The 72,089-nt window shown below is 41.7% G+C and overlaps 1 protein-coding gene across 2 annotated transcripts; it reads right to left on the bottom strand.

Moving 5' to 3' along the window:
- On the bottom strand, positions 20,593-60,457 carry FMO4 (flavin containing monooxygenase 4). 2 transcript variants are annotated; one of them, XM_013970175.2, is made up of 9 exons: positions 60,120-60,457; positions 55,589-55,728; positions 50,218-50,406; positions 49,431-49,593; positions 36,133-36,275; positions 34,812-35,011; positions 33,337-33,689; positions 30,673-30,742; positions 20,593-21,301 (listed from the first exon to the last, which is right to left on the bottom strand). In XM_013970175.2, exons 2-9 carry the CDS (start codon positions 55,718-55,720, stop codon positions 21,148-21,150), a joined length of 1,404 nt encoding a protein of 467 aa, XP_013825629.1. In that variant the 5' UTR covers positions 55,721-55,728; positions 60,120-60,457; the 3' UTR covers positions 20,593-21,147. The 2 variants fall into 2 exon arrangements, with proteins under 2 accessions (XP_013825629.1, XP_005690694.3); XM_005690637.3 differs by lacking the exon at positions 20,593-21,301 and adding an exon at positions 22,021-24,635.

Raw genomic sequence — 72,089 nt, 5'->3', positions numbered from 1 at the left:
TTTAGTTCCTTTACCCTCTTAGCCCTTTTATTTGAAAGATGAAATGGTCGATTAGACATCCTGAATTTCATCCTGTCTTTTAAAAATTACCCCACTCAACAAAGTACTGCTCTTTTCACTTATTGTGACTTCTAGATTATATTTTTATCAGGGACACTGAGTATTTTTCCTGTGGCCTACTCTGACCCACCTAATCTGACTTGATCTATTCAGCAGATTTGGCTAAAGCCTGCTGCTTATATTAATAATTGCTGCTTATGTAATAACAACCAACTTACACACTGCACTATAGATGTCACCTATCTATAATAACACAAAATAAGAAAACATGCATAAAATGGACTTGTTTGGAGCCTATGCCAGCAATAAATAATAATTATTAAAAAGTAACACTTTCTAATTACAGTTTGAAATTAAATTGAACATTTGATTGTGGTAGGAGGATGAAAATTTTCGCCAAATTGTTGGCAGTGCAGGCTGGCTTAATGAGCCTGCCTTTTGTTGCACAAGATGAACAACAACAAATTAAAAGTTATCTAAATTATTAAAGATCAACTTCTTAAACACCACAGCTGTAGGATAATTCATGTACTTTGGTTTATTGAGAATCAACATTGCTTCCTCTATTTTCTCTCTAGAGAAATCAGATAAAATCTACTCTCTAATAGTCTCCTTGCTACACGAGGATGACAACATACTTATCTCACACCTGTAGCCCTAGTCCTTCCATCTGTTCCCTTTGGGCTGGTATGGTACAATGGTTGAGAACTTACACTCTGGAATCAGCTGGACTGGATTGGAACCATGTCCACGCCATATACTAGTTTTAAGTTACTTAACTTCTTTGAACTTCAGTTTTCTATAAAAGGGGGACAATGAGACTTATTTAATGGTGGTGGTGGTTGAGTCACTATGTTGTGTCCGACTCTTGTGACCCGATGGACTGTAACCCACCAGGCACCTTTGTCCATCGGATTTCCCAGGCAAGAATACTGGAGTGGGTTGCCATTTCCTCCTCCAGGGGAATCTTCCTGACCCAGGGATCAAATCTGCAACTCCTGCATTGCAGGTGGATTCTTTTACTGCTGAGCCACCAGGGAAGCCCACTTATTTAATAGGATTGTTCTAAATATTAGTGAGAATTAATGTATAACAGGATGCTGACTGGTACATGCAAAGAAATTGCTCAATAAATACTATTTTGATTTCATGGAGTTTGAGAAGCAGGTATCTAGTAAATTGCTCTTGTTTTAATGAGAACATTAGAAGGACAAACTAAAAATCCTCGCTCTTATTTTCTTAGGATTATATCCATAGAGGAAGACCAAGTCAGGAGATCAACTCTGAGTCTTTTCCTGATTGATCACACGTTCACACAGCACAGCCACAAGTAAGCAAAATGTGTGGTGTAAATCTCCTTCCTCTAGGATATTCAAGCCTTGTGGAATAATAGTTTCTCATTTGTAGCAGTTATTTGTATTTTAGCCCTATTTGGAGGTCCCATCTGGTAGGCCTTAAAATGTCTATTCCATTTTTTAAAGGTCATTTCTTCATTCCTCACAGATTATAGACCTTTAATTCATCAGTTGTTAAATCTAAAATGCTTGCCAGTAAGTCTATTCCTGGACAAACTCCATTTGAAATCTCTTAGGTAAATAGTTTATAGGACAAGCAGGAGAAAATTTTGCACTGCTCTTCCATTATTGACCATTGTCTTACTCAAGTATCACCTTGTGATGAAATCTCTTAAAAACCTCATAAAATTATGTGCAGCTCTTATTGATCTTTCTTTGGCCTTTGTCTCTGTGGTCAGGAATCTATTCTGAACTTAACTACTTAGCTGCATATAGTCCCCATAATTGCTGAAGCTAATATAGAACTTGTACTTTAAGAGCATCAAGAGAATCTAGGTCAATAGATATTTAATTCAGTTGGAAGTAAAATGTAGTGTGATGTAGTTTATATTGTGATATAGCCTGATGATTTGTATTGAAAGAAATACAAATGAAGGAAGAAAAAAAGAAAGTGAAAGTTGCTCAGTCGTGTCTGAATCATTGTGACCCCATGGACTAAACAATCCATGGAGTTCTCCAGGCCAGAATACTGGAGCCTTACTCTCCTCCAGGGAACCTTCCCAACCCAGGGATCAAACTCAGGTCTCCCGTACTGCAGGCTGATTCTTTACCAGCTGAGCCACCAAGGAAGCCCATATACCCTCCTTTTAAAGTAGCTCTTCCATAATGTCTTAACATCCTGTCCCTTTGAGCTGGGTACATGATCCCTTGCTTGCTAAGGTGTGCTAAGCACACCTATATGCTGATACTATGATTTTATTATCAGGAATAACTGTAATTCTTATTGTGAAAAAAAAAAAAAAACTTAGATCAACTTTGGAGAATCTGGCTTCACTTGTGTATTTATGAAAACTTAGTATATTAAAGGTAATATTTCAAATCAAAGGGGAATAATGCAGTATTGAATAAATGCCATTGAGAATATCAGTCATTATTTAGAAAAAGAAAAAGTTTATTTTTATCTCACAGCATATCATAAAATAGTTTCAAATTGTTTAGAGGATTAAGCTTAAGAAACTCTACTATGATGCACTCAAATAAAGCAAAGATTATTTTAGTAATTTGGGAGAGAGAAACACACAAGCAAGACCCCAAGCCCAGAAGCTACAAAGAAACAGAGAAACAAAAGTTCTCTTGTAAAATTAAATGTTTTCGTGATGAAAGTTATCATAAACTAAAGATAGAAAAATTGGGAGAAAAAAATATGTGCAACATATGTAACAAGCAAGAGGATAATCATAAAAGAGTTCCTATAACCATTAATTATTAAGCAAACAGGAAATAATAGGAATTATGAAACCACAAAGGAAGAAATACAAATGGCTTCTTTACTTAAAAAGTTGCTAAAGTTTCCGCACCCAGTTCCAATGTATGGGACCAATTCCAATGTGTATGGAAAGGGGCTTTTTCACACCAGCACCAACTAGCAATTCTCTGACACCAGCTAGATATAAAATTCGATTCAACCTGACACTGTCTACACAGAGACAGCAGCAGATTCTACAGGCAAGAACTCAGTCCCACAAGACTGCCCCCAATTTCAGATGCCAATCTCAAGTCCCAGGTTGTTGCCTGTCTGACCTATTGGTTATAAATAATAGATATCAGAGGTTCCCGTAGTCCCCCTCCTTTGGTTAGATTAATTTGCTAGAATGGCACATTTTACCTACTAGACTATAAGTTTATTATATAAAAGGATATAGTTCAGGAACAGTCAGATGGAAAAGAATCATAGGGCAAGGTGTGGGGGAAGAGTGTGGGGCATCATGTCCTCTCCAGGTGAACTACTCTCCCTGAATCTCCACATGCTCACCAACCTGGAAGCTCTCTAAACCATCTCCTTCTGGGTCTTATGGAGGCCTTATTATAGAGGCTATGAAATTAAAAGACGCTTACTCCTTGGAAGAAAAGTTATGACCAACCTAGATAGCATATTCAAAAGCAGAGACATTACTTTGCTGGTGTGCTGCAATTCATGGGATCGCAGAGTCGGACACGACTGAGCGACTGAACTGAACTGAGTGCCGTAAAGAACCATCTTGTCTGTGTTTCAATGCTAGTTTCTTTTACAGTACGTAGATGGGTGGAGGGGTGAGGAAGTAAAGTGAAAAAGCAGTAAGCTGCTGCAGATATTTCCTGGTTCTGACCATACTCCAGAGGAGATGTGCTAGTCTTTCCTGCAGCTATTTACAGGTGGGCCTGGTCAGGATGTTTTTTGTGAGCTAAGCAAAAGTGTTTTAGTGTAACACTCAGATATAGCAGCAGGGTTCCCAGAGATGGATCTTAATGTATATTTTAAGCTATAGGCAATCTTCCTTTGGTGATTCAGTTCAGTTCAGTCGCTCAGTCGTGTCTGACTCTTTGCGACCCCATGAATTGCAGCACGCCAGGCCTCCCTGTCCATCACCATCTCCAGGAGTTCACTCAGACTCACGTCCATCGAGTCCGTGATGCCATCCAGCCATCTCATCCTATGTCATCTCTTCTCTTCCTGCCCCCAATCCCTCCCAGCATCAGAGTCTTTTCCAATGAGTCAACTCTTCACATGAGGTGGCCCAAGTACTGGAGCGTCAGCTGTAGCATCATTCCTTCCAAAGAAATCCCAGGGCTGATCTCCTTCAGAATGGACTGGTTGGAACTCCTTGCAGTCCAAGGGACTCTCAAGAGTCTTCTCCAACACCACAGTTCAAAAGCATCAATTCTTCGGCGCTCAGCCTTTTTCACAGTCCAACTCTCACATCCATACATGACCACAGGAAAAACCATAGCCTTGACTAGACGGACCTTAGTCGGCAAAGTAATGTCTCTGCTTTTTCAGCTTGCAGTAAAGGCAGTAGAGTATAGTGGTCAAGGTAAAAGAAACATCCAATATGGAGTCAGACTTGTTCTTCCCTATTATAAAAAAATTATCTACCAGCATGCACATGAAAAGGTGCTCAACATCACTAACAGAGAAATGCAAATCTAAACTACAGTGAGGGCTTCCCTGGTGGCTCGGTGGTAAAGAATCTGCCTGCCAATGCAGGAGAACATGGGTTCCATCCCTGATCAGGGATGATCTCACATGCTGCAGAGCAGCTAAGCCCATGTGCCCCAACTGTTAAAACCTCTGCTCTGGAGCCTGGAAGCCACAACTGCTGAAGCCCTCATGCCCTAGAGCCCTTGCTCCCCAACAAGAGAAGCCACTGCAATGAGAAGCCTGAGCGCCGAAAACTAAAGAGTAGCCTCCATTCACCACAACTAGAGAAAAGGCTGTGCAGCAACAAAGACCCAGCACAACCAGAAATAAAACAAATGAGTAAATTTTGAAAAAAAACAAAACAAAACAAAACACAATGAGATATCACCTCACACCCATCAGATTGGCCATTATTAAAAAGTCTACAAATAACAAATGCTGGAGAGTGTGTAGAGAAAAGGGAACTCTCCTGCACTGTTGGTGAAAGTGTAAATTGGTATAGCCACTATGGAAAACAATATGAAGTTCCCTCAGAAAGCTAAGAAAGCTAAGTTGCCAAGATGGTAAAGAATCTGCCTACAGTGCGGGAGACCTGGGTTTGATCCCTGGGCCGGGAAGATCCCCTGGAGAGGAGGATGGCAACCCACTCCAGTATTCTTGCCTGGAGAATCCCATGGACAGAGAAACCTGGTAGGCTACAGTCCTTGGGACTGCACAGAGTTCAACATGACTGAAGTGACTTACTTGAACTTTACTATGATCCAGCATTTCCGCTCCTGGGCATATATCCAGACAAAACTATAATTAAAAATGAAACATGCACCCCAGTGTTCATAGCAACACTATTCATAATAGCCAAGATATGGAAGCAACCTGTCAAAGCTGACCTATTGACAGATGAATGGCTAAAGAAAATTAAATGTTAGATAAATATTATACTGCTTACATGTGGAATCTAAAAATACACAAATTTACAAAACAGAAGAGATTCACAGACATAGAAATTTATGGTTACCACAGGGAAAAGGAAAGGAGGAAGGATAAATTAGGAGTATGGGATTCACAGATACACAGTACTATATATACTATATATAAAACAGAAAAACAGCAAGGGTTTACTGTAAAGCCCAGGGAACTGTATTCAGTATCTTGTGATAACCAGTAATGGAAAAGAATCTGAAGCTCTATGCCTGAAACTTACATGATATTTTAAATCAACTACAGTTACACTGAAAATAAATGAGATATTAAACATCATTATTCATTAGGGAAACACAAATTAAAACCGCAAGTGATATTAATACTATTACACACCCACTAGAATGAGTAAGATGAAAAAGGTCGGACTGTCCACAAAAAAATTAATCAGTCAATTTAAGAAAGAAATGGAAAATTTATTCTAACCAAATTGAGAATGATAACCCAGGAAGAAGTCTTTCAGAAAGCTGAGGACTGTTCTGCCCATTAAAGGTCAAAGCATAGTTATATAGGTTTTTGAGATAGAGGGCTGTACCTTAAAGGATATATTCTTGACAGATTACACAGTCTGGATCTACAGGTACAAAGTAATGGGTCATGGGTCACTGTGGCCTCTTAAGATCAAGGAAGGTTATCTCCTAAGTGGTTGTGACCCTTGAGATTAAGAAGGGATGTTATCTCCTAAGGAGGTCTGTTTAATGCAGAGGCATGATACCTATGAAATGGGAGGAAGGTGGTTGAAACAGCAAAGAAAATTTTTATATTTCAATTTTTCTTATCTTGCCATAAAATATGAACTTTATTTCATCAAACAATAGCAAGTGTTGATGAAGATACAGAGAAACTGAAAGTCACATGTATTTCTGATGGGATGGAAAATCATGCAGCCGCTTGGCAGCTTCTTAAAATAGTTAAACAGAACCTTGCCTTAGGACCATGCAGTTCTGCTTCTCTACTTCAGAGAAATAAAACATATTACGAGACCAAGATTAATGAATTTTCACAGCATTCTTATTCATAATAGACACCGCCTGCAGATAATCCAAATGTCCTTTGACTGTGAATTGATAAACCTGTTTTATGTACACATTTGAATGCTACTCAGTAATAAAAAGGGACAAACTACAATGACATTGCTGAATCTCAAAAACTGTGCTAGATGAAATAAGCCAGACACAAAAGTCTACATATCATATGATTCTATTTAATAAATCTTCCAGAAAAGAGAAAACTATGGCGACAGTCATTGAAGCTGAACAGGATCCTTTGGGGGCCCTCCTGGGTACAAAAGCCCCTCTGTGTCCCCCATTTCTTATTTGTAGAAGAAGGCTTTAGTCTCTTAGGCCTTCCCTGAGTTCCAAAGAGCATACTCTTTAGAGCAGTTACTAATTAGAGAAATGAGTGAACGTAAAAACAAAAGCAGTCAAGCAAGAAAAGTAATGATAGTTTAAACAATAGTTCAGAGATAAAGCAGTCTAGTTTTTCCTCAGGGGATATACATAACAACCTGACACGTGTCTCTGAGTTGTTCTGCAGAAACTAAAGTAGGTGGAAGATAAAGCAGGTAGACCCCAGACTGGTTGGAACCAGAAGGTAAATGATTAAGATTTCTGAAACATCACCCTGTTACTTCACCACCAGCCAATCAGAAACCTAAAAGGTGCTCCTGTAACCTACCACCCTCAACCGCAGTGTTGCCTTTAGAAACGCTTCCCTGAAAGCCTCTCGGGAGTTTGGGTCTTTTGAGCATGAACTACCCATTCTCCTTACTTGGTCCCCTGCCTTACACTGTGCTTTCCTTTACCATGATCCAGCATCAGCAAATTGGCTTTGCTGTACATAAGTTAGGTTCAGTAACAACATCAGATTAGTAGTGGCCTCAGGTAAGGGTGGGAATGAATGGGTGCAAATGGGCACAACTGAACTGTTGGATGATTGCAATAATGGTTGCACAACTGTATAAATGTAATAAAACTCACCAAACTATATGCTTACAGTGGATTAATTGTATGTATGGTGGATCAATTATACCTTAATACATCTGTTGTTCATTGTTTAGTTGCTAAGTCGTGTCCAACTCTTTGCAGTTCCAAGGACTGCAGCACACCAGGCTTCCCTGTCCTTCACCAGCTCCTGGAGCTTGCTCAAACTCATGTCCATCAAGTCGGTGATGCCATCCAACCAGCTCATCCTCTGTCATCCCCTTCTCCTCCTGCCTTCAATCTTTCCCAGCATCAGGGTCTTTTCCAGTGAGTTGGCTCTTCGTATCAGATGGCCAAAGTATTGGAGCTTCAACTTCAGCATCAGTCCTTCTAATGAATATCAGGGTTGATTTCCTTTAGGATTGACTGGTTTAATCTCCTGGCTGTCCAAGGGACTCTCAAGAGTCTTCTCACCACACTTGAACACCACAGTTCAAAAGCATCAATTCTTTGGCACTCAACCTTCTTTTGGGTCCAGCTGTCCCATCTGTACATGACTACTGGAAAAACCATAGCTTTGACTAGATGGACTTTGTCGGAAAAGTAAGAAAACCTTTTTAGTACTTAAAATTTTTATTTACTTATTTATTTTTGGCTGTGCTGGGTCTTCATTGCTTTGAGAGGACTTTCTCTAGTTGTGGTGAGCCACGGCTACTCTTCATTGCCGTGCATGGGCTTCTCATTGTGGTAGCTTCTCTTGTTGCAGCACACAGGCTGTAGACATGCGGGCTTCAGCAGGCTGAGGCATCTGAGCTTCAGTAGTTGCAGCAGGCAGGCTCAGTAGTTGTGGCACATGGGCTTAGTTGCTCTACAGCATGTGGAATCTTCTCAGACCTGTGCCCCCTGCATTGGCCGGTGGATTCTTATCCACTGCACCATCAAAGAAGTCCAGTAGTACTTTTGTTTACAACACTTATCTGCTGCTGCTCCCACTGCTGCTGCTAAGTCTCGTCAGTTGTGTCCGACTCTGTGCGACCCCATAGATGGCAGCCCACCAGGCTCCGCCATCCCTGGGATTCTCCAGGCAAGAACACCGGAGTGGGTTGCCATTTCCTTCTCCAGTGCATGAAAGTGAAAAGTGAAAGTGAAGTCACTCAGTTGTGTCAGACTGTTAGCAACCCCATGGACTGCAGCCTACCAGGCTCCTCCGTCCATGGGATTTTCCAGGCAAGAGTACTGGAGTGGGGTGCCATTGCCTTCTCCGAACACTTACCTAGGTAAAAGCAAATATCCTTCCCATGACCTGTAAGGTCTTGCTTTGTTTGGTTTGTTTAGTTTTACCTCCTGGCCAATTACCTTGCTTACTGATTTCCAGCAGCACTATACCATCTTCTGCCTCAAGGACTTCCTGCCTGCTGGCCTTTGCCTGAGATGCCCTTAATCCTCCAGTCTTCAGCTGGAAAGTTATTACTAATTTTTTACATTTTAGTTTAAATGTCACTTCCTTAGATAGCTTCCCTGATAACATTCCTTCACAGTTTAAATTAGGTCACTCTGTCATTTTCCTTTTATTAGACTGCTCCTTCAAAACTTCTTTCAGTCTATAGTCACATATTTACTTATGATTTGTTTAATTTCTATCTCTCCACTTGAATGTAAGCTCGAAAAGGGCAGGAACTACACCTATTTTGTATATCACTTTATATATCATTTTCAGGAAGTATGTTCTAGTGTTAATTCATATGAAATGAACAGATTAATTCATTTAATTACCCAGGATTACATATTGCAACTGTAATATCTTGAAGGGTTCACTGCAAAATGCACTGCTAAATTTAAAATAAAAACATTTCATTGAAATATTCTTTTCCTTTTTTTTACCAGTTGGGCAATTGGTAATATGAGCAAGAAGGTTTTTTTTTTTTTTTTTTTTTTTTAGGCTAAAGTTATTGCAGGTATAGAGGACTGAGTTCTCAGAGTTGTATAAATGTTTCTGTATACATTGGTAGAGTTGATTGTCAAAGTGCAGAGAATTACTCCCTTAATTTGCCACATATCTGTAAGGAGCTAAACCCTTGCCAAAAGCTCATTTGAGAGGAAAATAATATTCAAGGAAGTTTTCTAAAGGATAGGTAGTCCTTCCAGACTGTTCGGTGCCTCTTACTCGTACTTGGCTCTTTTGGTCCCTCCTAAAATTACTTTTAGTGACTTATGCCATCAACTAATACAACAGCATTATAAGAAATGCTCCTCCTGAATTTATCACAGAAATGCAGTGTTCTATATTATCCAGTGCTTTTCTTTGAATGAGAACCCACTGTCTTTTGGGGGCTTCAAACTTGAATATCCACCTACTTCCTGGGCATCTCCACTTGGATGCAGGACTAGGGATGAGAGTGAGCTGACTGAGTATAACGTTTTTACACAGAATCCTTTTCTGTGTAATCCTTTGAATTAGTAGGAATGAGTGGCCTCTAAATTTTCTGCTGTTGTTCATGTGCTAAGTGGTATCTGACTCTTTGCCACCCCATGGACCAGAGCACACCAGGCTTCTCTGTCCTCTGTTACCTCCTGGAGTTTGGGGAAATTCATGTCCATTAAGCAATACAACCATCTCAGCCTCTGCTGTCACCTTTCCCTTTTGTCCTTCTTCTCCTGCTGTTGCCTTCAGTCTTTCCCAGCATCAGGGTCTTTTCCAAAGAGTCGACTCTTTGCATCAGGTGGCTAAAGTATTGGAGCTTCAGCTTCAATAACAGCCCTTCCAACGAACATTCAGGGTTGATTTCCTTTAGGATTGACTGATTCGATCTCCTTGCAGTCTAAGAGACTCTCAAGAGTCTTCTCCAGGGTATAATAGTGCACCCCAATATATAAAGCAGATAAAAAAGCAGGGGTGTGGGTTGAGTTGAGGGGAAGCCATGTTTTAATTTTTCCTCCCACCCAGTTATCTTTGATCTCCCGGAGGAGATAACAGGAAAGTTAAAAACCACTGACCTAGTCGAATCCCTTCATTTGGGACAGTTGTGACTCTCACTGAAAAACAGGCATATAATTCATTTAATGGAATGCAAACATAGTAAGTGACTTCTCAGAAAGCTATAGGGGAGAATTTCCTCAAATATTTACAGACATTAATACAGTATACAGTGACAGGAGGCTATCCAGGGTTAGCAGTATGTGAGCTGGACCCAACCATGGTCCAGGGGATTCACCAAATGTGCCCTGGCTTGTCAGCAATCTTGTCTCCTGAAGCGTGACTTTTGTTTCTTTTTTTCAAAAACCTGACTTTTCATATTTCACCCCAAGTGGTTTTTTTTTTTTAATTTTTATTTTATATTGGAGCATGCTTGATTAGCAATATTGTGTCAGTTTCAGGTGTACAGCACATAATTGGAATATAAATACATATTTATCTATTCTTTTTCAAATTCTCTTCCTATTCAGGTTATTACAGAATATTGATCAGTGTTCTCTGTGCTATACAGTAGATCCTTGTTGATTATCTGTTGATATTTTCAATATAACAGTGTCACTTTTGAAGGTTTCTCTAAAACTCGAGTCACCAGTAGGAGCCATTTGTTAATGTATTCATGTTTTGGGTGGGGCTTCTCAAACTTTCCCATAGAATTATTTTATTTATTTATTTTTGACCTCAGTGGATCTTTGTTGCCGGGCATGGGCTTTCTTTAGTTGTGGCCAGTTGGGGCTACTCTTCCTTTGGTTTGTGGCTTTCTCACTGCAGTGGCTTCCCTTGTTGCAGAGCATGGGTTCTAGGTGAGTGGGCTCAGGCGTTGTGGCTCACAGGCTCAGTTGCCCCGACGCATGTGGGATCTTAGTTCACCCCTGACCAGGGATCAAACCCATGTCCCCTGCATTGGCAGACAGGTTCTTAACCACTGGACCAGCAGGGAAGTCCTCCCATAGAAGTATTAACATATTAATATTACTAGGTCTAGGCAGCCCTGGGTGCTGAGCAAAATACTTCTGTGAGGTTTGGGAGAGAAGGACCATATGGCAGCAAAGCCCTCACATGGCCCAGTTTCTCTGAAGTCTCCTAATTTATTTCAGAAATTAATGTAAATACTGTATTCTGTTCCATAAATTGTCCACATTTATTTTAATATCTAAACAGTGTTTTATATTATTTGGCACTTAAATTGTTAATATCCTACATCTTTCCCTATCCTACCATGTTGTTGTTGAGTTGCTAGGTTGTGTCTGACTCTTTGAGACCCTACGGACTGTAGCCTGCCAGGCTCCTCTGTGGGATTTCCCAGGCAAGAATACTGGAGTGGGTTGCCATTTCCTTCTCCATTATCCCACCATACTCCAACTGTAATCTTTGAAAAAATTAATGCTTCTAAAAGATGTGCAGTTCTTACTAAGATGACTGGTGCTCTCCAGTCAGTAAATACAAGAATTAAATCTCCTCTATTTCCCTCCATTGTGGTTGCCTTTGATACAGCTGATTTTGCTCATCATCCGAAGTACTCTTTTCTCTGGTTCTCTGAGACATTGTATTTATCTCCTCTGCAGGACTTTGCTCTGAGCTGTAGTCTCTTCCCTTCTCTCTTTTCTGTTTCTCCTTTTCTATTTAACTCTCTGTAGGTTATTTAATCCAATATTTTGGCTTCAAATACTTGTTTTTTAACAAGCTAATGGATTCCTATTTGTATCTCTAACTTGATTTCTCCCCTAAGCTCTGGGTTCCTATATTGAACTATTTATGTGATATCTTTTCACTATTATTTGTAACAGCAGCTCAAAACTCACATGTCTAAAACAACTCCACCATGCTTTTTTCATTCATTATGCTGAATGAAATGAGTGGGCTTTTCCACGGGGTCTTCAGTTGAAGGAGGGGAGGTTGTATTATTTCTTTAATCATGTTGGGGAGGAAAAATTTCCTCTACTCCTTTAGGTTCTTCTGGCTGGAATGAGAATTACACTGACATGCGACAGATAGAAGAAAATTGAACCAAAGTTTAATAACATAGATACATGGGAGAGACGCAGGAAAACTGAGTAACTCATCAAAATGGCTGAAGCCCTCACATTAAATACCATCTTCAGCTGAAAACCAAACAGGATTGAAGTAGTAGTTTGAGGAGGCAATTGAGTAGTTGAAGGTAATTGACATGCAGATGGAAAAGACAGTGTTTGGTAAACAGATGTTTGCTGGGCCAGGCAGAGACAACAGGACACCGAGTGGGCTCTGATATCTGGGCCCTGCCAAGTCTCCCCCACCAGCCCAGCCCATGTTTTATGTAGATGTCTTTGGTTGGAGAAGGAAATGGCAACCCACTCCAGTACTCATGCCTGGAAAATTCAATGGATGGAGAAGCTTGGTGGGCTACAGTCCATGGGGTCACAAAGAGTCAGACACAACTGAGCGACTTCACTCACTTCACTGGTGATAGCTCAGTTCCAGGAACAGACCCTTTATCTATTCTTTAAGTAACTAAGGGAGAGATAAAAAACAAAAACTTCTTGAGACTTCTGGTTCTTAAAAATAATCAGCCTAAAATAATCTTCATGCCAAAGAGACCCATTTTGGGTGGCAAACTTTACTTCTCCACAATAATTTAATCATGCTTAATCTCTTCTGAAAGTCCTATTATTCAGATGTTACATTTCCTAGATGGGTCCTTACATTTTCTTTGCTTTTGTATTGTCCATCATTTTATTTGTCAGCCCCACTTTCTATGAGAATTCCTGAACTTTATCTTCCATTCTTTTTTTTCTTACAAACTCCTTGTTCTGTTGTTCTTCTTACAATAATATTGTGTTCTTGTTTCACGGGCCCAATACTATCTTTTATCTCTCCGAGAAGATGGATTATAATTTTTTTTTTTGGCCATGCCTCACAGCGTGTGGGATGATGGTTCCCTGACCAGGAACTGAACCCAGACCCTCAGCAGTGAGAGTGAGGAATCCTAACCACCGGACTGCCAGGGCATTCCCTGGATTGTAATTCTTTTGATGATAACTCATACATTATTTTTATTCCTCCAAGTTCTTTTCTTCTGTGTTTGTTTTGGCCCCTGCCTTCTGTATTAGATGATTTCCTGAAACGTACATTGGCCCTTGTCTTTTGTTCACATTTCAGAGAACAGAATCAAACTGTTAATTTGTGACTTTGTATGCTTAGGCAACAGTTAGAACTGGACATGAAACAACAGACTGGTTCCAAATAGGAAAAGGAGTACGTCAAGGCTGTATATTGTCACCCTGCTTATTTAACTTCTATGCAGAGTACATCATGAGAAACGCTGGGCTGGAAGAAGCACAAGCTGGAGTCAAGATTGCTGGGAAAAATATCAATAACCTCAGATATGCAGATGACACCACCCTTATGGCAGAAAGTGAAGAGGAGCTAAAAAGCCTCTTGATGAAAGTGAAAGAGGAGAGTGAAGAAGTTGGCTTAAAGCTCAACATTCAGAAAATGAATATCATGGCATCTGGTCCCATCACTTCATGGGAAATAGATAGGGAAACAGTGGAAACAGTGTCAGCCTTTATTTTTGGGGGCTCCAAAATCACTGCAGATGGTGATTGCAAGCCATGAAATTAAAAGACACTCCTTGGAAGGAAAGTTATGACCAACCTAGATAGCATATTGAAAAGCAGAGACGTTACTTTGCCAACAAAGGTCCATCTAGTCAAGGCTATGGTTTTTCCAGTGGTCATGTATGGATGTGAGAGTTGGACTGTGAGGAAAGCTGAGTGCTGAAGAATGGATGCTTTTGAACTGTGGTGTTGGAGAAAACTCTTGAGAGTCCCTTGGACTGCAAGGAGATCCAACCAGTTCATTCTGAAGGAGATCAGTCCTGGGTATTCTTTGGAAGGACTGATGCTAAAACTGAAACTCCAGTACTTTGGCCACCTCATGCGAAGAGTTGACTCATTGGAAAAGACTCTGATGCTGGGAGGGATTGGGGGCAGGAGGAGAAGGGGGCGACAGAGGATGAGATGGCTGGATGGCATCACTGACTTAATGGACGTGAGTTGAGTGAACTCCGGGAGTTGGTGATGGACAGAGAAGCCTGGCGTGCTGCAATTCATGGGGTCACAAAGAGTAGGACACGACTGAGCAACTGAACTGAACTGATGCTTGTGCAGGACTTCTCTACTAGTGGGACTGATTAGGATGTGATCAGGCTGGGATTTTAGGCACTCCACTTTTTTTGCTGAGGTCCCCTGAAAGTTAGAATCCAGATATTTTTTGCTAAAGCCATTCCAGAGAAGTGAGTGCCACACTTATGAAGGGCAGGAAGATAGGATCTGGGGCTTCTCCTTTAGAATACAGACTTTACCTCACCTGGTTTTATCTACTTGCCCCATCCCCGTTTGCCACGCTAGATGCCTTTATGTTAATTTAAGCTATAAAGTTCCTCTACTTTGCTAGTCAGTTGCTTACCTTCCATATGCTTTTTGTGTTTTGTGTGTGTGTATGTGTGTCTGTTTTTCTGGTTGCACTGTGCTGCATGTGGGATCTTAGTTCTCCGACCAGGGATCGAACCAATCCCTGCAGTAGAAGCACAGTCTTAAGCACTGGACCACCAGGGGAATCTCTTCCATATGCTTTTTTTTTTTTTTTTAGTGAATAGCTTTTTAAATTTACATCTTTTTTTTTTTTTGGCTGCCAGACCTTCGTTGCGGTGCAAAGGCCTTCTTTAGTTTGGTGAGTGTGGCTGCCCTCCGGTTGCAGGGTTCTGGCTTCTCATTGGGGTGCTTGAGCTTCAGTAGTTGCAGCTTGTGGCTCTAGAGCTCAGGCTCAGTCCTTGTGGCATCTGGGCTTAGTTGCCTGGCTGGATGTGGAATCTTTCTGGAACAGGGATCGAACTCATGTCCCCTGCGTTGGCAGGGAGATTCTTTAACCACTGGACCACTAGGGAAGGCCCTACCATATGCTTTTTGTTTGCTGAAAATGTGATGACATCGCCCATCTGCTGTTGTCTTTTTTTCCCCTTTATTGTTGTTTTAAAAAGATGACATAAAAATTATCGTGTGTTCTGCCATTAACCAGAAGTTTTAAAAAGACATTTCTTATACAACACTCTAGAAAGTACTTCAAAATAAGTGTTTCTGTTTTTGGGGGGTATGCTTAGTTTAACTGTGTTGCCTTTGAATAGTGAAGATGATAATTTTGAATATAGAAAAATACTTCTAGTTATGAATGAAAATTATTTCTCTGGAACAAAGTCAAGCTGAATAAATGTTGATCTTAATCTATAACTTGGATAGAAGGCATTTTGTATGAGTAGTGGTAAGAAATGTTGGACCTAAAGCAAAGAGACTGCCAGATATTTCTGCAGCAGAGATGAATTTGTTTGGGGTCAGTGTGCATGTATGTGTGCTAAGTCCCTTCAGTCCTGTCTGCCTCTTTGAGACCCTGTGGACTGTAGCCCACTAGGTTCCTCTGTCCATGAGATTCTCCAGGCAAGAATATTAGAGTGGGTTGCCATTTCCTTCTCCAGGGGATCTTCCAGACCCAGGGATCAACCATATCTCTCGTGTCTCCTGCACTGGCCAGCGGATTCTTTACCACTAGCACCACCAGAAACCCAGCAGGAAATGGAAATTCTGGGTCTGCAACCATGGTAAGCCACATGAAGGTTCCCACATGGCAAGGGAGGAAGAACATTTTTATAGTGGGGAAAAGGGCAATAGTAAAAGTGAGTCCATGGCTTTTCATCACCAGTCCTTACCGGGGAAGAAGAGAAGTCTTTCTTCCTGTTGAGTTCTGCTATAATCAAAGGACAAGAGAGCTCCCTCTCCTGGTTTTCTGACTCTACTTAATTGAAGGCTCTACTTACTATTATCCTATTTATTAATTTTTTATTTTTACATAAATATATGAAGAAGAGAAGGAAATTGGATGTGGACTCAAGTTCTGAAGTGGACTCTGGAGAACAGTCTCAATCACAGAGACATTACAGGTGACTGCCATTCAGAAAGTTTGCCACTGTCCTGCACTTCTCTAACCATCAGAAAATTCTTTACTTCCAAAGAGGATTTATTTGACCAACTTTGTGCCTAAATATTTAGAGGAGGACTGAGCATCTGTTAGAGGGGAAATAACTACATAAAATTTGGACAAGGGACAAAAAACTCAGTTCTGTCTATCCATCCATCCATGCATCTATCAATCCATTCACCTATCCATCTTCAGTTGTTTGGTTGCTTGATTCATTCAACAGATACTTATTGAGGTGAGTCCCTTTTTTTGGTACCAGATTTGAACTAGATGCTGAGGAAATAATGGAGAGCAAAACAGATATATTCTCTGTCTTTCTGGCACTTACAGTCTAATCAGTGTGATAGAGGTTAATTAACTAATAGTTATAAATGTGTAATTACAAATTGTGAGAAGAGTTCTGAACTAAAGGCACACAGTACTATGAGGAAAAATAATAGGAGACGTGACTTAACTTGGGAGTCAGGGCATCTCCTCTGATGAAGAAGTGTTTGAATTGAGATATGAAAGAGGGGAAAGAATTGCAGAGATGGAGAACAGAAGGAGAAAGAGCCAGCTCATATAGCAGTGTGAGGGTCAATTGTATGTTTATTTCCAACTCTGTGTTCAGGTTGATGGGTTGAAACCAGTCATGGTGGGAGTGTTTATACTGTGAGAATCTGCATACACTACATTTTCTTTAGACATTTGCCAGCATCCCCTTGGGAGAAGGGGAAGGTGATGTATGTACTAACCATCTACTAGGACTCAGACACTATGTTAAATGCAGGACGTATTATTTCATTTAGCACTAACAGTAACATTCTGTAGAAGAAATATGTATCCTCATTTCATGAACATAGAGTAGAACTAAGAGAAAAAGAGTGAATTTCCCCAAATTGTTGAGCTAGAAAGTGGCAGTTGTTGTTCACTTGCTAAGTCACGTCTGACTCTTTCAACCCCATAGACTGTAGTACGCCAGGCTCCTTCCTCCAGTATCTCCCAGAGTTTGCTAAAATTCATGTCCATTGAGTTGGTGGGCATGATCATATATGAGCTCAGGTCTGACTTTGAAGGTCATGTCCTTTGCCTCATATCATGCTGCTCATGACCTGAGCAGTAGCAGGTGCCAAGAAAGCACTTCCGTACCAGATTTCATTGTGAAAAAGACTTACTTAGATGAGTTCTCATCAGTGGCTCACTCACTTCTACAATGTGAAAGTGTGATTTTCAGAAGTTAAAAACATAACCTTTTTTTTTTAGAGATGTAAACTGTGAACCCATGTCAAAAATTTAATTATCTCATTAATTGGTGAGGGAATCAGTATGTAAAGCTGGTTCAAAGAGCATTTAAGGAGCTGAGTATTTATAGGCAGTTTAATAAAGAAAAGTTAGAATAAATTACTTAGGTTAGAAACAAGCTGATTCATGTTTAGCAGGGCATTAGACCATAGCCTTTGGGATTATCTCTTTTGCTAGGGAGGAATCATTTTATCTTTATTAAACATAAATCTACAAATGAACTTTACAGAGTCTGAGTCTCTAATAGTTAATTAGAACATTCAGACTTCTCTTAGAAAATAAAATAATCCTTGAGAGGATTGTTAAACAATGCTTCAGTGTGACATTGAAAGGACAGGCAGGTATCATCTTGGCCTTGTTACCTTCTTTTGTGTGATTTTGCTTAAGAAGTGTGAGCAGGAAATTTTGCTGTATCCTGGGTCCCTGTGGTGGTCTAACTTTGTGTGGTACAAAGTGTGATGACAGGGTTCAGGGCATGCTAGCCCAAAATATGGCACTTAGGCATATTGAATGGGCTTCCCTGGTGGCTCAGATGGTAAAGAATCCACCTGCAATGTTGGAGACCTGAGTTCAGTCTCTGGGTTAGGAAGATCCCCTGGAGGAAGGCATGGCAACCCACTCCAGTTTTCTTGCCTGGATTTTGATTTCTTGATTTTCTACTAAAGCCCCACAGTGCTTAATAATCAAAACAGCAAATATCATGAGATAAAGAAGACTCTAAGTCAGGGAGGGGATTTTCTCAACAGCTTCTCAGAGGAAGGAGTTTTTGTGTAGGGAAAGCAGAACTGGCTGGAAGTGAGGAAGCCTGAGGTTTAGGTTTAGTTCTGTGAAAAGCCAGATCTGTGAATCTGTAAGACTTATGGCTCTTTAGTTTCCCTCTTGGCTTCAGTTTCCTATCTTACAAAATAACTAATTTTAGAATATTTTACAATTGACAATTATTGAGGACACAACTTTTTAACCTTGTCAAATAAGGACAAAGAAAAGCGAACAAATAAACTGCAAAACCATAAACTGTCATCAAACTCCATCATCGTTTTACAAATGAAATAACACACTAGCACCAAAAATGCAAGGACACAATCTCACATTTTAAAAAATTAGTTTTGTGTAAAAAACTCTCAACATTTGCTCTTGTTTGTTTCTTTCCTCCATGGGCAAGTACACATTTGCCTTGGACTCACTTGGGAACCTCAGCAATAAGCTCTCTCACCTTCCCTTTTCATGCTATCATGTTGTGGCCCTGAGTCACAATCCCCATGGACAGAGGAGCCTGGCGGGCTACATTCCATGGGGTTGCAGAGTCGGACATGAATGAGCAACTAAGCATATTGAGTATCTTAAGCTGAAAGAGTTTGAGACAACAGTAGGAGCAGAAAAGTCTCTATGACACTCACCAGTCTCCATGTGAAAGGTACCCTCCCTATACCAGAAGGAAGGAAGATATTCTTATCACCAGAAATAGGAAATTTGGGGCTGAGAAATCTTTACAAACAAACCATGTCAAACTAACCCTTGCCTTCCCAGTTATATTTTCACCATTTATGATCCCAGCCCAAACCCCCTTGCCTTGTCAGGTCTTTACAAATGTATTGTTTCTTTGTCTAAAAGGTATGAAAGCATCTTGCTCTGGTCACTTCTTTGGATTTTCATTCTTCATTCTTTTGCTCTTTCTCCATTTTTCAGACTTATTGTTTGGAATCACAGAAGCAAATCAACTTTATTATTAATATCATGTTTCATTTTCAATCAAAAGGAAATTTCTCAGTTTGTCTTTACATCTTATACACTCATACTGAGTCCTAAATGATTTTTAGCTGCTTTCAGAAACCAAATTTCCTCTCAAAAGATGATTCAGGCTAGGAATTCCCTGGTGGTTTAGTGGTTAGGACTCGTTGCTTTCACCGATAGGGCCAGGGTTTGATCTCTAGTCAGGGAGCTAAGATCCCACAAGTTGTGCACTGCAATCAAAACAAAATAATCCCCCCCTCCTCCCTCACACACACAAAGAAAGATTTAGGCTTTAGAACAGTACAGGCTGTAATTCAGCACGTTCCTTCTGAACCACTGATGGAGAGACTGGGCGCCCTCTGCTGATTGGGCCCAGAAAACTGTTACTGTGGTTGACTGGTTTTCTGTCTTTCAAGTTAGTGGTGGTCTTAAAGGTTATTGGGAGTGATTTATTTCTCCCACGTGACTCTAAAGAGCTGCCTCTTCCTGTCTTCCTTCTTGGTTACACCTCTTCTCTGCTTTTGTCTGTTATTGTTTGTCTGCTGCCACTGAACCATTACATCTGATTATTTGCCAACTGTTCACTTGCCAGGTACCTGAAAGTTAACTGAAGGTGGCTGAGGGAGGCTGGATTGCCTGGGTAAAGTGAGGTCAACTGAGTGCAGTGGATTGTGTGAGTGTGAATATAGTTCCATTTCTATCCTATGGAGTGAATGGTAGGTGCTCTGATTACTACCTGCATGGAGACTCAGTGCTGACCTGAAGAGCTAGCGTGAGCTCAACGTGGAGAGGGTGTTAGAACTTGTATGCATAAGAGGAGTCCAAGAAAATGTTTTGGGGCTTATTTCCTCTTACGTTGTTATATGTATGTACGTTATGAAACTAGAAAATGCAATCTCTGAAGCTTAATCCTTTCAAAAAAGAGACATCTCCTACACTTGAAAAATTTCTTTTGGGAGAGATAAATCTTCAGAAATTATATAACAGAAGTATGTTATTGTAATGCTGAGCTTTGAGCACATTTTATTGTTGAACAAGAGACTTTTACAGCTGGCTTATTTTTGATTTCCTTGAAAGAACTTAGGAAATGTGGTTTGCCTCCTAATTTTTCTTTAATATTGTCAATTTCATTTAAATTACACTTTTATGTTTTAAAATATGGATTATATGATAAGTGATAAAAATTAAAATGACTTTAATAATATTTCTAAATGTTATGGGACTATGAATCACCCTTGGGACCTGTGTTTCATTGTCAATCAAGGAGGTGGATGGACCCCTAGCTGCTGCTCTGAGGGTTATTGTAGGTCTTTACAATTTCTCCCGTCCTTTCATTGACCCTACCCAGGACTGTGCAGCAGATCACTTCTCCATTGTCAAGGGCTTTATAGTTAATAGATATTGTTTAAGAATCATTAAGGCCATAGAGGTGGCCTCTATGCTCTGATAGTCCCCAAACAATGAGGAAAACCTTCCTTGACGTATTCTGGTACACATGAGACTAGTTAACTTGTTCAAAGATCTTAACTTAGGAATGCATGTCCTGTTTCCAAGGACATATGCTCAGAGCCTAGGTAAACTGTAAAATTGTTCCAAGACCCCTTGGTGGTATGGAGTGCAGCTGTGAACACTTCGGGATCATTGTCTGCTTGATCCAGATCCCACCCGGTGAGTAAGCTGCCTTGTAATATGTGATCCAGTGAGTACATGGAGCTGTCCGCCTCATTTTTCAGTCTCAAGATACCTTCTCGGTTTGGTGGGCACTTTTTGTTCCTTCCATCCTCCAACACCACTGCTCCTGTTGGTCAGTTTTAGTTGGTTTTGAAGATCTGGAATTAGGTTGCTTCTTTGACCAGGGCTTGTTGGCAATAAAACCCTAGAGACACAATCAATAAGTTATGTCAGGAGGTCCACTCCTAATGATGGTATTGCTGGCTTGCTGCATCCTGGAAGGTCTGTCTGAAAAGCATGGGAGTGGTGCCGTGGCAATGGTAGCAGTGGTGGTGCGGGTGGACTCAGGTCCTGGGGGGAGAGGGGGGCACTGGGACACAAGAGTGATCCTAGCTGGAAGGTGCTCCCAGGTGACCCACAGACAGCAGAGGCCATATTCCCTGATTAGGCAACAGGGAATAGAGCCAGGTCGTAGTCTGCAAATCCTTTAATTCAGAGAATTAAAATGTCCTCAAACTCTTCAGCTGTTAACAGTTAACTTATTATGTAAGTAATACCCTATATCGTCTCACTTCATGTTTACTTTCGAGGTAGGTGATATTCTTGTCGCCTCATTTTCCAGATGAGGACACTTGAGGCTCACAGAGGCTAAGTAACTTGATCAAAGCTTCACAGTTAATAGCAGAGCTGGGATTATAATCCAGGTGGAATTCTAGAGTTAGCACTTTCCTTCAGTACCCCTGGCTCCCAGTTGCTGATCGGTTGTATACATTCTGACTGCCACATGGACTGTCTTATAAAATTAGATGTTTGTGGACGGTTCTTGTTCATTTGCAGAGCTGAAGTAGTCTGAAGTAATTTATCAAGTTGGCAGAAGAAAAGAATGTGGGTAGAAGAGAGACAAGGAATGTCAGCCAGTGAAGCCACTGTTTAGTCATCAAATATTTATTTTGCAGTATTTTTATCAGGCAGTGTTTTAGCTGAACAAGATGATGGTTCCTCTCAAAAACCCACCATTTATTTGGAGACGGACACAAAAAGAGAATTACACTGTTAGAACAGAAAAATGATGGAGTGGTGTGTGAGATGGCAGTCATGAAAAGTGAAAGAAAGTGAAAGTGTTACTCAGTCATGTGCAACTCTTCTGCAACCCCACGATCTGTAGCCCAACAGGTTCCTCTGTCCATGGAATTCTCCAGGCAAGAATACAGGAGTGAGTTGCCATGCCCGTCTCCTGGGAATCTTCCCAATCCAGGAATTGAACCTGGATCTCCTGCATTGTGAGCAGATTCTTCACCATCTGAGCCACCAGGGAAGCCCAGTCATTATGTAGTGGCAGTCAGCTCTGCTTTGGGGACTCAGAGAAGGCTTCATAAAGGGAGATAATCAAGCTTGCCCTAGAAAGACAGGTGTGAATCTGAGTAGCTGGAAAAGGCAACAGCTTATGCCAAAGTGAGGAGGTATGAGTGCTAGATGGTAGGATTTTGAAGAGGAGGGGTAGCTACAGCCCAGGATTCTGGTTACCTGGGCAAATGGACTCAGATCAGGAGGAGTCTCCTCTTCAGGGCTAAGGAATTTATTATCTCTAATCCAGGGAGAAACTTTGAAGGATTTTTGAACTGGAAAGCAACATGTCTGCTCTGGATCCTTTCTGGTTGTCCTTCCACATACACCCTCCATCACCTTTGCTCTACCCTGTGGCCTAGGAGGCTGACCTCCACAGGAAACATCAGTTGGTGCATCGTATCCTAGGATTGCCGTAGCAGAGTGGGTGGCTTCTTCTTTCACAGCTCTGGAGGCTAGGGTTCTGGAATTGTTGTTGGCAGGGCTTTTTTCTTCTGTGGATTTTGAGAGAGAATCTGTTCTGTGTCTCTTTCACTGTTTGCTTGCTTGGCGATCCTTTGGGTGTAGATGCAGCATTCCAGCTTCTGCCTGTCTTCACATGGTATTCTCTACTACGACTGTGTCTCTGTGTCTTATCCTCTCTCTATAAACATTTTATTTATTTGGCTGCACTGGGTCTTAATTGCAGTATGCGAGATCTTCAGTTGAGGCATATGGAATCTAATTCCCTGACCAGGGATCGAACCTGGGCCCCCTGCATTGGGAGCCTGGAGTCTTAGTAACTAGATTGCCAGGAGGCAGCTTTATCCTCTTTTTATAAGGATCCTCTTTTTATATTGGATCTAGCTCACCCTGTTTCAGTATGATCTCAACTTATGTACATTTGCAAAGATCTTATTTCCAACTTATGTACATTTGCAATGGCAACCCACTCCAGTATTCTTGCCTGGAAAATCCCATGGATAGAGGAACCTGGTAGGCTACACAGTCCATGGGGTCGCAAAGTCGGACATGACTGAGCGACTTCACTTTCGTCTTTTCACTTTCTATTTCCAAGTAAGTTACCTCTGGCACCGTTCACAGGTACCAGAGATTAGAACTTGATTATATTTGGGGGGGAATGAATGCAGTTAAATCCACAATAGTCAGTAATGTTGCCTTCTGAATTTTGGTTGGGTTAGGCCATTGAGAAGCATGGGCAGAAGATCAGAGGGAGGGAAGAAGGTAAGATTAGGAAATGAATTTCCCTAGCTCTGTACTTTTGGGGTCACCATGGACTGCCTTCAGTGGTGAGCTGGAGATCACAGCTCTTGAGAGGTGGTCCTCTCTACATAATCTCACTCTCTTATTCACATTTGTTCTCCCTTTGCCTCATTAGAAAAACTATGGATGGTAAAAGCATCTCATCATTCCTAGTCTGGAAGTATTTCATTCTACTTCTGATTTCCCTACACTCTGCTCAAACCACTGGACATAATCTTTATATTAAAGTTTCCACAAATTACCTAATTTGAGTTCTATCTTGTTGCTACCAAGATCTTGATGGAAACGATGACAGTATTTTTTATTTTAGAACAACTGCTTAAGTAAAGGAGGCAAGAAAGGAGGTACTGAGACTTGAGAGGAAGATAGAACAGTAATTCAGGTAAGAGATGATTAGACCTAAACTTGGATGATAACACCTATGATGGAGAGGAGAGGGGAAAAACACAAGATATTTGGGAACAGAATTAATATGACTGGGGACAATCCTCATAACCCATCAGATTTATCCTCACCAAATACTTATTAATTAAGGGGATAACCGGTCCTGTAGTTTTTCTGGCACCAGTTTCAAAAAAATTGAAGATTTGTAGATCAGTAGAAGGGAAGCAAGCAGTATAGGTGCCCCCCAGGCTTTCAAATAATGTGACGTGGAGGCAGGTTTGAAGGAACCAGGAATGGTTCGAGTTTTTAAGGGTTTCAGTGTCCTGTCCCACTGGGTCAAGATGGCATTTCGGGCTCCATCCCATTTCCCGGGGCCCATTAGGCGATACTGGTAAGGAGTACATGGTCCAAAGAAAACCTCCCATGCTAGTCTGGGATCCTTGATGAACAGAAGTGGGATGTTGGGCTTTACGCCTATGAAGGAAGCGAGGTCATCCAGGTAGGAAATGTAGTCAGCTTTGTCTACACCGGGATCTTTCATCAAACCCCTGAGAGGGAAGAAGATGGATCACTTGATTTTCAAGTTATGAGTTTCCCCACCTCCCACCATTGTGTTTCTTTCTACTGGAGTCAAACCATGTTGGGAATGTTTTCCTATGTTGGAGAGAAAAAATAAAAGGAGTTTATTTCCATAGGGTATTTGTGAGTGTAATTAATTTTGTTAAAGGAGATGGCAGAAGAAGACAATGCAAAGAGGAGCTTTAAATAATGTTTCAGGTTCTTGAATTTGATATGAGGGTAAAATCAGATCAGTCCAGATACCACAGTTATTGAACAAATAAAGATCATCAGGAATCATCTCATATATAACCACCTTAATTATTTTTATTGATGTTAATTGTGAGTTGAGAGGGTCATACTTGGTATAGCAGAACTGAACATGACACAGATGTAAGTACAGTTGACCCTTGAACAATGAGGGGTTAGGGGTATCAATCCTCTGGATAGTTGAAAATCTAAGTGAAACTTGATTCCCCTCAAACCTAACTACTAATAAATTATTAGTAAACTAAAGGCCATACTGATAGCATAAATAGGTTAACGCATATTTTATATGTAATATGATCCTATGCTGTATTCTTAAACTGAGAAAAGAAAATGATATTAAGAAAATCATAAGGAAGAGAAAATACATTTACAGGACTGTACTGTACTCATCAATACCATAAGTTTATGTTGTCTGTTTATAAGATGACTCATCTATCAGTACCTACATCAATATTGTCTTATATGATACAAAACACCATAGATGTCATTTGTATTCCTAACACTGGACATCAAAAATGAAAAGATAATGTGAAGAAGAAATTCATATTTATTTACAAGGATAATGAATCATACCTTGATAATGAAGAAGCAGTAGCAATATTGTTTCATGGAAGCCTAGCCTATATAATAATGAATAATCATTATAAAATTTTTATGGTATATGGTATTATAGTCATATTCATAGTGTATTGGAAACATCGTTACATTAAAAAAATCCCACTTACCTGTGATGATGGACTGTTTCTCCAAATATGAAAGAAAGAGGCATATTGTATAGTAATATAATTCTTTGAAAGCAAAGTTAGAAACCAATAAGAAAGCTAACACATTATTAATTTTATATTACTGTAAATGTCACTCACCTTATGCCTAGTAAGGATGGGCTATCCACTCCCTACAAATCTTACACATCAAGTTCTATATGATAAATACTTAAGCAGTGATGACGATGATGACACAAAAACTTCTCATTCAGTTCTTGCTGTGCAGGTTTTAGATTTTCACATCAAGACACATACACAACAGATAAATTATTAACAGTGGGGTATGATGATTATTTACTATTCATTAAGAGGAAGTGGATCATCATAAAGGTCTTTATCCTTGTCGTCTTCACATTGAGTAGGCTGAGGAGGAGGAAGATAAGGGGTTGATCTTGCTGTCTCAGGGTGGCAGAGGGAGAAGAGGTGAGGAGGTGGAAGGGGAGGCTGGAGAGACAGGCACATGTGGTGTAACTTTATGGAAATACTTGTATAACTTTACGGCAATACACTATAATTTCTGTCTGACTTTTTTGCCTTTTCACTTTTCTTAAAAATGTTTCTATATGATACCAATTTTTCTTCCATCGTTTGCTGTAGTTTCATTGCCTATATCATAGAAGGGTCCATGCTGTAAAAGAAGTCAAAATCAGTCTTAAATAACTGGAATCCTTTTGCCGGGTTGTCTGATGTCAATTTGCTTTCTGGCACTGCTTCTCCTATGTCTTCTTCCTCAGCCTCTTGCCCTGGTTTGGAAGCACTCATCCCCCTATCAAATTGTCTTCTGTTAATTCCTCTGGCATGGGGTCTATTAGCTCTCGAATTTCTCTAAAATCCTTATCTTGAAAGCCTTCACTCCCAACCTTTTTTTTCCCCCCTCCCATATCTACATTCTCTTTCAGGATTTCCTTGACTGGCTTTGTTGTAAACCCTGCAAAGTCACACACAACATCTGGACACAGTTTTCTCTAGCAGGAATTCATTGTTTCAGGCCTGGTGGCTTTCATAGCTTTTTCTATAACAATGATGGCATCTTCAAAGGTGTAATCCTTCCAGGCTTTCATGATATTTTCTGTATTGGGATTCTCTTCCATAGCACTGACAATCATTTCCATAGAGCACTTCAGATGCTTTGTGTTCTGGGTGGCCAGGGGATTATCCAATATCAAAAGAACTTTCAAAGACAGTCACTTATTGGCAAGGTACTTTCTGATTTTAGGGACAGAGCAGTGAAGGAACTAATCCGGAAAAAGGGTTGTCATTGTCCAGGCCTTCTTGTGTACAATGAAAAGATGGGTAGCTGGTATTTATCTTTTCCCTTCAAGGCTGGGGGGTTAGCAGTTTTACAGTTAAGGGCAGTCCTGACTGTGAACCCATCGCCTAGAGAAAGGAATGGCAACCTACTCCAGTATTCTTGTCTGGAGAATTCCATGGATAGAGGAGCCTGGCAGGCGTGTTCAGACACGACTGAATAACTAATATGACCATAAACCCAACTGCATTTACACATGAATGGAGAGTTAGCCTATGCTTTCCTGCCTTAAATTCTCATGCTCAGTTTTCCCCTTTAATAATAAATGTCTTTTGTGGCATTCTGCTACCCGCCATCCCCAGGATAGGGCACTTTTGTCTGCATAAAACACTGTTTCAGGCAGATATCCTTTTTCTCCAGTGACTGTCTTCATGGCATCCTGGAACTCTGTCTGCTTCCTCTTGGTCAACAGAAGCTGCTCCTCCTGTTATCTTGACATTTTTTTTTAAATACCCTGCTTTCTAAAATCAGGAAACCATCCTTCTCAAGCATTAAATACTTTACGTTTCTTTTGCTTTCAGTTGTCATATAATGACTTCACTATTTTTCAAATCTATAAAAGTCTATAAGTATGCCTTTCTTATAGCAATCCTGCACACACATAAAAGCTGCATTTTCAACACAAGATGAAAAAGTATTTCACAAAAAGGGCAAAGTTTTCATGCCTGCTGACACAGGTACAGTGATGGCTTCACAAATTTTCTTTTTTATAATGGTCCTTATGCTGAATTCATTTATTGTGAAATGACAGGCCACTGCAGCTGCAGACCTCAGTCTATAGTACATGTTGAGCAATTCAACTTTTTCTTGTAAATTCAGGACTTTTTTCTGCTTCTTGGGAGCACTTCCAGCATCACTAGTGGCACTCTAATGGGTCCCGTGTTGTGATTCAAGGTTTACATTATTGCACTAATCACGATGGAAAATACATGAGAAATGCGAGAGATCACTTTTTACTGTGATACGAAATTTGCTGGAGAGTGAAGTGTTCATGCAGAGGTGATTGGTGTCATATCACATATTAAGCAGCTATGTGAAACACCTGAGCTCATCACCACAGCAACAGAAGGTAGCTGTGAAATTACTGCAGTAGCGCTACAGTTAATTTTATGCTGTTATGATTTAACACTGCATCTTTACCCTGTTTGGGCTTCCCATGTGGCTCAGTGGTAAAGAGTCTACCTGCCAATACAGAAAACACGGGTTTGATCCCATGGGTTTGAGAAGATCCCCTAGAAGAGGAGATGACAACCCACTCCAGTATTCTTGCTGGGATAATCCCACGGACAGAGGAGCCTGGAGGGATGCAGTCTATGGGGTCACAAAGAGTCAGACACGACTGAGTGACTGAGCATGCATGCATGCTTTACACTTGCTTATATTTCTCTTGCTTGCGAATGGCACAATGTGTGATCTGTGTTTATGTGTGTAAGTTTTGATAAATTTTAAATTTTATAATAGATTTTTGTATATTTGATGGCAGTAAATGATAAAATAGACTAATATCTACCTGTATTTTACACATTCATGACATATCTAACTTTTTATTAATTTTTTCAATATTTCTAGGCTTCATGATTTATCTGCAAGTGTTTTCAAATTGTCACAAACCTCCCTCAATTTTTCCAATATATATATATATATATATAAATCTGTGTATAAGTGGACCCATGCAGTTCAAACCTGTATTGTTCAAGGGTCAAATGGACAGTGTATAGGAATGTTCTACCCCTATCTATTTCTGTTATTCATACATTTTCATGATGTGCCAATGTCATTCTTTCACTTATTCATTCATTCCTCCAATCAGTCAGTCAATCTTAAGTGTCTGTCACATGACAGGCATTATCCTAGGTGTTGGGACTCCAACAGTGAGTAAAACAAAGTCTTTGCTGTCAAGGAACTTACAGTCCAACAGGCAGAGCAGCAGGCTATGAAAAACCCAGCCAGCGACTTTCCTGCTGGTCAGTGGTTAAGAGTCAGTTCTCCCTCTATAGGGGGCGCAGGTTCTATTCCTGGTCAGGTAACTAAGATCCCATATGCCACTTGGCACAGTGAAAAACAAATTAAAACAGCAACAACAAAACCCCAGCCAAACAGATATAGAATATATCAAGTAGTAAGAGGAATTAGGAAGATATTCAAAGAAGGGGAAAGGGGAAAGACGATGAGAATGGGTGGGTTGCCATTCATGCAGTGTTCTCAGAGAAGGCCTCTCTCTTATGAGGGGATATTTGACCAGAGTGAGCCAACAGGTACGGGGTAGGGGGCAGAACATTCCAGGCAGAGTAAGTGCAAAGGTTCCGAGGCATGCCTGAAGCCCAGGGAGCTGTCTGGAGGGACTGGAGCAGTTTGGGTAAGGTGGGAGAACAGGAGACAATGAGGGCATAGAGAGAGCTGTTGCCTGGATGGGTGCAGAGCTGCAGGAAGTTTTGGGGAATGAAATGGGAAGCAGAGGGTTTTCAACAGAAGAGCAATGTGGCATTGGTCACTCTTATGTGGAGTCAAGAGTAGACCACGGAAGAGAAGAGAGGAGGCACAGAGACCAGGTAAGAGGCGACAGCAAGTGTCCTGGTGAGAGACCGCAGTGGCCTGTTCTGGGGTGGTTAGCAGCCAGGGTAGTCAGAGGGGTCTGGATTCTGAATTTATCTGAAGGTAAGAGTTAACAGCATTTGCTGAGGATGTGAAAGAAAAAGAGGAAAAAAGATCACTCCAAGGTTTTTGACTGTTCAACTGGAATAAGTACCCATTGACCAATCAGAGTAGCCCATGTGCAGGTGGAGGTTGAGGGTTAGTTTCTAGACATGTTAAATTGGAGATACCGGGACTTCCCTGGTGGTCCAGTGGTTAAGAATCTGCCTTGAAAAGCAGGGGGCACAGGTTTAATCCCTGGTCAGGGAACTAAGATACCACAAGTCACAGAGGAACAAAGCCCACGTGCCACAGCAAAAGATCTCATATGATGCAATGAAGATCCTGTGTGCCACAATGAAGACCTGAGGCAGCCAAATACATAAATAAAAATTTTTTTTTTTAATTTTGAGATACCTATTACATTTCTAAGTGGAGATACCTAGAGGGAGTTGGTTTAGGATTTGGAGTTCCAAGGAGAGATCTGGGTTAGAGACCCAAGTTTGGGAGCCATGAGTACATGATGTCATTTAAAGCCACAGGCCTGGTGAGGTTACCTACTAGTGTTTAACAGAAGTAAGAAGAGGTTTGAGGATTAAGGTTGGGGTTCACCAATGTTTAGGAGTGAGGAAGAGGAGACACTTGTAAATATAGAGAAAGAATAGCCTGAGAAGTAGGAGAACAAAGAGAACAGGGTTTTGGGGCCAAGTAAACAAAGGATTGCCATTGTCTAGGGCCAGGTTCTGTGTTCTGCTGAGGCAACCTGATGTCCCCGCCAGGCACATCATCTAAAGCCAAAAATCAAATTTTTTTTTTTTTTTTTGACTACACTGTGTGGCATGCAGGGATCCCAGTTCCCTGACCAGAGATGGAACTCATGCGCCCTGCAGGGAAAGCATGGAGTCTTAACCACTGGACCACAAATCTAGCTGGTGGAAGAGTTAGCACTAAAATTATATTCTTTTGGCTCATAATGCAATTATTTCTAACCTGCCCCACTGCTTCCCAAGTTTATAATGGTAAATTTTCCCTGTAGCAGGGTATATTTCATACCTTTCTATGAGCTGCTCCTTTTTCATAGCCTCAGCCATCAGTTTTTGAGATGGTGGTATCTTACAGAGTCCTGTGAGAAAACCCAGAAACAACACCAAAGTCACATGTGGCTCTTCCTTTGAGTTCTCTTCCCCTTCATTTCAGGCCTCCCACTGCTCCAACCTCAGAACATGTGATTGCAAAAGCTTAGAATGGGATTGGGGTTTTCCCAGGGTGGTAAAGAATCTGCTTGCAATGCAGGAGCTGCAAGAGATGTGGGTTTGATCCCTGGGTCGGAAGATTCCCTGGAGGAAGGCATGGAAACCCACTCTGGTATTCTTGCCTGGAGAATTTCATGGACAGAGGAGCCTAGCAGGCTAAAGTCCCTGGGGTCGCAAAGAGTCAGACACGACTGAGTGACTTAGCACAGCACACAGTACAGAGTGGGAATAGAGCACAGAGGATAATTTTCTGGAGGTAAAATCCCTCTCTGAACTCACTTAACCTGGGTACTTACTAATCTACATGAGAAAGCTCTGACTTAGCCCTGGAGTGTACTTGCCACTGGGATCATTGTATCCTGTATAAAGCTGTAAAGACTTCACTTGGTGGTACCTGGTCTTTTGCAGGGTCTCTGGAGAGGCATGCAATCACTACTGTGGTGTGATCTAATCAAGTTTTGTTTTGTCAGCTCTATCATTCTCATAAGCATTTTTGAGCTCATTATAAAATACTTTAAAAACTCAGGTAATATAATTCAAAAGAAGACACACGTACCCATGTACCCCAATGTTCACTGCAGCGTATTTACAATAGCTAGGACACAGAAGCAAACTAGATGTCCGTTGACAGATGAATGGATAAAGAAGTTGTGGTACATATATACAATGGAATATTACTCAGCCATGAAAAGGAATGAATTTGCATCAGCTCTAGTGAGGTGCATGTGTGCATGCCAAGTTGCTTCAGTCATGTCTGACTCTTGTGACCCTTGGACTGTAGCCCACCAGGCTCCTCTATCCATAGGATTCTCCAGGCAAGAATATTGGAGTGGGTTGCCATGCCTTCCTCCAGGGGATCATCCCAGCCCAGGTGGATGAACCTGAAACCTGTTATACAGAGTGAAGGAAGTCAGAAAGAGAGAAATAAATATTGTATATTAACTCATATATATGGAATCTAGAAAATTGGTACTGATGAACCTATTTTTGGAGTAGGAATGGAACACATAGAGAACAGACTTGTGGACACAGCAGGGGAAGAGAGTGGGACGAATTGAGAGAATAGCACTGAAACATATATTACCATATGTAAAACAGATTGCTAGTGGGAATTTGCCAGTGGGAACTGGCACTCATCTTGGTGCTCTGTGACAGCCTAGAGGGGTGGGATGGGGTTGAGGGGGTCGGAGGGAGGCTCAAGAGGGAGAGAATATATGTATACTTACGGCTGACTCATAGTGTTGTATGGCAGAAACAAACACAACATTGTAAAGCAATTATTCTCCAATTAAAAAAAATAAGCCTCTCCCCCAAACCCAGGTACTTAAGAGTCTTCTGTGTTTTTAATATAATTGGAAAATGCTGTAAAAGCACTTTAATTTGCCTTAAATAATCATTTGGATAGTTTAATAAAAGGCCATGGGATTTTTTGTGTAATACAAATAAATGAGATTCCTAATCACCTTCTCCTCCCTCCACTCCACGCCCCCTCCACCACCCCATTAAAATACCATGTCTGTCAATTTAGGAGAACATTTTAAAGTATAGTTGATATACACTACATTTGTGCAGTATGAGAGAAGTCAGTACTACTTAATACTGTATTATATGCTATTTATAAATTATTGATTTTTATTCATGAAGGGCAAAATTCTGCTAAAGGACAAATTATTGGCTCAACTGTGATTATTGTTTATAATTATACAAATGTAATAATACAAATCCAATTCTTTACAATGCTTACGAATCTAAAACTTGCCCTGGAGAGGTATAACAATAGAAAAAGTAAGAATAACACTCTGTGCCAAGTACTGTGTTAATTGCTTTATAGACATTATTCATTTTACAAAACCCTTATGAAAGAGGTTTTGTTATTCCCATTTTAACAAAGGGGCTGAGATTTAAAGAGGTTCTTGCAAAGCTAATGAGTTGGGATTGGACTGGGATTGGACTCTGGCAGCCCTGACTCTGTCACCTGTGTTCTGACAGTGATAACTGACAGCCATTAGTGCCCAATGTCTACAGTTTTTATGAGCATTTCTTAAAAGTCACTACCTTCTTAGACCCCAACTTTATTCACAGTGTACATTACTCCCAATATCTTTCTTAAGAAGCAATATAAAACTCTACTGCTAGTGATAAATGGAAAGACAGGAGTAAATAGACTGGATTTGATTTGACTACAGCAGAATCAAACGGGATCCTGAGTACTTCCTCAGCAAGTGTGATTATTCTGTTGTCTAGATTTATCCTATCCACAGAGTCAAATCTTCTTTTTCCACTCACATTAGTGATATAAGCATAGTCACCATAATATTACATGCATAGAAAATTAATTCTTCATTAAATTTTTTTGGATATTTTATGGTACTTTAGCTCACATTTGTTGGATTTTAGATAAATCTCAGGGGACTGATTTCAAGACTCAGTTGTTCACACAGGGCTTTAAGTAGAGTCCAGGTACCTTTGAATACTCTTGTGGCCCATCGTGCTTGGAGCTCTGTGCCTGCTAAGATGGATCCTGTAAGGCTGATGAAGCCAATCATAGCTAATGTTGTCTTCTCTAGGTTTGAGGGGAAGACCAGCTTATATAGGAAGATCTTCTTTGTACAAAGGGTTTTGAGAGGTTCTTCAAAAAAGGGGAAAGAATACGTGTATCCTGTAGTGAAGATCACAACATCAATGTTTTCTTCCACTGTCCCGTCTTCAAAGACAGCAGAGGTTTCAGTAAACTCCTTCACGCTGGTTTTAATAGTGACTGTCCCACAGAGGATACAGGTTGGCAGCGCATCATTCACAATCTTTTTTGGTTTTTTCCTTTGACACAGAGGAGAAAATTATTCACTGTAGCTATATTTATGAGACACTCAGCACATGATTTACTTAGTCAGTTCAAAATAATTATGTGCCAAGTCAAGGGAGTAAATCGACCAATGTCTAATTCAAAGTTGTCAATTCTCAAGTTGTCACTTGACAGCAAGTGCCAATTCTCAAGTTGTCACTTGCTCTTTCTATAACAAGCTTTGTTTTCCTGCTCCCAGTAGAAGGCATGTAGAAATTGACTAAACCTATTTTTTCCCTGTGGGGTTTAAAATTCTCTCTCTCTCGAAATTAATTTCTGGAGCAATGTCAGGATCAAGTATATGACAATCCATTTGATAATCAGTTTTGGATCTCACATCACCCAGGCCTCAAAAGATTTGGCAAAGAGGAAATTGCAAAAAACTTTTTGGATTAAAAAAATTGTATCTATTTACTAATGGATTTTCATAGTGAACATATTTTCATTATGAACATTTTCATATTTTCATTATGAGCATCATTCTACCTAATTGCAGCAGACATGATGCCTATAAAATTTATATATTGAATCATTCATTGTTATTCATTTTTTCCATAAGTGAAAGCCATCTTACCAAAGAAAAAATATTTGGGTCAAGCATTTAATAAAAATCATAACTTTATATGCATTTCCAAGGTTTTCTTTTTCCTTGCCAATGTGTAGGTCTATACAGATGTATATTAAAATATATAATTCTAGGAAGTCCTTTTGGCAATTCATACCTCTAATCATTCAGCCAGTGTGGACATTTATTAAAGGTTAGTGAGAGCTAGCCATCTGTACTCACTGGTGCTGTCATTTACTTGTGAATGGTAGCCAACCTGAGGATACTCAAGGCCAATTTAATCCTGATTTTCAAACTGGAAATAAAGTTTCCATCCTTCATTTTCTTCATTTACTAGTCTGCTAGCAGACAGAGAATACTCCTATTTCAAGACCTTCTGTGGTACTGATGGACATTGTCGTAAGAAAATAAGCTTAGAAAAGGATAAACGAAGGCAAAGTCACAATTATTGAACATTTTAAGATCTGAATTAAAGAGAATGAGAAATATTGATTAAATAACTTTACCATTAATTAAAAATATAATTCAATACCCCTTAGTAATATTTAGTCCATAATTCGCATGGTCAAATCTTTTATTGAGGTGCCTCTCTTGAATCCACTTCAGAATACAGGAGGGCAGAACTTGTGCAATAAAATTATGGTGTCTTCTTGTAACCATCATATTAAATGGGTAGCCCCCATCTGAAGAGCGGTTGATAACCCAGGTACCAGTTCTAGTACTGAGAAAGACCTAAAAATAAGGCAAGAACACTAAATACATGTATATGATTTTGTAGTATTTTTCTCCAATATATTTTAAATGGTCTTATAACATTCTGGTCTTATAACAACAGAGGACTAGTGAATTTGTACACAGATCTGCAAATGACTGGGCTTCCCTGGTGCTCGGTTGGTAAAGAGTCTGCCTGCAATGCAGGAGACCCAGGTTTGATCCCTTGGTCAGGCAGATCCCCTGGAAAAGGGAATGGCAGCCTGCTCCAGTGTTCTTGGCTGGAGAATTCCATGGACAAAGGAGCCTGGTGGTCTATAGTCCATGGGGTTGCAAAGAGTAGGACATGACTGAGTGACTAACACTATCTACAAATGACTAGTTATTCCAACTGCTGTTATTGTTTTCATAAATCACTTTGACTAATCTATGTATCAGTTAAATATTCTCATCATGTTTAAAGAATAGTAGATACATACTGTTTATCAGGCAATTTTTTTACATAGATAATAAGGAATTTAAAGTGAGTTTTGAGATAGCAATTTTAGCTGAATTAAATAAAAATCTACTATTTCCACATCTAATCATTTTTCTATAACTTATGATAAAGTGGAAGATTTCTAATTGGTGTACCTCTGCTTGGGATTTTTAAAATCATTATGTATACATCTTGGGCAAAGTAAGAGGTGCTTTTACCTCAAAACAAAGTATAAATCTGATTTCTAATTGAAGAGATGTTCAGAAAGCAAACTCCCCTTTCTCTTTGTATGTGGGAGTTTTTTCCAGAATTACTGAGAGTATGTAAAAGAAAGATAGTGGATATGGGCAGAGCAATTTGTCCATTTGACCTTTTTCAGGAGCCCCTCTGAAAAATACCTAGTGGTTTGGCATCCATACAGTTTTCCTCGACCCTTTTTGGAGATGGTTCAGTTGTGTAAAGCATGCATCATGAAAGGCTTTATGGATTTTTAAGATTTTCTTTTCCCATTTACCCTGTTTCCACATAATTTAGCAAATGTGGAATTCAGCAGTTCCACATAATTTCCACATATTTTGGCCAGTGTGTTTTATACCCTTGAATACCACCTTCTGGACACCAGAAGTGATCTAGGGGCGGGAGTGCAGATTCAGAGATGATGTACCTGAGATGCGGTTCTACTGAGCTCCACTGCAACGTCTCCTCCAGTGTTTCCAAGACCGATCACTAAGACGCGTTTGCCCTGAAAGCCTGCTGGCATCTTGTACTCTTGGCTGTGTAGGATCTGGCCTTTAAACCTATGGATTCCTGAGGGGAAGGAGGGATCAGAAATATCTAGAGTTATGACTCCTTTAGTTGGCAGGCATAGGATCTTTGGGAAAAGGGACGTCTCAGAAACATGGCAGCCTGTTGCTTCTGCTGCCAATTGCAGGAAGTAGAATCAGTATACCATCTGCTAGCCCACTGGATTCTGTAAGCCCAGATATTGGTACAGTACAAAATGCCTTGATAAAAACATAGGAGAACTTATATTTCTGTGTGTTCCATTTTAAAGCAATTACTTAGGGAAATCAAGCTTACTGTAGACGATAATAAGAAACATCTCATGCGTGACCCTGAACATCCTAGACAAGAAGCATTGGGTTGGCCAGGTTCATTTGGGTTTTTCTGTATGATTGTATGGAAAAACCCAAACAAACTTACTGGACAACCCAACAAATTGTTGATGCTTTATTTTACCCAACAGTATATTCTATCAGAATGTGATTTATGAATACATTAATAACATTTTTACAGATTGAATTAAAACCCCTTTTTTGCAAAAAGAAATTTTGTAGCATGTTTTCATGTAAATAATTACTCTTGTTATTTAGGCTTGTTACTTAGCGCTTGTTTTACTTTGTGTTTTATCACACACTTACTGAGCTTTCCAGGTGGCTCAGTGGTAAAGAATCCGCCTGCCAACTTGGGTTCAGTCCCTGGGTTGGAAAGATCCCTGGAGTAGGAAATGGCAACCCACTCCAGTATTCTTGCCTGGGAAATCTCATGGAAAGAGGAGCTGGTGTGCTACAGTTCACGGCATTGCAAAGAGTTGGACGCAACTGAGCATGCACTCATACACTTACTGTTTTATTATACTGTATGCTTATTTATACTTTATTCTTTTGTTATTTATATTTGTATTTCTCACTGATCTTTCAAGCTCCAAACATTGTCAATAGAAGTATCACTATTATGATATTTATATACTGTATATGAAAAGGGCTACCAAATATTTCTTCTCTTGATCTTTTTTTTTTTGGTGGTTATCTTATTGGCATCTATAACAGACATAAACTGTGGGTTCATAGAAAACTAGGAATTGTGGTAACAGTGGAAGCAGAGCTATTTACAGTGGTGGCCGTCACTGGCAAAGTCCATTAACAATTCCCAAGAAATTAAAGTAGAATCTGAGTAATAAAGTCTAACCTTTTTCTTTTCCTTTGTACTTAGTCTAGTTTCACTTGATTATAGGATATCCTGTGCAGAGGCCTTGTGCTCAGCATTTCAGACTAGAGTTCCTAGTGTGAAAAGGCTGTGCCTCATCCTTTCGCTCAGCAGAACATGTGCAGAAGTGCTGTGCAGGATGCCTCAATTCGAGATGGTGGCAGGGTACCATGGGCAGAGATGCTGCAATGGGCACTATGATCTGAAGCCATGAGCAGCACGGCTGTGCCTGACCCTTAAGAACTCCACACTCTTTCCTACTGATGAGGTACCTATAAAGCAGCCCCAGAGCTGGCCTGTTGGGGAAAGATGTTCCTGAGAGCACAGTCTCACACATCTCCATTCTCTGATGAGAGAATAAAACTTACTTTTGCTTTTGATCTAACTTGGTCTCGTTCTTATTGGCTTGAATGATTTGGGGCAGGAATATTGTTGGGGACTGACTCAAAAGGGTCAGTCTAACCCCCAGTTAGATTGGAGTCCAGGCCATATTGACACCTCCCATTTTAGTCTTTTGAGAAATCCATTAACAGTTTGGTGCTGGTTCCAAATTTCCTGAACTGGAAGTCTTAGTAGTAGTTGTAGTCTTTTTATGTCAAATCATGTGGAATTTGTGTGCCAACAAATCACTTCAACTGCTCCCCTTGATAGTTTGAAACAAACCCAAAACAGAACATCTAAGTTATAGGGAACCAAATGTCTGCCATATGAAGGACAGCTCATTAGGGTGCATCCTGCAGAACTGGAAGTTTCTGAGTATCACCCCCTGACTCAGGAGTGTTTCTGTAGGAAAGAAACCTGTGCATTGGAATGAGATTACGGAAATCAATCAAGAGTCTACAGAAAATCTTTGGCATTCCTTCAGGTGCTTCAGGTAATACCTCCAAATCTATACTACCACTTATCCTGAGTCATGGGATGGGAATGCCAAACAAAAGAAGAATGATGGGGGCAGGGAGCTGCTAAGCTGGCACTCCAGCTGACCCCCAGGAGCCCCAGTGGACATTTGACAGAGAGAGAAAGCCTGTCAAATTCTTAGTTGACACTGGTGCTACCTACTCAGTTCTGAACATCAAATCAGGAACACTCAGTCACAAGATGTGTAGAATTATGGGGCTATCAGGGAAGGCTCATGAATGGGTATTCATAGGACCATCAGAATGTAAAGTGGGCAATCATAGGCTCACCCACTCCTTTCTGTATGTTCCCACATACCCCATACTCTACCAGGAAGGGATATCTTAATAAATTGGGGGCTACTATACACCTAATAGGAAACAAATTGGAGATTGGTGTCCCCTTAGACAAAGGGCACAAGATGATAATGTTAATAATGGCTGATGACAAACCTTCCCAGACAGAGCAAGTTAATCTCCTTGAAATAAATCTGAGGTCTGAGCCCAGGGATGGGTGGGATAAGCTGCAGGAGCCAGTTTCATGATAATCCATCTAAAATGTATATATAAATGGCCAAATAGAAAATAGTACCCCCTCCCTTGGGAAATCTTGTTCAGTACTGCCCTGTCACATGGCCTAATTGTCCAGGGCCTTATTAGAACATGCCTAGCAGCATATAATACCTCCATTCTCCTCCTAAAGACACCCAATGGGAAATAACATATGGTACAGGACCTCAGGGCAATCAGTGAAGCCACCAAGGATATACATCTACTGTGAAGAAAGCTGAGCGCCAAAGAATTGATGCTTTTGAACTGTGGTGTTGGAGAAGACTCTTGAGAGTCCCTTGGACTGCAAGGAGATCCAACCAGTCCATTCTAAAGGATATCAGTCCTGGGTGTTCTTTGGAAGGAGTGATGCTGAAGCTGAAATTCCAGTACTTTGACCACCTCATGTGAAGAGTTGACTCATTGGAAAAGACTCTGATGCTGGGAGGGATTGGGGGCAGGAGGAGAAGGGGACGACAGAGGATGAGATGGCTGGATGGTATCACCAAAATGATGGATGTGAGTTTGAGTGAACTCCGGGAGTTGGTGATGGACAGGGAGGCCTGGTGTGCTGTGATTCACGGGGTCACAAAGAGTTGGACACGACTGAGTGACTGAACTGAACTGAACTGAACTGAGTCTTTAATACTACACACTGCTGGTTACTCTACTGTCCCCTGGGACCTGGAATTCTGTATCAGATTTAAAAGATGCTTTACATGTATTGAAAACAATAATACTGCTGGGCAGTCCTGCCTTAAAGGGTCAAAAATTCCTCCACCATCTTTGGATAGACTTTAACTAAAGACCTAAAAGATCTACACCAACACTCCTCCAATGTAGACAAAATTCTGATTGTCAGCCCTACTGAGGAGGCCTTTGATAAAAAATACTGTAACCGCCTTGAACCACCTGGGGGATAAAGAATATAAGGTATCCAAGAAAAAGGCTCAAATACCACACACTAGGGTGACCCCTAGGCTTCATTCCTACAGAAGGTAAGAGAAGTGTAGAAAGCATTGGCAGCCTCGTCCCTCCTAAAACTAGAAGATAGCTTAGGGGTTTGTCCGGGGATGGCTGGGTTTTGCCACGTCTGGATTCCTAACTTTGGTCTAATAGCTGGGACTCTATGAAAAATTAAAAAGAAAGGATGATTTTTTTTGAATGCAATTCAGAATGTGAAAAGATCTTTCAAGAACTGAAAATGTAATTACTTTACGCCCCTGTTCTGGCTCTCTAAAATTTAGCTAAACTCTTTTGACCTTTACATTCATAAGATAAAGGGAATCATCTTTGGGGTATTTGCTCAAAAACTGGGGACCCCTTACTCAGGTGGTTGCTTATATCTCTAAACAATTAGATCAAACTGCTAAGAGGTGGCTTCCTTGCCTCCCAGCAGCAGCAGCTACTATAACCTGGCTAAAGGAAGCTGAAAAGTTAACATTTGGTCAGCTGATCACTATATGAACTCCATACCAGATTTAGACTTTGGCTAGTCCCCAGAAAGTCAATTCAAGTTCAGGCTATGCTTTTAGACAATCCAGTAGTTACCATAAGAAACTGACAGGCTAAATCCTGCTACCCTGCTACCCACAGAAACAGGGCCCTGGAGCATTATTACACAGAAGCCATAGATGATCTATTCCAGTTGCCCCGACCCAGGAAATGAGCCTCTCCCACATGCCAAAGAGGAATGATTCATGGACAGGAGCAGTTTTATGAGAGAAGGAAAAAGCCTGGCAGGATAGGCAGAGACCTCCCAGGCCTATGTCTTAGAGGTGAGAAGCCTACCCCCAGGGACTTCTGTCAAAAAGGCCTTGCTGGAGCCTTTGGGATGGGGAAGATCTTTGATGTTCACACAGAATCCCAGGATGTGTATGCCATCCTACACACATGGGGCTATTTGGAAGGAAAGAGGCATGTCTGCTGCAGAGAATAAACAGGTGAAAATGGCTTAAGCATATTGAAGCAGTGTAGCTTCCAAAAAACATGGCAGTGACTCACTGTAGAGGTCACCAAGAGAAGAATGCAGAGGTAATAAAGGGAAACAACAAGACGAGTGCAAGTGCCCAAAGTGCGGACCCAGAACCAATAAGCTGGCAACTATTCCCCCACGTCCCCATTCCTCAAAGGCCAGATCCATCCAGTTATTCCTCAGTCTGCACCAAGGAAGAATTAGACGCACCTGGAAATGGGGATTCACTAGAGATCTAGGAGGCCGTGGCTGGCAGGTAGTGAACACAGGCAATAGTTCTTTTCCCAAACTGCAGCTTCTCAAACCATCAGGGGGCTCATCAAGGAACTCACCCCGGGTATATAATTGGTTCTCTGGGTTCATGGTCACTTCTGGCACGAGAAGTATAATCAGTCAGATAGTTGAGACCTGCCCCATCTGCACAATGAACAACCCCAACACCAGACCCCTCAGAGGTCCCCAGATCAGGCCTGTTCAGACCCGAGGAACATGTCCTGGGGAAGACCGGGGGGCTGATTTCACTGTCATGGCGAGAGTACCCAGCAGTTTCAGCTATCTCTTGGTGCGAGTAGCCTCTTTTTCTGGGTGGATAGAAGCATTATTAGGGCTCCCTAGGTGGCACTAGTGGTAAAGAATCCGCCTGCCAATGCAGGAGGCAAGAGACGTGGGTTCAGTCACTGGGTCAGGAAGGTCCCCTGGAGTTGGAAATGGCAACCTGCTCCAGTATTCTTATCTGGAAAATTCCATGGACAGAAGAGCCTGGTGGGCTTCAGTCCCTGGGCCTGCAAAGAGTCAGACATGACTGAGCAACTGAGCATACACACACAGAAGCGTTATTAACAGAAATAATTCCTAGGTTTGGGCTCCCAGGGTTCTTGTGTCTCAAATGATGAAAGGGATAATGAGTGCCATGGGCAGATCCTGCTTTTAGCTTGGAGGCCTTAATTGTTGGAGAGAGTAGAAAGATCTAAACAGAGCTTGAAATGGACCTTAGCCAAGCTGTGTCAGGAAGCTCAAGAAAACTGGATTCGGTAGCTTCCAATTGCCCACTCCCTATGTGGTTAGCCCCAAGGGTAAGTTAGAGTTAAGTGCATTTGAACTCAAGTGTGGTAGACCCACCCAGTACCCGCCACCACCGCCCCCACCCCTGCCCCAGCCCCAAAGAAGGGAAACCTTAACTTGAAATGGAACAACTCTAGTATGCCCTCCAGGTAGGTAACCAGGTGATTACCCCACCCACCGACCTGGCTCTCTACCCATTCTGGTTAAGAGACTGGGTGCACCTAAAAACCTGGAAAACCAGCAGCCTGCAAGACCAGCTCAGTCCTAAGTGGAAGAGACCCCACTTGGTGATCCTAACACCCACACTCTGCCCTGAAGTTGCAGGGGACCACCCCGTGGGCACATCACCCTTGAGTGAAGAGGTTCCCGAGCCCCAACCTGTGGAAGGACACCCCGGGGCAACAGACCCCCCCCCTCCCCACCCCGCCCCCAGCCTACTCAATTGAACCTCTCTCTGACCTGAAGCTTCTCTTCCGGAAAACAGCAAACTATGGCCAGGAAAGCTGAGGCCACAGCAACGAGCCTCCACATTGGGGGATGCTTGCCTACAGGCAAAAGACCTAGACACTTGCATTATTAGGAAAAATTTGCTCTTGCTAATACTTGGGCCATGTACGTTAAATTGTCTGGTGTCCTCTGTCTCCAAAAGGTTAGACAAATTGTTGCTCAGTGATACGAACAGTTAGGGTTCAGGCCTGGTGACCATCAACACATCTAAAGGCAGCTGGGAAGAAGCTCTGGTCCTTTACTCGGGGTTGTGAGGATGCCTGGAATTAATAGGAAGCAATCACAGAAGACAGACCTGAGCCTCTAATACCTCAGGGGAAGAACAGGACAAAAGACAGAGGAGGGATGTGTGGTGGGCAGAGCCCATTCTGGGTGATAAAGTCTAATCTTGTTTTCTTCTCCTTTATGCTTAGTCTAGTGTCACTTGCTCACAGGGTGCCACATGCAGAGGCCTCAAACCTGGCCCTTTAGACCTGAGCTCCTAGTATGAAAAGGGTTTCCCCAGTGGCTCAGATGGTAAAGAATCTGCCTGCAATGTGGGAGACCGCTGGGTCTGGAAGATCTCCTGGAGGAGGGCATGGTACCCCACTCCAGTATTCTTGCCTGGAGAATCCCATGGCCAGAGGAGCCTGGTAGGCTACAGTCCAGGGGGTCACACAGAGTTGGACATGAGTGAGCGACTAACACACTCCTAAACTGTGCAGATTCCTCAGCGCCGGGGTGTATGCAGAAACATATGCACATCACTGAATTCAAAATGTTGGCGGTGGTGGGCCTCGTGCAGAAGTGTTGCTGCTCCCTGCAATCTGGAGCTGGAGCGTGAACATCACGCCGGTACCTGTCTGGCGAGAACTCCACCCCATCCCCACTACAGAACTCTACAAAGCAGCCCCGCCCACGATCGATTGTTCCTGGAGAGCTATTCTCTACAGCCAGATTGCACTCCTTTCCATTCTGCAATCAAAGAGTAAAGCCTTCTGTGCTTCTGAACCGAATTTGGTCTCTAGGCTCCAAGCAACACCAGGCAGGAGGACCCTTTTTGGGGACCAGTTAGAAAGAGTCAGTGGTCACAGATGCAGCAATGGAAATTATGAGAGGTGGCAGAGGGAATAAGAGCCATGGGGCCAGTGACCTTCAGACCCACTGATTGGTGAGATGACAAAGAATCAGAAAGGGGGGCTCTGCACTTTAGAGGACTCCTCAGCCTCTCACCCTAATACTTCAAGTACTTTTGCAATTTTCATGTAAAAAGATAAGACTGTCTCACCTTATCATTCTCCAGTCACTGATTCATTCATTTACTCAATTACATTTATTGAAGAGCTACTATATAAAACACAGTATTTTAATTGGGAGTCTTTGCCTGCTGAGGACCCCAAAGCTGAAAACAAAATGCAATAGTTGCCACATTTCTAGGGCCCTGCTAAACCAGCTAGGCAGAATTTGCACAGGTGTATGCAGACCAGTTCTGTCATCCTTAGCCCCTTACTCACTTTCAAGGATTGAGTTGAAGTGGCCAGAGGTTGGAAACAGGAGACTTTCAGGAAAGGATTTAAAGTGCTGTTGCATTTTCGGTCCCCTTGACATGAAGCCAGATTTGAGGGGCTTCCGGGAGACCCCGGTATGACCTCGACCCTTGGAATCTATGGAGCACAGAGACTGGTGTGTGGCCCATGCTTGACAGGTCGTGACAGCAATTGCCTGCAAGGGGTGGTGGAAAAACTTGCTGTACTGGTAACAAGTTTTTCTTTTAAATGCTGACAGTGTGGAATGCATGTTTCATGTGGACCAGATGAAAGTTATGTAGGAGAGAGCCTGTGTGATGGCAGTTTAAAGGGACTTTGCACATGGTAGCCATCTGGACTGACAATGAGACCTTAACCTAGTTTGTATGGAGATGACCTGGGGAGAAGCTAGGATTGAAGGACTTGTCAACTGGGCAGCCCCAGAGTGCTTGGTCTATTAACAGGGGCTGCACTGAGAGATCCTTAGTAGTGGGGCTGGCTAGTCTCTGGAGCAGAGCCTTGGAGAGAATCCCGCAAAGCATGGATCTTAAACACCCCCGAGGGCTGAGAGAACTAGCACCTCATTGGTGCCAGTCAATAAAGAACTTTCCTGCCCCTGTGCTTCTTCATGTCCTTCCCCTGACTTCAATTCTGGAAGTGCCAGAGACTGGAGCAGGTGGGCAAAGCACTTGCAGGAGGAAGAGAGTCAGAGAGGAACAGAGAGGAAGTCAAAGGAAGAGAGTAGGCAAGCACACCATCTCTTTCCCACGGCCACAGTCAGCACAAAGCAGGCACCGGCTGAGGAAGGGGAGAAACCTCACCATTACAGGTAACTGCAAGTTTTTATTATTACACAACATAGAATATTTCAGTTATAAAAATGAGAAGTTGGGGGAATTCCCTGGAGGTCCAGTGGTTAGGACTCTGCTTTCACTACACGGGGCATGGGTTTGATCCCTGTCCCTGGTTAAGGAACTAAGATTCTGCATGCTATGTGGCAAAGACAAAAAATAAAAATAAAAAAAAAAAAAGATGACAGAGGACTTTTTATTATTTGAGAGTGAGGAGAAAATTGGTGGGAATAGCCTGCAATTGCAACCAAGGGCAGGATAAGGACAAGCCCCACAGATGAGTCCTGCAGGCACGTTACAAGACAAAACACAATTGGTTAATAACTACCTTACATGACCTTTACTTTCAACATTGTACAACTCAAGGCACTGTTTCCTGTTTTAGGCTTAGGAGATGTGAGGATAAAAGGCAGTCTCTAAGCTCAAGGAGTTCATCCTTGGGCAAGAAATAGGTAAATAGACAATAGATAACTAGTATTTATTCAGCCCTTACTAGCAAGTCCCAGACACTCTGCTAAGGACTTTATATATGTTAATTAATTTAAACCTCACAACAACCCTACAAAGTGAACAATATTATGATTCAGTTTTACTAATGCTGAGAAAATGACACAGAGAGGTTAAGCAACTTGCCCAAGGCCATACAGTAAGTAGCAGTGCCTGGAGAAGTCAGGTCATCTGCCCCTGGGGCTCAGCTGACAAGAATGCTTCTATACTGCTTCACAGAACAAGAGGTGTTACAATGGCTCCCATGGGGCATCAGCCTGGACTGAACCAGGGCAGGCATCCTGGAGGAGGTGAATTTTTTTTCCCAAAGAATGCCATTAGAAAGATGATTAGGAATTTGAAAAGGGAAGCACTAGAGAGTTTCAAGAAGAGGGAAAAGCCTGTGCCTCAAACACATTAGAGAGTGGGGCTTCAAGCCATTTACTGGGGTTTGGCTGGAGAGAAGCTTGCTGAAGGCTTGACCTTGGTTCATAGATTTTGTATGTATCTAACACAATGCTTTTCAAATAATAGATTCTCCATAACTGTCTACTTGAGTAGGGCACCCAAGAAAAAGTGTAGAATGCACAGGTAATTCTAAATCAATGATTATGTCAATAATGCAATGCCCTTCCCTTCAAAGGAATCTATTTGGTAAATCAAAACAACTAATTCAGAAAAAGGGGTTCTGCTGAGGGGTATAAGGCTTGGTTTGCCTTGTCACCAAATATCTCTGGAGTACTTTGCTGCTGTGGTTTATTCATCTTATACTTATCACCCTAATGTTATGTGTTGGAAAATGCTTAGCGGCTACCTTAGGAGAAGGAAGACCAGGCATTTGAAGTCCATGTACACCGCTGACAAAGTTCAATGACATTTGTTAATACTTGATTAAATATAACTAGGCATTTGTGATCATTAATCTGTAACTAATGATTACAACTGATGTGTTTAAAGAGTCACTCTTACACAACTTCTGAGTGGGAGAGAGAGAAGAATGATGAGAGGTGACCTGCAGAGCTGGACTTTGTGCTCCCTGTCCTGTGATTCCTGTGTGGGCTCTGGGAGGGTCCAGCTCTCTGAGGTTATAACTGAGGTCAGGGTTATAGCTTAACTAAGAAGGAGAAACACTTCTTAATCTGGGGAATCATATGTTTCTTTCAAGCAGTTTTCAGATAGTGGATAATAACTTACCAAAAAGGACATGATTCATAACAGTAGTAGCTGTTGTTTACAGAGAGTTTATTGTAGGCTCTGTATTATACTGTTTTATTTTTAAATTTTGTTTTATAAAACTTTTTATTGGAGTATAGTTGCTTTACAATGTTGTTAGCTTCTACCTTACAGCAGTGAATCAGCTATGTCATGTCATGTGAAAGTCACTCAGTTGTCCCATGAACTGTAGCCTGCCAGGCTCCTCAGTCCGTGGAACTTCCCAGGCAAGAATACTGGAGTGGGTTGCCATGCCTTCCTCCGGGGATCTTCCTGACCCAGGGATAGAACCCATGTCTCTTACGTCTCCTGCATTGGCAGGCGGGTTCTTTACCACTGGTGTCACCTGGGAAGCCCAAATCAACTATACACATACATATACCCCTCCTTTTTGGATTTCCTTCCCATTTAAGTCACGACAGAGCACACAGTAAGAGGAGAGTTCCCTGAGCTATGCAGTAGGTTCTCATTAGTTATCTATTTAGTATATAGTATCAATAGTATATATATGTCAATTTCAATCTCCCAGTTCATCCCACCCCCTTTTTCCCCCTTGGTATTTTAAGATATCTAAAACAAGAGCAACAACAGTAATAAAGCAAGCCAATGTTCTGGGAAACAATCATGTTTGTCATATAATGTTTTGAAGGACCCAAGAAGGAGCCAAAATTATTTATTAGATTTTAGGGTCTCATTGTTGTATTGGTCTAGCCCAGGTATGAAGAGGCCCTGTTGTATCAGTGTCAAATCATAGAATCTGCATACAGGAAACAGATTTACATTCTGTTTCTGCCTGCCATTCACCAACTAGGTGCAATATTTTGGGTTATTTTTTCCTTTGGGGCTATATTTCATAGTATTTCACATTTAATCCTCATCAATATTCTGAAATGGGAATTTGTATTTCCACTTTGCTGAGGCTTAGGCAGGTTATGTTTATCCAAGATTATGCAAATAGCACCACAGTCTGGATCCAGAACTTTGTTCATAACCATCATGCTAAATGCTACTTATCCAGGGCCATTGTCTGCAGGGAACCATTGCTGTTATTGTTTGGTCGTTGAGTTGTATCTGACTCAGCAAACCGGAACTTCCCAGAAACCTTACACCATATCCACTTACCAAGGTACCTCACTCTGGAAACATGGAGGAAATTGGGATTATCTGTCCTGCTGTTCCATGTAACAGACTCTTCCAAAGTCTGGACATAAACCAAAACCCCTCTCAGGACAAGTCTCTAAAATCTGTATGTGTGAGTTTCTTCCTTCACCAATATCTGGGTTTTAGGGCAAAATAGAGGGGGACCTCAGAGAAGGCAATGGCACCCCACTCCAGTACTCTTGCCTGGAAAATCCATGGACAGAGGAGCCTGGTGGGCTGCAGTCCATGGGGCCGCTAAGAGTCAGACACAACTGAGCGACTTCACTTTCACTTTTCACCTTCATGTATTGGAGAAGGCAATGGCACCCCACTCCAGTACTCTTGCCTGGAGAATCCCAGGGACAGGGGAGCCTGGTGGGCTGCCGTCTATGGGGTTGCACAGAGTCGGACACGACTGAAGCGACTTGGCAGCAGCAGCAGCAGCAGAGGTGGACCTCAATATTTCTATTACGATAATTCCTCCCCTACCTCTCTGATTAAAGTTTTCCCCATAGAAACATTGTTATGAGTCAGCAGTTAGATATTCCTTTAGTACCAGGTGATTGTCTGTTGAGCCCCTAGATTAACAGCAAGCCTGAAGCTGGCCCACTATTTACAACATTGCTTCACTGCAAAATTATATATTGAAGTCTCCCTCGATCCCTAACACATTTGAAAAATAGAATATCTTGTTAATTTGAGATTATGTTCATCAGATTTATTTAACATTTTATTGGCTAAGGCTTGCAGACTTTGTTCTTTACATCTTCCTTTTTTGAAAGTTCTTTTCATTCCTCAGAGAAGTTTCAAAAATTCATACTCCACTGCCTTTAGGGCCACTTATAAGTAACAGAAGAAGAGTAGCTTTGCTACATTTTAGTAATCCTCATTTGACCTCAAACGATGGAGTTTTGCCAATTGTGAGTATATTAAAAAGAATGTGCTATTGAATCAAAAGCATTTACAAAGGGGAATTTCTAAAACTGCTTTGTGTGGATAGTTTAGGAGGTGGATGGATTCTTATTGTGATGATTTTTTTAAAAAATTAATTAATTTTATTTTTGGCCGTGCTGGATCTTCATTGCTGCAGGTGGGCTTTCTCTGGTTGCGGTGAGAGTGGCTACTATCTGGATGCAGTGCGCAGGCTTCTCATTGCAGTGGCTTCACTTGTTGTGGAACCTGGGCTCTAGATGCAACTACTGGGCTTCAGTAGTTGTGGTGTGTGGGCTTTTAGCTGCCCCGCAGCACATGGGATATTCCTGGAGCGGGGATCAAATCCACTCCCCTGCTTTGGCAGGCAGATTCCCAACCACTGGACCACTTGGGAAGTCTGAAATGACTACCTTGAAGGGTGACAATATTTCTTTATATGTATAATTTCTGGGCTAGTTCCTTAAAAAAATTCTGTCAAATTTCCTTATACTGTCACTTCCTTTAAGTTATTGAATTTCAGTTCACTTCTGATTCAAATGACCTGTAATTTAATGATAAAATTCAAAGCCTATCCTTTTTCATGACAGATCTGATGGTTTTGAGCCCTATGTGATCACTAAACTTGAATCAGACAGGCATGATAAAACTTAAATGATAACATCAGCATTTATATTTATAAGTACATAATAAACCCTGACACCTGTATAGTACTTCAGCCTTTCAAAGTTATTTGGTACATATTATTTCTGAGGGTGGACATAAAGTTGTCTAGAATCACGAGAAAATATTTCCAATTACAAATCAGCAACTTCTAGTAGAACCTGGAAGAGCAGGCATGGTTTCAAGTAGAAATGACTCACCAGGAAATGACTCCAGAGGTAAACGGGGATTCAGGAAATGTCCAGTGCAAACCATGACAGCATCAAAGACAGCTCTGTCCTGCCTCCCCTCTGTCTCTGTGACAACATCCCATTGACCAGTTTCAGAGAAGTCAGGACGCTTTGTTATGCTGCACACGGTGGTCTGAAAGCAAAAGACAGACACTTGTTTTCCACCAGTCCTCTTGGGACTTCATGCAATGACTGTATGGTAACCATGTTTGTTATTTCAAGTGGGTCAAGTGAGTCTCATGTTAGAAGGCCTTTCAATATTGGTTTATCTTCTCCCTAGAGAAGTTAAATAACTTGTGCAAAGTCTCAAAAGTGGTCATAAAGATTAGGACCCAAAACATCTGAATGACTTCACTGCAAGGAAGAAACATTCAGTTTTTATTTCTGGTGAGAAGAAGATGAGTTAAAATACTGAATGTTGGAAAAATTTAGGAAAATGAGTTTTGATCCATTATAAATTCTGTGGTTCAGACTTCTAGTTATTTCTTTCCAATGGGTTTCATGAACAAAATCCAGTTTTCCTTTCCTTTGAAAAAAATTCTAAATTTCATCCTGAATGAGACTTTGGATTTAGAAAAGGAACCAGGAAATTCAGTATTTTAGTGACTTCAGTAAAACATGAACAGCAGGATTATTATCTGCCTTATTCGTAGAGAGAGAAAATTAGGAAGAAGTTTTCTTAGGCATCCCATTTCAATTATATTGGTGAATGGGCCAGCCCCTATTCATTAACCTTCCATAACCCAAGCCATCTTACCTTAAATTGAATGTATTTCAGAAGGTCAAAGTGCTCAGCAAACTCTTTGAGGTAGTTCCAAAATTTTTCTTGGTTCATGAAATTAGGATAATCTTCTTGGAAAGGGAAGTCGCTGTAACATGACATTTCTTTGCAGACATTCGTCACTAGTGACTTGTAGACCCTAGTCATCCCATCTTTAGAAGTTTCCTGTGTAAAAGCACAGGAAACTTGATGGAGTGGGCTGAGGGGGCTAGGAGGAAGAGAACAGCGATCACCAGCAGCTAGCATTCCATATGTCATTCCAAAGAGTTTCTGGAAAATTTAGCATTGGATCCCCTTGCTATAGATATAAAAAATCACTGGTGGGGTTGGAATTGTTAAATATAATATCTTCATCAAACTACAAAGAAGCTAACAACATGTAACAGGGCTCTGCAGGACTAACACTGTCTTTAAACAGATCCATGAACATGGGCCCGTGGTCCATCTTGCTTATCTTCTCCTTCCCTTGCCATGATTACTCCCTCCTCTCAGGTTCTGAGCCTCTTCTTCTTGCCTTTGCTTAAGGAATGCCTCACAAAGTTTTCTAGTTATTGTATATGTATATATTCAACCACTCTCTCTTTATCGTCTTTCCCATCCACACTTAAAATACTGAAGACTCAAATTTTCAAAACAACCCCCCACCCCCACCCCACCCCTTTCAACTTATATTGAAGGAGGAAACAGAACAGGCTCCGTCTCGAAGGCAGGTCTCCATCTTGGGGCAGACTGTGGACTTGAGCTATATGCCCAGTATCTATGGAAACGACATACCAACTGGAAAACCAGATCCCTGGATGGAAGACTCCCAGGGCTCATACCTAGACTCTCCATGCCTAAAAGAATACCCTAATTATCTGTATAACTGAATAGAATCATACATTCTATTATGCTTACTGGGCTATGACCACAGGCCTATTGATAACTGTCCACTGTTAACTGCCTAGGCTTAAGGCTTATGAATCACAGGTTAACTTTGATTGTATCTTTCTTTTCCTTTGTTCAGACTAGTTTCAGGGAATTTGGGGAGGTGGGTTTGGGCACGGACACTTAGGGTATATGAGGTTTTCACAAAAACTGGTCGCAGTCCTTGGCTAAGAGGAGACTCTGCCTCGGGCCTGCCAGTGTGATAAACTGCACTCCACTATTGCATTGTCCTTCTGAGTGAGTTTGTTTCCCGGAATGTGTGGCTACAACAGTAGCCTCTTAGACCCATGTCTCTCTCTGTCTCATCTCAATTTTCATGAAGGGGTCATCACACACTGACTCTGTTTTCTCCTGGACTCCTCAACTTCTTATCTTGGTCTTTGCCATCCAAAAACAAAACAAAAAGACCTGTATTAAGGACACCAATGAACTTGTTCAAAGCTAATCTCTTATTTCTTCTTCAAGTCTCTTTCTTTGCTATCACATTCTCTAAGAAGCCTTCCATAACGCTATAGATCTTCACAAGGCAGCTATCGCACTTGCTGCCCCAACCTAGTACCCTGAACTTTGAGCACAGAATTGATTACACTGCATTGCAATGATCTGTTTACAGTTTCTGTTGCCCACTAGCTTCTAAGGAGGGTTGGGGCCCTGTCTCTCTTGTTCCCTGTGTGTCCTGGGAGAGGGACATCGCAAATACTTGAATGAATGAAAATGAATATTATCATTGCATTTTTGAAAAAAAAATGTGTATGACTGAAAGAAATTACATCAAAATTTAAATAGTGCTAATTTATTTAGTGATCATGAGTACTGATATTATTTTTAATTTATATATATATTTTTCTTTTTTTTTTTGGCCCTGCCTCATGGCATATGGGATCTTAGTTTCCCAACCCGGGAATGAACCCATGCCCCTTGCAGTGGAGGTATGAAGTCTGAATCATTGGACTGGCAGGGAAGTCCTGTATTTTTTCTTTTGTTTAACTCAATATTATTTTTTATTTTTAAATTTATTTTTTACTGGAGTATATTTGCTTTACAATGTTGTGTCAGTTTCTGCTGTACAGCAAACTGGATCAGTCATATATACACATACACCCACTCTTCTCTCGATTTCCTTCCCGTTTAGGTCACCACAGAACATTGAGTGGAGTTCTCTGTGCTATACAGTAGCAATATTATTTTCTAAAATTAGTTTATATCACTTTATAATAGGAGAAGGAAACCAAGCCAACCACAGTGTTAGGGGAAGCACACTGATTGAAACTGCCCACCCTGGCCAGGCACCACAGTAATCATTTGCACGAGTTGTTTTATGACAGGAGATCCTGATAAGGAATACGGAACTAATAAGCCACCACCAACCGGAAGAGTTGCCTAGTTGCTGAGTCGTGTCAGGCTTGGATGCCACCATTCTCAGAACAATGTCTGCTGGAAGCGAGTAACTGCAACCTTGCTTATTATAAAACTAGCCAACCGGCTACCTGGCTACAAGTCTCCCTGAAATCTTTCTCCCGAAAGGAGACACTTCGTGTCTGTCCACTTCCCCGGATCCCTCTCATTAGCATCCATCTTGGCTGAGCGATGCATGCGCCACCAGGAAAGACTCTGAATTAGAGTGATTGGCCAAAGACCACCCGGAAACTAATCCCATCACCATAAAACCTGAGACTGCGAGGCACGCAGCAGAGCTGTTCTCCTGGGTTCTCTTACCCTACAGCTCTCCACCCGGGTGCCCTTTCCCAATAAAATCTCTTGCTTTGTCAGCAGATGTGTCTCCCTGGACAATTCATTTCTGAGTGTTAGACAAGAGCCCAGTTTCGGGCCCTGGAAGGGGTCGCCCTTCCTGCAACAATAGGGTAAAATAGCAGAAAAGTATACAAACCAGACTGAATATTTTCTTCCATACTGACATTTGGTGGCTTGATGAGGCCCACAGTACACAAGAAAAAAAAATACTAAATTTTTTTTCCTAATGGCAAGCCACTCCAGTACTCTTGCCTAAAAAATCCCATGGACGGAGGAGCCTGGTAGGCTGCAGCCCGTGGGGTTGCTACGAGTTGAACACGACTGAGCAACTTCACTTTCACTTTTCACTTTCACACACTGGAGAAGGAAATAGCAACCCACTCCAGTGTCCTTGCCTGGAGAATCCCAGGGATGGGGAAGCCTGGTGGTCTGCCGTCTATGGGGTCATAAGAGTCGGACATGACTGAAGCGACTTAGCAGCAGCAGCAGTATACTATGGGTTTCCCTGGTGGCTCAGAAAATTCTTTCCCTGGTGGTAAAGAATCTGCCTGCAATGTGGGAGACCTGAGTTCGATCCCTGGGTTGGAAAGATCCCCTGGAGGAGGGCATGGCAATCCACTCCAGTAATCTTGACTGGAGAATCCCCATGGACAGAGGAGCCTGGCGTGCTACAGTTGACAGTGTCACAAAGAGCCGGCCATGACTGAGCGACTAAGCACAGCACAGTACACTATAATCCTAGAGTTGTGATCATTTACATACATTTGCTTATTCTGTTTTCTTCACCATCCATCCAAGACTGGCAAATGCCACTTCCTCCATGCAGGCTTCCCTCATTCGTACCAGTGTAAAGTACCTCCCCAGCCCTGAGCTCCTGCCAAATGCTGCTCTTCTCTTCCCCCTGAAGCACTTACTACTTGGGCCTCCATCTTTTGACACCTTATACCCTACCAGAGGCAGATCCCTTTATTCCCACTGAAGACCCTGATATTCCCAGTAACCAGGACCAATTCTGGCCAGAGGCATGTGTGAGAGGGTAGCAGGTAGGGAGGCTAGGGGTCTCCAAATGGAGGAAACAGGCTGCAAATGTCAAACGTCTTTTATCTCTCTCTTAAGTGGCAGGAGGAAACAAACTACTCAAGTCAGATTTTTTTCCTTTCTCTATACAAAATAGATTTCCTTTAAAATTCTTTGTTGCCATGACGACACACCTGTTTCCACCTGAACTTAACTTTTTTCAAACCTTGAGCTAACCAATGTGTTTTTCTTATGGAAATATTTTTCTTAAGTTATGTTAATGAACTATATTTACCCTAGACTCTCTTTCTTCAAGTAGGTTTGCCTAAGTAAGGCTCAGAACCAGTATGTTTTATTGATGTAAATATTCTCTTAAGCTATGTTAATGAAACTATGTATTTGCTTAGAATTTGCTATATATTTGCTTGCCTTTCTTCAAGATTCATGCCAAGCATTTTATGGCCTGGGACAACTCACCTTGCGCCAGTGTTATCTCAAAATGCATGTTGTGGGTAAGGGGCCTGGTGCCAGTCTCTGAGTTTTGAGACATTTCCTTTCTCTAACTAGCAACCTGCTAGTAGCTATATAACTTCCTGCTAAAGACTAGCAGGGGGCACTCTTTCTTCCCCCTTCTGCTGTCTATGTCAGAAGCTTTCTCTCTCTCTTTTATACTTTAATAAAACTTTATCATACAAAAGCTCTGAGCAATCAAGCCTCATCGCTGGCCCCGGATTAAATTCCTCTCCTCTGAAGGCCAAGAATCTCAGTGTCTTTCATGACTCAGCAACAACCTTTCATGTGTCATTTAGCCATTTCCAGCCCTACTTCCTGATGCTCAAGTCATCTAGTGGCTGACCGAACCTTGAGCATACACCGTGGGCTGCACATTCCACTCTTAAGAAGAGAAACAGTGCCTGGGTTCTTCTGATAATGTAAAAACTGCCCCCTAGACCTAACAAGGTCTAGATTCTTGCCTTTCCCTTGGCAATTCTCTTCCAAAAGACATGAACAACGCCTTGGGGCTGGGGCTCCACCCCCTGACGCCAACTTCTGTCCTTCTTAAGGTGCCATCTGCTTCACATTCACCAATGAGATTCAGCTTACCCAATGTGATACTCCGCTACTTTGTCTTAGGATGTTCATGGTCCAGAAATCATCGTAACGTTCAATCCTATGTTTGTGTATCAGACTTAACTCTTTCTTCCTCTTTCCTCCAAATTCTCTTGCCCCTACCCCGCCGATTCTCCAAGTTCATCACCTATCAGACTGCATCCTGCGTGGGGTCAGCACAACTCCATACACAAAGCTGTGATGCTGCGATGCGCGGCCCCCTTAACGATCACCATGCATGTGTGTTCAGTCATGTCCGTCGCTTTTGAGACCCCATGGACTACAGCCCACCAGGCTCCTCTGTCCATGGGATTTCCCAGGCAGAATACTGGCGTGGATTGCCATTTCCTTCTCTGGGGGATCTTCCCTGACCCAGGGATCGAACCCTCATCTCTCTCTTTGGCAAGCGGATTCTTTACCACTGAGCAACCTGGGAAGCTCTTAATGATCACCAAATAGACTACAGCCACCATGCCTGGGCAGGGACAAAGCAAATGGCCAGATTATGGTTGGTGGAGGGGGGAGGGTATGAACTACGCACAGTAAACTTCCATAGTCCGCCGATGTCATTACTTCTTTCAAAGCAGATGGGCTCCAGGTGTTCATCTAAGCAGCATTTGATGGAGGACAGGCCACTCACTCCAGCTCCGATCACCGCAACTCGCTTGGCCATGGTATGTTCTGAATGATACAGATTAAGCAGAGCTTCTTCATATGACAAGGCTAGAAGGGAGCCCTCGTCACAGAATTCAACTTTCACAATGGTATAGATACCCTCCTTTTGTCTCTGAGCTGAGGCAGAATCATATTTTGGCTAAATATGAGGGCTCTGAAATCAGACTGTTTCAGTTTGGATGCTGGCTTCATTTATTTACAGGATGATCTTGGGCTAATTGTTTATCCTTTCTGTGCCTCAGTTTTCTCATCAGTACAATGAGAGTGGAAATAATAATGCCTATCTAAAATAGGCATTGTCCTGAAATTAAATGACCGAGATACGTTGGAAAGGTTGTCGAAGTGTGTCTGCTACACAGTAAGTACTCAGTTAAATTTTGCTCTTATTCTTAGCTAGTTAAGCCAAGACCTAGCACCAAATATTTAGTCAGCTTTCGTTTACCACTTCCTAATGACTTCTTCCTTTCCTCTCTTCTTTCTGGAAAAGGCAGCTCACCCAGATAAAATTTATCAACGTTTGGGAACACATACGTAGACACACCTGTTGCTTCCTTTGGACTGAGGAGTAAAAGGTCTTGATCCCCTTAAGATTTTATATTCCCTCAGTATTAAAAACACTGCTATCACCTAACCCTCCCAAAATCCTAGAAACTGCAACCAGCAAAAATGTTCATTCTTATTCAAAGCATCTAAAGTCCTAAAGAGTAGCTAGTCATGGGTCATGCCCTGCCAGCAAAAAAGATACTACATGAATTGAGGGGAAGTTCTTAACTTTGAACAATGAAAGCTTGACTGACCGTAATACAGAACTGGGAGGGTGACTTTTTGAATGCAAACCAACCAATCCAGAGCCCATTTCCCCCAGTCACCTCCTTTACTGACACTCACTCTTCTTGTGCCTGAGGATTCTGATTTGGCTAAAGAGAAACTGCAAAGCCCTGAGGACAAACCCCCCACCACAAACCCAACCAGAAAGCATGGCAGCAAACCTGAGCTCAAATTAGGGAAGAGGCTCAGTAGCAGGAATCATGGGACACTTCAGACTCTCATCCCAGTGAGATGTGCACATCGAGACTCATACTCAGATACGTAGAGTCTCTCTCGACTCAGCCTCTTACTAGCAGACTGGCCTTAAGTCATGTTCAAAGACTCAGCAGTTACACCTGAGTCCACCTGACACTTCAAAGCCCTCCATGTGACATAAACCTGATTCGCTGGAATTAACTTAGTGTTAACCCATCTGATCAAAGAAAAATGTATGTTGATATCGCATATGCCCAAAACTACAATTTTAAAAACCTGCTATAAATTGTCATGACACCATGCTTCCTCCAATCTTTCCTGACAAGGATAACATCCCCATTTCCATGTGATCTCATCTTGGTCTGTAGAATCTGCTATATGGATTTCCATGGAGGGCTTTGAAGTGTCAAGTGGACTCAGGTGTAACTTCTGAGTCTTTGAACATGACTTAAGGCCAGTCTGCTAGTAAGACGCTGAGGCGAGAGAGACTCTAGGTATCTGAGTATGAGTCTCGATGTGCACATCTCACTGGGATGAGAGTCTGAAGGGTCCTATGATTCCTGCTACTGAGCCTCTTCTCTAATTTGAGCTCAGGTTTGCTGCCATGCTTTCTGGTTGGGTTTGTGGTGGGGGGTTTGTCCTCAGGGCTTTGCAGTTTCTCTCTAGCCAAATCAGAATCCTCAGGCACAAGAAGAGTGAGTGTCAGTAAAGGAGGTGACTGGGGGAAATGGGCTCTGGATTGGTTGGTTTGCATTCAAAAAGTCACCCTCCCAGGAGGGCTGTTTACTACCTCAAGGAACTATCTAAGCCTGGGAGCAGCAGTCCCATCGGCATCAGCAAGGCCTTAACTGTCAAAGCATCAAAATTTAGAAAATAAAGAGGTATGGTTAATACAAATGAGAAAGGGGAAAGCTCTGGGAAAAAAAAAAAAATAATAACCCCTCGGCACAAAGACAAAGGGAGTTAATGACTTTACAGAGGGCAGAAGACTTCTGAGCCCTTGGACCCCTTAGACTTACCTGGTTCCAGAGGAGGACACAGGGATTTGCAGCATCAGAGGGCTTTTCCAGGCTTGCCTGTTTCAAAATCTTACTTGCCATCCCGCCCTTTGTAAGGTTGAGAACTTCTTGCCTGGCTTCATTATTTACAGCAAACTTAACACTCTTCCCCCTCGAGACTTTTGGTTTATTTAGGAGTCTCTTTTTGATTTTGAAAGAGTTGAGTAGTCTGCAGTAAGAATGGACTCTGGAGGCAGCAGAACTGGGTTTGAACTCTGTCTCTGCAACTGACGAGCCATGTGCCCCCCAAACAACTCACTTACACACTTTAAGATTTACTGTTTGCAAATAAGACACAAAGTCACACAGAAGGATTGTTTGAGTCTGAAACTGTGATAATAATTACACAAAACTGTCTGGCACCAAATATTTACTTAGGATTCATTTCCCACTTCCCTAACTCTTCCCTCCTTTCTTCTTTCTGGAGAAGATATCTCACACAGATAAAATTTATCAACAAGTTTGGAAACACATAGGCAAACACACCTCTGGCTTCCTTTGGACTGGGGAGTAAAAGGTCTAGAAATCTTTTAATCAGAAATAAATGGCCTCCACCGATAACACATACATTTCTAGGGCAAGAGGGAGAAGTCTGGAATTGGCAGATCTTGCTGTGCTGTGCTTTTGCAATAATAAGATGAAAGAAATAGTTGTTAAGTGATCTGGTTAAAATGCAAAAGGTGCTGCAGTGAAGAGACTGCAAATTAATTCACTCCACACGTGCACTCTGTGTAACTCTAAGGGCAGATACCAAGTTTGGGGGCCCCCAGAATGATTAAGAATCAGTGACTAAATAACAGTAATAAATACAGACCCAGCGACTGTCCACAAGAAGATGCTACTATGTAGACAGGGGCTGACACACATGATATCAGGCAATATGTCCTATAATAGCAGCATGCTCTGGGTACAAATGCATACAGACACTCTTGGGCTGCTTATCTATGCCTGGAGACCTAGCTAGAGACACCTACTACGCTGTGTTTTTCCTGAGCAAAAACACCCAAGTGCCAAATAATTGATGCCCCAAATAGATGTAAATTGAAAGGCTGGGGAAAATACTGCAGGTTCGACAGGCCGGGAAGACACAGTACTGCTAAGCTCTTTGTAAACTATAAGAGTGTGCTATAATCGTAAGGTTCATTGTAGGTCAAAGGTTGCTGATATTTATTTCCTTAATAGAAGAAGCCCTAATCAACTGAGTTGGATTTTTGAACAACAGGAAAACCCTATCCCATACCTGACACACCATAAAATGTAGCAGTCATTTTTGAGAGCTGGAGAGACTTGGATGATTAGCAAATCATACAGCTGATTATGATTTATATAAATACAGAGGAAGAGGGGAACAATAGTACAGAAGGTGGCAAACACTAACAGCTGGCGAATACGGACAAAATGTTCTCTGAACCTGGGTCCTTTGATGCATTTGTGAAACGTCTGTGTATAAATTTGAAATTATATCAAATTTAAAACTTACAAAGAAGCAAAGGCAGGGGTTATGGATTCTGCTTAGGGCTAGAATCTAAACTCAGGGTGAGAATAAACTCAACTTTGTGAAGGGAGCAACTGAACCAAAGTTGGGTTTTTTGCTTTCTTTAGAATCATTCTTTGCAAAAGACTGACTTAAACGTGTTCTTCAGATGTTATTAATAACAATTATCGACCATTGAGCTTCCTTTATAGCTCAGTTGGTAAAGAATCTGCCTGCAATGCAGGAGACCTGGATTTGATTCCTGGGTTGGGAAGATCCCTTGGAGAAGGAAATGGCAACCCACTCCAGTATTCTTGCCTGGAGAGTTCTGTGGACAGAGGAGTCTGCTGGGCTGCTGTCCATGGGGTCGCAGAGTCGGGCACGACTGAAGCGACTTAGCATGCATAGCATAGCATGGACTTAGATCTGTTTATATTTCTTATTACATCACTCTACCAGTGTTCTTCCTTTGGTACCGTCTTTCCGAACGTGACACTTGTGGAATATTTTGTGTTTCTCAGTGACAGGCAATTCCATCTCATCCAAAAGATGAAATCAGAAAGGAGTCTGGAATCACAGACAGTCCCACAATTCTGTTATTCTCACCACATCTTCCTTCCGGGTGGCTTCTCCCTACAGCATAACTTTGTTTCCTTAAGAAGTTCCTTTGCTTCCTGGTTTTCTCCCTAATTCTGCTGCCTTAACCCTAATCAAGAGACTCTCCAAAGAGAGGATCACACTTAGCTCTAAGGAGTGCACTCACCAAGGGGAATATTTACCCTCTGTGAAAGCAGCTTCTGGAAACATTTCCCCATTAAAAGAAAAAAATCCAGGACACTTACCTTGTTGGCACAGAGAGGTACTTTTACAAATTATTTCTCAAAGCCAATAGCCAAAGACAGTGTTTGCCTTAAAAAAAAAAAAAAAAAATTCCAAACGCAAACTGTTTGCTCTAAAAGAAAATAAAAAAAATAAAGGAATGCTGACTTTACTCAAAGTGCTCTCGGTTTAAAACAAAACCTGCCGTTTTTCCTGTCATGTTGATGACAGGAAATATACTCGCTGAGGGAAAAAAAAGTTGTGTAGGGCACCAGTTGAAACTTCCGTGATCTCGACGGAGAGCTCAATGACGAATTAGAATACAGCTGTCGGATTGGAAAGCCACAAGCGACTTCGGCCCCTTTCGCCCACCCTCCTAAACGTCACAGTTCCGACGGAGCTCTAACCTTAAAGGGGAGCACGTGGTAAGCGACTGCTCTTCTCGCGGTAGCCTTTAGAGGGCGCCAAATCACCCCAAACCACAATCCCCAGTGAATTGGGCGTTCTGCTTACCTAAATTGTGACTCTTGAGAATTAGTCTCTTGAACTATTATAGGAACTGTGCGTAGGAGAAGGCAATGGCACCCCACTCCAGTACTCTTGCCTGGAAAATCCCATGGATGGAGGAGCCTGGTAGGCTGTAGTCCATGGGATCGCGAAGAGTCAGACACGACTGAGAGACTTGACTTTCACTTTTCACTTTCATGCATTGGAGAAGGCAATGGCAAGCCACTCCAGTGTTGTTGCCTGGAGAATCCCAGGGACGGGGGAGCCTGGTGGGCTGCCGTCTATGGGGTTGCACAGAGTCGGACACGACTGAAGCGACTTAGCAGCAGCAGCTGCAGTGCATAGGAGGAGGCCAATTAGGTGACTACTGTGTCATCAAGTTCTCCCAACTAGGGTTAGTTCCCTAACGCCAAAAGTGTGATTTCAAAATTCAGAATTTATAAGGAATTTAAGCAGCTTCATCTTTTCAGGAAAGGTCAGCAGAGGGAGCTGGTAAACCATGTTTGAAAAAGCTTAAAATTGGTTTTAGATGTTAGCCTAGGGCAGGCAGCCTAAGAAGAGAAATAATTACATAAGCACAGGCAATAATAGAATAATAGAATACAGCCATGAAATTAAAAGACGCTTACTCCTTGGAAGGAAAGTTATGACCAACCTAGGTAGCATATTCAAAAGCAGAGACATTACTTTGCCAACTAAGGTCTGTCTAGTCAAGGCTATGGTTTTTCCAGTAGTTGTGTATGGATGTGAGAGTTGGACTGTGAAGAAAGCTGAGCACCGAAGAATTGATGCTTTTGAACTGTGGTGTTGGAGAAGACTCTTGAGAGTCCCTTGGACTGCAAGGAGATCCAACCAGTCCATTCTAAAGGAGATTGGTCCTGGGATTTCTTTGGAAGGAATGATGCTAAAGCTGAAACTCCAGTACTTTGGCCACCTGATGCGAAGAGTTGACTCATTGGAAAAGACTCTGATGCTGGGAGTGATTGAGGGCAGGAGGAGAAGGGGGTGACAGAGGATGAGATGGTTGGATGGCATCACGGACTCGATGGATGTGAGTTTGAGTGAACTCCGAGAGTTGGTGATGGACAAGGAGGCCTGGTGTGCTGCAATTCATGGGGCCTCAAAGAGTCGGACATGACTGAGCGACTGAACTGAACTGAACTGAACTAAAACACCTTCCATTGAGTGCTTGGAATTCAGTGTCAAAGACCATCTTAGTCTCACTGAACATTTTCTAGCCCAGTGGCGTAAATGCAAATACTCTCAGGAGTCAGGAAGGTAACCTAAATGAGGGAGGAGGGCCTGGGCAAGATCTGACTGGAAAGCACTTCCCCCATGTATTAGGTTTAACGCAATAAACTGTGGAAAATTCCGAAAGAGATGGGAATACCAGACCACCTGACCTGCCTCTTGAGAAACCTATATGCAGGTCAGGAAGCAACAGTTAGAACTGCACATGGAACAACAGACTGGTTCCAAATAGGAAAAGGAGTGCATCAAGGCTGTATATTGTCACCCTGCTTATTTAACTTCTATGCAGAGTACATCAGGAGAAACACTGGGCTGGAAGAAGCACAAGCTGGAATCAAGATTGCCGGGAGAAATATCAGTAACCTCAGATATGCAGATGATACCACCCTTATGGCAGAAAATGAAGAGGAACTAAAAAGCCTGTTGATGAAAGTGAAAGAGGAGAGTGAAAAAGTTGGCTTAAAGCTCAACATTCAGAAAACGAAGATCATGGCATCACTTCATGGGAAATAGATGGGGAAACAGTAGAAACAGTGTCAGACTTGATTTTTTCAGGCTCCAAAATCACTGCAGATGGTGATTGCAGCCATGAAATTAAAAGATGCTTACTCCTTGGAAGGAAAGTTATGACCAACCTAGGTAGCATATTCAAAAGCAGAGACATTACTTTACCAACAAAGGTCTGTCTAGTCAAGGCTATGGTTTTTCTAGTAGTCATGTATGGATGTGAGAACTGGACTGTGAAGAAAGCTGAGCACCGAAGAATTGATGCTTTTGAACTGTGGTGTTAGAGAAGACTCTTGAGAGTCTCTTGGACTGCAAGGAGATCCAATCAGTCCATTCTAAAGGAGATCAGCCCTGAGATTTCTTTGGAAGGAATGATACTAAAGCTGAAACCCCAGCACTTTGGCCACCTCATGCAAAGAGTTGACTCATTGGAAAAGACTCTGATTCTGGGAGGGATTGGGGGCAGGAGGAGAAGGGGACGACAGAGGATGAGATGGCTGGATGGCATCACTGACTCGATGGACGTGAGTTTGGGTAGACTCTGGGAGTTGGTAATGGACAGGGAGGCCTGGCGTGCTGAGGTTCATGGGGTGGCAAAGAGTTGAACACGACTGAGCGACTGAACTGAACATGTCATGCAACAGTGTGAACACCCAATCATCCTGCTTATGAACTTCATTTTATTTTATTTTATTATTGTTTTTAAGTTTAAATCTATAATATTTTTTAATTTTTTTAATTTTTTTAATTTTAAAATCTTTAATTCTTACATGTGTTCCCAAACATGAACCCCCCTCCCACCTCCCTTCCCATAACATCTCTGTGGGTCATGCTTATGAACTTCAAAAGGATCATAGCTTCTTAATTGTATAGCCTGGATTCTATACCTCCTGGGTCCCAAGCTCCTCTTATTTAAACTGAGCACATTGGCTCCATTGCTTTCAAGCTATACTTTATCCTAATCTGACCTGACTTGAGTAGCATCTGCAGGGCAGGTCCAGGACCATTTCAAGTACATGAATTTGTTGTAAAGTGAGTATTGCTGTCATTACAGGTCATAAGTAGACTGCGATTCCTCCACTGGGCCCCTGTAAAACTCTTTTCTTTCCTTTCGTGCAGGCTATGTGTTGTCTCATCCACTTCTGCTGCGGTTCGTGGGGCCTCAAAGAGTCGGACGTGACTGAGCGACTGAACTGAACTGAGATTCCTTTTACTAGAAACTACAATCTCAAATTTTTATATAAAATCTTCGGTTGGCAACAAATTAGTTTTTATTTTGAAAAATGTTAAGCCCAGAGGAAAGTTGAAAAAACAATCTGATTAATGTGTATCAACATATCCCTCACCCATTTCACCAACTAGCAACCTCTTGACACATTGGCATTTTCTTCATCTCTCTTCCTCTTTCTCCACACACATGTACCCAGAGACACAGACACATATACACCTAAATACACAGATCTGAATGTAGTCTTCAAACATCAGGATGCCATCAGAATATTTCAGCATCTATTTCACAAAGATAAGGGCATTTCCCCACAGAATCGTTATCATTACTACGTCCAAGTCAATATAATTTCAGTATCATCCAACATACAGTTCACTTTCAAATTTCTCCAGTTGTCCCCAAAAATGTTCTCATCCACTGGTGTACTGAAGCTGGTCTGCACAAAGGGAATATATATGTCTTCCAAGTTCAGTGATAGCTTGGCATTATGCATAGTAGTGCTTGACACAGTAGCTTGACATTGTTCATGGTGGGGATGTTTACATCATGGAAACTGGCAAACACTACAAATTTGGGATGTCCCCCACCCCAGCCATTTGTTAAATATTTACCCTCTCATTTTTGGCAAATGGCTTTATTGGGGCCTAACTGATATACAAAAAAACCCCTGTATATATTTAATGTATATAATTTGATGAATTTGGACATATGCCTGCATCTGTGAAACCATCACCGCTCAAGGTAATAAACACATTCATCACCTCCAGAAGTTTCCTTATGGACCTTTGTTTGTTTTTGGTTAAGAATATTTGACATGAGATATATCTACTTGCTGCTGTGCTGTGTGCAGTTGCAAAGTAGTGTTCAACTCTTTGTAACTCCATGGACTGTCGCCTACCAGGCTTCTCTATCTATAGGATTTTCCAGGCAAGAATACTGAAGTGGGTTGTCATTTCCTCCTACAGGGGATCTTCCCAACCCAGGGATTGAAACCAAGTCTCCTGCGCTGGCAAGCAGATTCTTTACTACTGAGCCACCTGGGAAGCCATACACTCTCTTAACAAATCTTTTAACAAAATTTTAAAATCCACAATACACTATTGTTAACTATTGGCACTACATTGAATGGCAGATTTCCAGAATTTATTCATCTTGCATAACTGGAAGTTTATATCCATTGAACAACAACTCTCCATTTCCCTCTCCCTCCATTCTCTGACAAACACCATTCCACTGTTTCCTTCTATAAATTTAACTATTTTGAACACCACATATAAATAGAATAATACAGATTTGTATTTTTGTGACTGGTTTATTTCACTTACAGTAATGTCTCCAGGTTCATCAGTGCTGTGCCATATTGCACAATTTCTTTTCTTTTTTAAGAGCTGAATATAGTATGCTGCTGCTACTACTGCTAAGTCGCTTCAGTCATGTCCGACTCTGTGCGACCCCAGAGATGGCAGCCCACCAGGCTCCTCCGTCCCTGGGATTCTCCAGGCAAGAACAATGGAGTGGGTTGCCATTTCCTTCTCCAATGCATGAAAGTGAAAAGTGAAAGTGAAGTCACTCAGTTGTGTCTGACTCTTCACAACCCCATGGACTACAGCCTACCAGGCTCCTCCATCCATGGGATTTTCCAGGCAAGAGTACTGGAGTGGGGTGCCATTGCCTTCTCTGTATATAGCACATCTCTTTATTCGTTCATCTGTCCATGGACATTTAGGTTGTTCCCATATCTTGGCTATTGTCAATAATGCTGCAATGAACCTGGTAATGCAAATACCTTTTTGAGATCCTGATTTCAATTCTTTTGTACAAATACCCTGAAGTAGGATTGCTGGATCATATGGTACTTCTAGTTTTAATTTTTGTGAGGAACCTCCATACCATTTTCCATAGCAGCACTATTTTACATCCCCATCTACTGTGTAGAAGCGTTCTGATTTCTTCACATCCTAACACTTGTTATCTTTTATTTTGCTTTTGATAACAACAGTCTTAACAGATGTGATGTGATATCTCATTGTGGTTTTGATTCACATTTCCTTGATAATTAGTGAAACTGAATACTTTTAAATATACCCATTGATTATTTGTATATCTTCTTTAGAGAAATGTCCATTCAAGTTCTTTGCCCATTTGTGAATTTATTTATTTATTTATTTTTTAGCTGTAGAAGTCCCTTGTATATTTTGGATGTTAACCCCTTATCAGATGTATGGTTTGCAAACACTTTCTCATTTTGTAGTTGTAGAAAAGACAACTTTTCTACAACTACAAAATGTTTATTTTGCTGTACAGAGACTTTTAGTTTGATGAAATCTTGCTTGTCTATTTTGTTTTTGTGTCTTTGGTATCATATTCATTGCTAAGAACAATGTCAAGAAGTTTTTTCAATATGTTATCTCAAGAGTTTTTTTAAAAAAGATGTTGCTGCAAATTATGTTAAAGAATGTTCTGCCGACAAAAAATAAAAGAGTTTTATAGTTTCAGTTCTCATATTTAGGTATTTCATAGATTTTGAATTGATTTTTTAGCATGGTGTAAGAGAATGGTCCACTTTTATTAGCACGTGAATATCCAATTTTCCCAGCACCATCTGTTGAAGAGACTGTCCTTTACCCTTTCTGTGATCTTGGCAGTTTTATCAAAGATCTACTAACTATATATATGTGGGTTTATTTCTGGGCTGTCTATTCTGTTACATTCCTCTGTATGTCTGTCTTCATGCTAGTATCATACTGTTCTAATCACTATAGCTCTGTTTATTATTAATAGTTCTAACTTTTTTTGTGGAGTATTTAAAGGTTTTCTATATGCAGATCATGTCATTTGCAAACAGAGATAACTTACTTCTTCCTTTATGATTTGAATACTTTATTTTTGTTGTTTAATTGCTCCAGCTAGAACATTGAATCTAAGTGGCAAGAGTGAACATTCTTGTCTTGTTTTTCACAACTGAGCATGATGTTAGCTGTGGACTTGTTATATATGACCTTTACTATGTTGAAGTAAATTCCTTCTACATCTAGTTTGTTGAGAGTTTTAATCATGAAACTGTTGAATTTTGTCAAATGATTTTTCTTTATCTATTAAGGTGATCATGTGATTTTTATCCTTCATTTTGTTAATGTGATATATCATATTAATTGACTTGTATACATTGAACCATATACCACTCTTTATGGTTATATTTCTCCTGATTGAAGAGTCAGTCAAAGTTTATAAGTTATGTTTAACTATTAGATATCTTTAGTTTGTCCTATTCCATAATAGTTTTCCATCCTCCAAAGGGTCTAGTTTAAGAATGATCAACATTATCGAGTTTGCTACTACTGGAACTAATCTCCTAAAATAGCCTTTTACTTAGTTTTCTTACTTCTACTTGCTCTCCTACAAACTGTTCTTCAGAACTATCTTTCTAAATCATAAATCAGATCGTATTTTTTTTTTTCCTGTTAGTCACTCAGTTGTGTCTGACTCTTTGTGATCCCATGGACTGTAGCCTGCCAGGCTCCTCTGTCCATGGAATTCTCCAGGCAAGAATATTGGAGTGGGTAGCCATTCCCTTGTTCAAGGGATCTTCCCGACCCAGGGATCAAACCTGGGTCTTATGCATTCCAGGCAGATTCTTTACCATAGTCTGACTGAGCGACTTCCTTTCACTTTTCACTTTCATACATTGGAGAAGGAAGTGGCAACCCACTCAAGTATTCTTGCCTGGAGAATCCCAGGGACGGGGGAGCCTGGTGGGCTGCTGTCTATGGGGTCGCACAGAGTTGGACACGACTGAAGCGACTTAGCAGTAGCAGCAGCAGAGCCACCAGGGAAGCCCTCTGATGTATAAAAGTGTTTGCTGAAAGAGTTGAGTGGTTTGGGAGGGTTTTTAAAATCAGGAATAGTAAGGCATGTTTATGTACTGTGGCAAATAACCAAGTAGAGAGGAAAACTCAACAATTTTGGAGAGAAGTTGGTGGAAATCTGTCAAAGTTATCTGCTAATTGCTATTATTTTTTCTCTGAGAGTGAGATGAGAAGGAAGTGGTAGAGATTTGTGGTAAGAGCAGATGATATAAAATAGTCATTTAGGACATGAGATTGAGAAGTGAAGGAATTAAAGAAATCTACCAGGATTTAGGGGGCAGTAGGATAGGCAGGAGTTGAAGAGTGATCAGTTAGGAAGCTGAACATTAAGATGAAGTGCTCAGAGAAGAGTTGGATTTCGGCCAGAGTTCGAGTCCTGCCATGCGAGTGTGAATGAATGAGAGAAGACAATGGAGCTGAGAAGGAGACAATGGAGCTGGTAAGGCGGCTTTCTGGCCTGAGTCACTCTTGTTATTCTGTCATCTTTGAGGACTTTGCATGATTGAAACTGGCTTGCTGCCATGACCACGATACAGCTCTCAGAAAGGAGAGACTAAGGAAGTCCAGAGTAAGCAATTCCCTTTTAAGTATGCAAATGTGATGTTATAGAATCATGAACTCTAAACTGGGTAATGAAGGAGATGAGAAAATAAAGGGAGGCTGGACAGTGAAAGATGGTGGAATGTTTGGATTGGAAGTCCCAGGAGTTTTAAGGGAATATCACACTAGGAGAGTAAACCAGAAGAATACAATGATGTTGGTGGAGAGTGGGATGTTTGTAATTCAGATTGTGGAAAATCACACTTGTTGAGAATAGTATAGCCAAGACCAGCACTGTCTAATACAATAGCCACTAGCCATATATAGCTTTCTAAGTGTGTTCCTAATTTCTGCAAATGTTAATCATGCAGTTGTGTCCAACTCTTTGCAGCTCCATGGACTATAGCCCACTAGGCTCCACTGTTCATGGAATTCTCCAGGCAAGAATACTGGGGTAGGCTGCCATTCCCTTCTCCAGGGGATCTTCCTGACCCAGGGATCGAACCCAGGTCGCCTGCATTGCAGACAGATTCTTCACTGTTTGAGCCACCAAGGAAGCCTATAGCTTTCTAAATTTACATATAAATCAACATTAAGTTAAAAATTCATTTTTATTTGGCACTAGCCACATTTCAAGTGCTTAACAGGCACACGTGGCTAGTGGTTACTGCACTAAAGAGTGAAAATTGAATTTTTCTATCATGGCAGAAAATGCAATTGGACAGCACTGGTTTGGCATATGAATATAGTACTATGTGGGCCTCCCTGGTGGCTCAGTGGTAAAGAATCTGCCTGCAGTGCAGGAGCTGCTGCTGAACCAGCAGTTTCAATCCCTGGGTTGGGAAGATCCCCTGGAGGAGGGCATGGCAACTCCTCCAGTATTCTTGCCTGGAGAATCCCATGGACAGAGGAGCCTAGCAGACTGTAGTCCATAGGGTCACAAAGACTGAAGTGACTTAGCATGCATCCAGGTATAGTAGTAGGTGATTGAGACAGGTGGAGGATAAGATTGTTAGAGGGAGCTAGGTTAAGGAGCTGATTGGACATGACGTGGAAGGATGGTATATCTGATTTTGAAATCACTGAGAATTATGACAGGCGTCACAGGAAAGAGAGAGACATTGAGTCGGAGGTTGATTCACAGCTTCTCCATGCTGCTCTGAGCCTCTTGGAGACAGCTGACCTCACCCCCAGCTCTGTGTGTGGGTCTTTTAACCAAAGGAGAATCCCATCCCCCTAGCACATGATTAGAAGGAGGCTTTGATGCAGTTTTTATGTGAGGACTTGAAACATGAGGAGAGATGCACTGGAGATTTTAATTTGTTTCCATAGTGCAAAGGGAAGCTGATGTAGCAGAGACTCGTAAATACAATGGAACAAATAAGACAACATTTTATTTGTCTGCCATGCAACCATTTGCCCACTCTAGGCTGGTAAGGCAGCTTTCTTGCCTGAGTCACTCTTGTTATTCTGTCATCTCTGAGGCCTTTGCATGGTTGAAACTGGGTTGCTGCCATGACCATGATACAGTTCTCAGAAAGGAGAGAGTAAGGAAGTCCAGAGTAAGCAATTCCCTTTTAAGTAATTGAAGGAGAAACCACACACATAATTTCCATTCACAAGAAAATGATCACATGGCCATACCAGCTGCAAGAAAGACAGGGAAATGTTGTCCTTAGTTAGGCAGCCATGTGACCAGGAAGAAGAGGTAAACAGACTTTTAAAGTACAAGTTGCTGTGTGCCATATTCTGCTTCTGAAGGAATTCTGGAGGCAATTCTCTCTTTTCCTTCAGGTTGTAGTCTGGAATTGCAGCAGCTGTTTTCTTAGCATGCTGAGGATGAGCTGAGTAAAGGCAGAAGGGCAAAGCCAAGGAAGCTGTGGAGAAATGGCACTAGAGCCACTGGTTTGCGAAGCCCACGTTACCTCTGGACTCCAGTTAGATGAGCCACGATGTTTTCTTGTTATGCCGGTTGGAGTTGAGTTTCTGTTTCTTGCTGTTAGGATGCACCCCAATTTATTTAACCACTCCACTGCCTACACTATTTCTCTTTGTCATTGTTACAAGCAATGCAATAAACGTCTTTGTACACATGACCATTTCTATAGATAGAGTCTAAGATGAATCATTGCTGTGCCAAAGAATATGTGCATTTAACATTTTGGTGAACACTACCAAGTTGCCCCAACCTATGTTTAATATCATTTACATTTCACAATCACCACTCTCCTCTAATGTTCTGAGATGTCTCCTTTTGTCTAGATTTTGTAGGATAGCTTTTACAGGAGAGAATTTTGGTGATGTATCCTCCTCTGCTGATGTTGAGGCTTAGATTCTTTTAAAATTTATTTTATTTTATTCTTTTATTTTTGGCTGTGTGGGTCTTTGTTGCTTTTGTTGTGTGGGCTTTCTCTGGTTGTGATGAGCAGGGGCTACTCTTTGTTGTGGTGCACAGGGGTTAATAGCCACCTGTTGCTCTGGCTAAGCCATGAGAAAATCACCATGGGAACAGAATAAAAGCAAAATTAATAGCAATAGAGCATAACCCAAATAAAAGTACATTGGGTTGATCAGTTGGAGTGGTCATGCCCTGCTAAGCTAAGGAAGAACATAGTGTGGACCTTGGAACGCCAGGTCAGCACCAGTTCAGAACACTGCCTGTGCACACACTAAGATGTTTCCCCAAGGCATATGCGGGTCTATGACCTACAGCTAGGTGATAGCCCTTGTACAAGAAAATAACAAAGATAGTTTAAAGTAATTAATAAAATGGTAGTCCTGACTGGGGACACAGGAGGCTGACTTCATCGTAACACAACAGACGCTTTCTGCTTGCCAAGACACTAAGTAAAAGTGATGTGGCTCTGAGGAACAGGGCTCTTGACCCAAGAGGTCTTGAGTCACTCGTTCCCATCTTTAAAACTTTAATTCTGTCACTAGTTTCTTTTTCCTAAACTGTGCATTGACCACTTTCGATCCCTAGCTGCTGTGCTGGACCCAGCAAAGGTGCACGGACTTCTCATTGCAGTAGCTTCTCTTGTTGCGGAGCTCAGGCTCTAGGTGTGCAGGCTCGGTAGTGGTGGCTTGTGGATTTAGTTTCTCTGGGGCACATGGAATCTTCCTGGAGCAGGGAGTGAACCCGTGATCCCTGCATTGGCAGGCACATTTTTGTCCACTGAGCCACCAGGGAAATCTGAGGCTTAGTTTCTTTCTCCATTCACATACTGTTCTTGCTCCTTCGCTATTTACTAATCTAGCTATGACTGAGAAAATCCCATGGATGGAGGAGCCTGGTAGGCTGCAGTCCATGGGGTCACTAAGAGTCGGACACGACTAAGTGACTTCACTTTCACTTTTCACTTTCATGCATTGGAGAAGGAAATGGCAACCCACTCCAGTGTTCTTGCCTGAGGAATCCCAGGGACGGGGGAGCCTGGTGGGCTTCCATCTATGGGGTCGCACAGAGTCGGACACGACTGAAGCGACTTAGCAGCAGCAGCAGCAGCAGCAGCAATGAGTGATCATAGTTACACTCTTTATAAGTCTGCTGGCACTTCCATGAAAACAGATGTCAAAAATAAATATATGACATAGTTAGATAGTATAACTTTGTAGGAAAATGTGCTCAGTAGTCTTATCCTATTGATACAAGCTAGTTGTCTCATTATATTTTCCCTTTTGCCGTAAAATTTTGATATCTATTTTTAATTATCTAGCAAGTTTTTTTTTTTTAAAGAAAGGACTAAGTGTAGACTTTTTTAAAAAAATCAAAATGCTTTCAAGTTAGAGACTGTTTTAAAATAATGATATATCGTGTTAAGGACAGGACAACTGTGGAGGGTGTTGTTTTTCTCAGTTGTCACAGTTTTCATGTGAAACTGTCAGTGATTGGGAGTGGGCACTAGGGCTGGTCTTTCCTGGTGGCTCACATGGTAAAGAATCTGCCTGCAATGCAGGAAACCTGGGTTCAGTCCCTGGGTTGGGAAGATCCCCTGGAGAAGGGAACGGCTACCCACTCCAGTAATCTTGCCTGGGAAATCCCATGGACAGAGGAGCCTGGTGGGCTACAGTCCATGGGATCACAAAGAGGCGGA

The sequence above is a fragment of the Capra hircus genome, chromosome 16 (genome assembly GCF_001704415.2).
Source record: "Capra hircus breed San Clemente chromosome 16, ASM170441v1, whole genome shotgun sequence".
NCBI classification, from domain to species: domain Eukaryota; kingdom Metazoa; phylum Chordata; class Mammalia; order Artiodactyla; family Bovidae; genus Capra; species Capra hircus.
The sequence above is the reverse complement of the archived record's forward strand: the minus strand, read 5'-3'. Positions and strand labels throughout refer to the sequence as shown.

Bases quoted from the DNA above. Each gene is read 5' to 3' on its own strand.
- FMO4 (XM_005690637.3), bottom strand. From the start codon at position 55,720: ATGGCCAAGCGAGTTGCGGTGATCGGAGCTGGAGTGAGTGGCCTGTCC. The intron at 36,276-49,430 runs GTGAGTCATTTC...CCTTCCCCTCAG, and splicing joins ACCTCTGGAGTCATTTCCTG to GAATCCATAGGTTTAAAGGC. The intron at 33,690-34,811 runs GTATTGAATTAT...TCTGTGTCAAAG, and splicing joins GGACTAAATATTACTAAGGG to GAAAAAACCAAAAAAGATTG.